This window comes from Theobroma cacao, chromosome 10 (genome assembly GCF_000208745.1).
Source record: "Theobroma cacao cultivar B97-61/B2 chromosome 10, Criollo_cocoa_genome_V2, whole genome shotgun sequence".
Taxonomy (NCBI): domain Eukaryota; kingdom Viridiplantae; phylum Streptophyta; class Magnoliopsida; order Malvales; family Malvaceae; genus Theobroma; species Theobroma cacao.
Window position 1 is genome coordinate 1,540,846 of NC_030859.1, and position 60,678 is coordinate 1,601,523.

The window sequence follows — 60,678 nt, forward strand, 5'->3', positions numbered from 1 at the left end:
GTCTGTTTCTTGCTCTCTTAGAATTGATAGATGGCAAAAGTTTTTTGCTTTGTTTACCAAGCTTACAAACACCAGACACTGAAGTTGATTGACTGAATTTAGGCAACTTCTCTACCAGCTTCTGAGATTGCAGCAAGTTCATATAGTTATAACTACAATGACTTAGTCTTCTATGTCAAAGTGATAATGTATCTACATTGCTGTTACTGGCTTGCATACACATTTCAGTCATATTGACATGAAAACATATATTTTTCATTTGAACATTCATCAATAATTCACCAAAGGGATCATATATGGTACATATATCATTCTTAAATACAAGCACATAATTATTTTCCACCATCTGACCTAAACTCAGCAGATTTTGAGCTATATTAAGTATTAACAATACACCATGAACATACCTTAGGCTTGAAGATGTGTTGATCCCTACTGTGCCTTCCCCCACAGCATCAAGATAAACACCATTCCCTATTTTTACTTTTGACCTGTAATGAGTATCCAGATCAGTAAATAAAGAGGGGTTTGGTGTGACATGATTAAAACTACCACTGTCGAGAAGCCACTGCACACTATCTGAAGAACTGCTTCTTGCAGCCATAAACAGTTGTTCCTCTGAAACCTCAACATTTTCAATAGCATGAGAGACTTATTCTTTTACTTCAGGTTTGTTCTTACAAACCTTTTCCACATAGCCTAACTACTTGCATGCATTGCACCTTACACTAGGCTTGTACTAGCAATATGACTCAAGATGACTCCTTTTCTTGCAATGGGGACAAACTAAAAATCTGGTTCTCCTATTTTATGCTTTCTTTTCTTGTGAGTTTCCTTTTTGCTTATCCTTTGCATCACTCACATTCTTCTTTGCTGAAGTGTCAACATGAGCCTTTCCTTTCATTCGAACAGAAAAGGCTAAATCAACTTTCTCAATTCTTCTAGCAGCTTTCCTATGTTCATCAGCCTTAAGAGCACTCACTAAATCAGTGATAGACAACTCTAAAATATCTTTCACTTATTTCAGAAAAGAAACTACAACATCAAATCTCTCTGGTAAGCTAATGAGTACGTTATCCACAACCTTTGCATCTATCAAAGACTCTCCCATCAGTCGAATTTGATTCACCAGCTTCATCACCATTGAATAAATTCTTGTATTGACTGACTTTTCTTCATTTGCAACATTTCATACTGTCTCTTAAGGTTTTGCAAACGCATTTGCCTGCTTCTTGTAGATTCCATAAACTCTTCTTCAAATTTACTCCAAGCCTGCTTAGCTGTTTCACACCTCATAATCTTGTTGAAAATTGACTCTGTAACAACTGATTGTATGAAGGAGAGAGTTCTATATTTCTTAGCTACCTCCTCTTCATATTGCTTCACTTGTGCCAGTGTAGCATTTTCTCTCAAATGTGGTATTTCAGGATCATTTCCAACAGCATTCCAGAAGTTAACACCTTTAAGGAATGATTTCATTTTGACAGCCCAAATAAGGTAGTTAGAACCATAAAAAATAGGTGCATTTTGCTTAGTAATAGTTGAAGTTGACATCTTGATGAAGAGTAGACTATAAATAAGAGAGAAGGAAGGTTATAAATGGCTCAAGGATCGATTATATTGCTCTGATACCATGTAATGAAACTGAGAAAAAGATGAAACTATGACAAAGCAGAGGACTTCTCTGTTATAGAAAAGGAAATAAAAGCAAAATGAGAAAGAGAGAGATTTTCTGGTAAAAACTATATTTCATTCAACATGGATCAAAATAGTTATATAAGATATATGTGGTTAACACCTGTTAACATAAAGAGATAAGTGTTATTAACCAGCCATACACTAAGACACCTCATAACACTGGTATAGATCACCTAATAACCAGTACAATGAAGCAAAATACATAGTAAAACAAATGAGAAAGTCATTGCATGATGCATGATGAGTCAATGCATGCTTTAACTCTAACAAATACATAGTAAAGTTATTTATAAGATATTATGATATTCAAATAAATACAATGATGGGACTCCTTACTTTGTGTACACCATCATCCCATTCCAAAGAAGCAGAAACTATAGCTTTGTCTGTTGTTCCTTCAATTGTTAGTACAAATGATAGCTTTTGCCCGAGAGATGTGAATGACAGAACATTAGGATTAACTTGTATCTTAAGTGCTCCTGCTGGAGCACTCACTGTTGCTGTATATGTAGACATTGGTGATCCCACATTTGTGACAGTCCTGTTGAAGGTGCGGCTAACTGGTTTCAAGAGTGAGGTAAAAAGTGAAAACGAAGGATAGTTTAGATCCCAAACAGTTGGGAAATTGCAGAATTATCTCTAAAGAATTGCCCAAGATCTAACCCAATCAATAGAATAAAAAAAGAAAGAAATCAAGCACACCCACAAGAACACAAGAATTTACGTGGTTCAGTCTTTTGATGACCTACGTCCATGGGCACAACAACAGAGAAAAATCCATTAAGAGAAAAATCAGGAGATTACAAAAAACAGTCTCAAACTCATAACCCTTATCCCACGTACACCTAAATCACTCTCTCTAAATCTAGGTGATTATTATTCTTTAACCCATAGGGTCCTTTTATAGTATCAAATACAATAACCTTATCCTAATTTAATTAGGAATCTTATCCTAATAGAATTAGGAATTGTTATTCTAATCTTAACTAGATTTAAAGACTATTTAATAAGGTATACTAATTTAATTAGAATTAAACAATCCTAATTAAATCACAATTCAAGACTATCCTAACAAATCTCCACCTTGGGCTTGAATTCACCAAGCTCCACCTTACGAACCAATCTCTGTCGACACCGCCACTGCCCCAATGGGCCTCAAGCACTACGAACACCGATCAAGTCCAAGCAATGCTTGAACTTTATCCCAGAAACTGACTTAGTTAGCATATCTGCCGGATTTTCATCTGTAGCTATTTTCTTTACTACAATCTCACCTTTAGAAATAATCTCTCGAACGAAGTTACACTTGACTTGGATGTGTTTGGTTCTCTCATGAAACATCTGATTTTTAGTCAAATGTATAGCACTTTGACTATCACAAAACACAACTGTTTGTGTTTGTTCAAAACCAAGATCACTAACCAAGCCTTTAAGCCACAAAGCCTCCTTCACTGCCTCGGTCACAGCCATATATTCAGCTTCAGTTGTAGACAAAGCAAAGGTTGATTGAAGAACTGCTTTCCAACTGATTGCAGATCCTGAGAGAGTGAACACATACCCCGTTTGAGATCTTCTACTATCTAGATCACCAGCAAAATCTGATTTGGAGAAGCCAACCACATTACGACTAATGTTTGCACCTCCTTCACACACTAAGCCAACTTCAATAGTAACTTTAGGTGTTTTCACAAGCTCCCATGTTTGATCCCAGTGTAGAGACTCAATCTTCTTAGAAGACTCGACATATATAATTTTCTCATGATAAAAGTAAGGCTCTTCAATCTCTACTTCCACAAATAAAACATAAGAATCAAAATCACCATCAATACAAGTAATGCTTCGTTGAGATACCAATTCTTGTACCTCTTGCAATTCTTTCTGGATTTCACTATCATCTCGCACTGTCACAAGAGCATTGATTTCAAGCTCCACCTGCTTGCCAACTTCTTGGTTTGATGTGTTTGCAATTCTAGACTTTATCCCACAAAGTAATGCAGACTTGTCAAAGGTAACATCCCGACTCACCATAAACTTGGGGAACTTACAATCAGTACACCACAACCAATAACCCTTCACCCCATATGCATAGCCTAGGAATATGCACTCTGTCGCCCTCAACTCAAGTTTACCATCACTCACATGAACATGAACAGGACAACCAAATACTCTCAATATAAAATAATCAGCAGGCTTACCAGACCAAACTTCCTTGGGAGTCTTAAATTCAATTGCAGTTGATGGAGACCGATTTACCAAGTAACAAGCCTTGTTGATAGCTTCTGTCCAAAATACTTTGGTTAGGCCAACATTTGAGAACACGTATTTTGCTCTCTCCAAAAGTGTTTTCTTCATCAATTCTACAATATCGTTTTGATATGGTGTTTTGTCGACAGTGCGATGTCTAACGATTTTCTCATTCTTGTAGAATAGACCAAACTCACCTTTGCAAAATTTCAAACCTTTGTTTGTTCGAAAGCTCTCGATCCTTTTCTTAGTCTGCTTCTCGATCAATACCTTCCAATGCAAAAAGGTGGTTAACACTTCACTCATAGCCTTTAGAAGATACGTCCACACCTTTCTTGAAAAATCATCAATAAAGATCCACATGTATAATGATCCACCTTTTGATACCACCGGAGAAGGATCCCACAAATCTAAATAGATGTAGTTTACTGTACCCCTGGTTTGATGAGTTTTAGTGCTAAATTTCACTCTACGTTGCTCACAGAAATCTAGCTTTCCACTCTTTTGACCACACAGCAAACTATGCTTACTTAGTTTTCTAATCCCTCTCTCGCTCATATGACCAAATCTCATATTCCATAAACGTGTTACATCATCTTCAGGATCATTAGATGAGACCACAGAAACAGTTTCAATGACCGTGTTTCCCACTAGACAATAAAGGTCACCGGATAACTTGCCCTTCATGATAGTTAAGGCTCCTTTAGATACATTCAAGACACCATCTTGGCCACTATATTTGTAGCCCTTCTTATCTAACAAACTCAAGGATATTAAATTCTTTTTCATGTCAGGGACATGTTTTACCTCAAGTGTTCTTACCATACCATCAAACATCTTGATTCTAATTGTGCCAATTCCAACAACTGAGAGAGAGAAATCATCTCCTAATTGTACAGTGCCCATATTAACAGATTGATAAGTTGTAAACCAATCACGCCTAGGACATATATGAAAGCAACAAGCCGAATCCAAGATCCATGTATCCATCAGGTTACAATTAGTAATTGCAAGAACATTATCAGTTTCCTCAAAAGTATCAAAGTCATCTCCAACCACGTTTGCAGTATTCTCAGACTTATTAAACTTTTCATCATCCTTGAATTTGATACAGTCTTGACGAAAATGCCCTTTCTGACCACAATTCCAGCAAGTTTTCCCTTTTGCTCTAGATTTACCTTTTCTGTCTAAGCCTTTCTCTTTACCTCTACCTCTATTTACAACCAAACCTTCTGCTTGATTTTCATTCCGAATACCACCAACTTTCTTCTTTAATTCCTTGGAATTTAAAGATGCCCTTACATCCTCGAAAGTGAGAGTGTCTCGGCCGTAAAGCATAGTATCCACGAAATTTTCATACGATGGAGGCAAAGAACATAAAAGAATTAGGGCTAGGTCCTCATCCTCAATTTTAACATCGATATTCTTTAAATCAAGAATAACTCTATTAAATTCATCAATGTGGGTATTAACGGACGTACCTTCACTCATCTTGAGAGTATACAATCGTTGCTTCATATAAAGCCGATTCGTCAGGGACTTGGTCATATAAATACTTTCGAGTTTAAACCACACTGCAGCAGCAGATTCTTCATCCGTGACTTCTCTTAGCACCTCATCAGACAAAGCAAGGAGAATAGCACTATGTGCTTTTTCCATAAGGTCATCTTTCTCACCATCAGATAAATTCGAGGGAAGATGTTCTTTTCCCTTCAGTGCCTTCAACAGTCCTTGTTGCACTAGCAATGCGCGCATCTTAACACGCCACAGGCTAAAATCGTTTCTTCCATAAAACTTTTCAATCTCATACTTGGTCGACGAAATTGCCATAGTGAGATTCAGATTGACCCAAGACCTTGAAGCTCTGATACCAGTTTGTTGGGAAATTGCGGAATTATCTCTAAAGAATTGCCCAAGATCTAACCCAATCAATAGAATAAAGAAATAAAGAAATCAAGCACACCCACAAGAACACAAGAATTTACGTGGTTCAGTCTTTTGATGACCTACGTCCACGGGCACAACAACAGAGAAAAATCCACTAAGAGAAAAATCAGGAGATTACAAGAAACAGTCTCAAACTCATAACCCTTATCCCACGTACACCTAAATCACTCTCTCTAAATCTAGGTGATTATTATTCTTTAACCCATATGATCCTTTTATAGTGCCAAATACAATAACCTTATCCTAATATAATTAGGAATCTTATCCTAATAGAATTAGGAATTGTTATTCTAATCTAACTAGATTTAAAGACTATTTTGTAAGGTATACTAATTTAATTAGAATTAAACAATCCTAATTAAATCACAATTCAAGACTATCCTAACACAAACTGTTCCATTTGTAGCTTTAGAACAAGCAGCATTATCCCTAGTGACTAGTTGTAGAAACCGAGTGCTATATCCTTGTCCGCATAAAAATTTTATGTAGTCAACTTCCTCAGAATCATATACTAGACCAGGATTGACAGCCTTGATAGGATTCAGATGGCCTGAGCCGTATGCAAATTCAGCATCCAAGTTAATACCGGAAATCATAAGGAAGGCTGCAAGGAAACATTCCAATCGGGAAAATTAACTGCAGTCAATGAGATTTTGTAGTTTAGGGAGACAGTAGTGTAGTAGTCATAGCTATTACCGTGGTCATAAGGGCAGATTTGAGAGCAGCAGGAGACCATGTGGGATGAAATGATTTAACGTAGGCAGCTGCTGCAGAAACATGGGGGCAAGCCATTGATGTTCCTGAGATTATGTTGAATGGCTCCAATCTGTTATCGCCTTTAGTTTCAGAAACAGGGGAAATTAAGGACCATGCAGCTAGAATGTGGACTCCTGGTGCAGATAAATCTGGCTGTGATTGTTAACAACAATTTAATGTAATAATCAGTCATATAGAAGGGTATATGTACATAAAGATTAATTTTTCATCAACTTGCCTTGAGTATGTCAGGTGTAATTGGATTCGGACCCCTTGATGAAAAAGAGACTACATAAGGAGCCAGTGAGTCATTAGCCTCATTACTCTTAAATATAGTTGCAGTTGGGGTACTGTAATTTGTTTCAAGATGATATATGTAAGTGTTAGAAAATCCTTTGTTACCTTTACAATAGAAAGTTGTGTAAAAATTATACTTGATTAATTATATAAAAAAGGAACAGAAAATTTCTTCTTGTGTTGCTACCTTATCGAGTTTATATATGCAAAAATCTTGCTGCCATCAGCTAGATCAAGGTAAGATGCAGGTAAAGGAAACGAGTGAGTATAGTCATTCGGAAGCTGGTCTCACATCACTGTACCAACTGCACCAGCTGAAAAAGGTCCTCTCCCACGGCTTAGCTTATCACAAGGAACAATCTTACCCTTTACCAAATTTTGATCCAGTGAATTCTGATTACAATACCTGTGCTTCAAGAATCAATTCCATAATCAGATATTATGAGTATGATCTTTCTCATACTTGTATTTCCATTTTATGGTCACCCTTATATTAGTTTCAAGCTTCTTATCACTAGATTTTTAAGAAAAAATGGCTAGGTTTCTGATATTACCTGGCTGAAGACCTTGACGCATTAGGACTGGCTGCATCTCCACCATAAATCATAGGGTACATTTTATTCTGGAGATCAAAGGTATTTATCGATACCCCCTGGATACAAGCCAGATAAGCAAACATATATTCAAACGAAAAGGCATTATAGTTGCAATAATGGATCTAAATGCATTTTATTAACAAGGAAATCCAATTGTGATTGCCCATAGCTTAACTGGTTACTTGACAGTCATATTTCTTTAAAGAGGATCTCTCTGGTTTCACTTCCTCATCTCCAAATTAAACTTAATTAGCAATATTTATTTTTACCTAAGAGGATTGGATTAATATCAATGATATTACCTCATAAATCTTACTGTTGCCAAGCTGCACCTTGGTGAAAAACTTGCGGTCTATCGTGCTAGCAGCCACAGCAAGGGACCATGGTGAAAAATTTGAGATGGTAGAACGTTCGGGGCCATCATTACCTGCAGAAATTACTGTCAATACACCATTTTTCATGGCATGAAAGGCTCCGATTGCAATAGGATCTCTGAAGTAGTCTTCAGGACTATGTCGTCCAACTGAAAGAGAAATTATGTCAACCCCATCTGCAATTGCATCGTCAAATGCTGCAAGAATATCAGCATCATCGCAACCATCTGACCAACAAATTTTGTAAGCAGCTATACGTGCTGATGGGACCCCTCCTCGAGCTGTTCCTGAGCCAAAACCAAACAGGCTTGCCCTGTCAACTAACTTCCCTGCTGCTGTTGATGCCGTATGAGTCCCATGGCCATCAGAGTCTCTCGGAGAATTGATGTCATTTGGGCCAAAGAATCCAACACTGCGGTAATGTTGTCCACCTATGATCTTACTGCATTTGGATAGCAATATTTGTCAGACAAGTCAAGCACTAATCAGACTGATGACTCTCCAAGACCATATACAAATTTATATTCATGTTTTTGAGATGCATACTTGTTGCAAGTGAAATTGCCACCTGCAGTTTGGCAACTGCCTTTCCATTTCTTGGGAGGTGGACCAAGTCCTTGGTCATTAAAGCTTTCAGATTCAGGCCAAATCCCGGTGTCTAAAACCCCAATGATAACATCACTTTCCAGATCTGCTCTTTCGACTTGTTGGGAGAAGCCCATAAAGTCCCATGATCTTGTTGTATGGAGGTTTTTCTTTTCATTCGGAAACACAGATACTACACCATTCATTCCTAAAACGTCCAAAGATGGATTAAACAGTTTCAAGAAACAAATATCATGGTGAAATTATATTCACTTACCAGCCATTTTCCCTGCCTCTTCCTCCGTTAGCTCCACCACAAACCCATTAAAACTCCTTTTGTAGCTGTAGAGCACTGACTTCTTAATAACATCAGTGCATTCATTCCATTTGAATAGTCAAGTCAATGCCTCGTCAATGTAAATGTGACAGCGATGAGTATTTCCTTATACCTGCCATAGACATCTTGTAGCATGCTGCTATGAAGCAAGGAAGTGGAAGTTCCATCACTAGGCTGGTCTCCCATGTACACAATATAGCTCTACAAGTTCAAAGGTACAAAAACAAAGTTCATCAAAAAAAGAGAAATAAGTTAAAGCCATGATTGTTTTAGGCATGATCGGATATGATGAAGCAGATGACTGAAAAAATATGCAAATGGAAAACCCAATTAATCAATATACATAAATATTGCCTTTCTATTAGTATTGGATTGAGAATGAGATGTTGCCCTGTTAGTAAGCAGAGCCAAGAGAACGCCATGGAGTAGAAGGCGGGGAAGAAGATATTTTCTGCCTTTCATTATTGGAAGAATGGTTTCATACAGACTTTTCCAAGTACCAGGCTGGAAAATGTGTTTTGTCCAAGTGTTTGCTATGCATATTTATAGATTCAATAACTGAGAATTTTCTTCTGTCAAGATTTTTTTTTCTTATGGATATGAATATCCCAAGTTTAACAACCATTTATATGGATTTTTATAGACATGCAATTGTTAAATTGGAACCACCAAAATGATGTAAGCACTTGACCTTGACCTCGACTTTTGACAGTCTTGCCCAGAAGAAGGGTAATGCTTGAAGTGAGGACCTAGGAACCTTCCTCACTGGCTAATGAAGAAAAAAGTTTAACACGCCACTTTAATATAATATACCCATTTCCTAAAACTAAAGTCTCTATTTAAATTGTCCCAAAATTAAAGTTACATGTTTATTTGCAGTGTCATAGGCTCACAGCCACTTTTCCACATTTGTTCTTCTTCTATCACAACAAGACCAGGGAATTTGCAATGTGAAAAGAAAAGAGTACTACTTATGAAAGACTAGCTTTGAATTCAACGTGTTTTAGTAGAAGAGAAATAGGATAAATTATTAAAAATTTTTGATAATTCATAACTATGATATTGAAACAAATACAGTGATGGGACTCCTGACTTTATGTACTCCATCATCTGTTGCGATTTTAAGAGTATTAGCAATGAACAAGCAGAAGTAGGAAGAACAGAGAATGAAGAATCTGGAAAAACAAATTGGGGAGCACAAAACAGAGGCTCTCACACACATTTCATCTATTCATATTCCTTTATATACTGAGTGCTTAACAAGAAATAACCAAGAGATTAGCAACCGCAGAGAATCTCGAAGAAAGAGAATGAAAACGGTAGGCTGTGCACTGAAATCCATGTATTGGTTTCAGTGCCGGGCAACGGCTACAAACAGGAAAGAAAAACACCTGGCTTAACAGCCAACGACATCAAAAACGACACACACAAGCTGTGTTTAACAAAGTGAAACAAGAAACGACATAGGCTAAAGTCGTATCACTTAAAACAGTAAAATGAATTAAATGAAACGACACTCAAACTTGGCGTTTTAGCTGCTGAAGTGAAGAAACGGCATCGTACTGTACATCCTTCTTCTTCTTCTCCCTTATTCAGCCTCTGACTCTTCCCGCCAAGTCTGCTCCTTAAATCTCCAGAATTGTGATCATCTTCCAACATCATCCCATACCAAGGAAGCAGAAACTATAGATTTATCTATTGTTCCTTCAATGGTTAGTGAAAATGGTAGCTTCTGCCCGAGAGATTTGAATGACAGAACATTAGGATTAGCTTGGATTTTAAGTGCTCCTGCTAGGGAAGTCACTTTTGCTCTGTATATAGACCATGTGGGATGAAATGATTTAACGTAGGCAGCTGCTGCAGAAACATGGGGGCAAGCCATTGATGTTCCTGAGATTATGTTGAATGGCTCAAATCTGTTATCGCCTTTAGTTTCAGAAACAGGGGAAATTAAGGACCACGCAGCTAGAATGTGGACCCCTGGTGCAGATAAATCTGGCTGTAATTGTTAACAACAATTTAATGTAATAATCAGTCATATAGAAGGGTATATGTACATAAAGATTAATTTTCCATCAACTTACCTTGAGTATGTCAGGTGTAATTGGATTCGGACCGCTTGATGAGCAAGAGACTACATAAGGAGCCAGTGAGTCATTAGCCTCCTTACTCTTAAATATAGTTGCAGTTAGGGTACCGCAACTTATGTTGAAAGTGTATAACTATCTGTTAGATGATCTTCATTTATGATAGAAAGGGGTATAAATTTATACTCAATGAAATTGACAAAATGAAAATCTTGTGTTCCTACCTTGTCGAGTTTACATATACAAAAATCTTGCTGCCATCAACCAGATCAAGGTAAGACGCAGGCAAAGGAAACAAGCTAGCATCATCATTTGGAGCATTGTCTCGCAGCAATGTACCAACTGCACCAGCACGGAGTGGTTCTCTCCCGGAGACAAACCTATCACAAAGAACAATTTTACCCTTCACCAAATTGCGGTCCAACGAGTTCTGAAGGCAATTCCTGTGATTTAAGAATCAATCCGATAATCAGATGTCATGTTTTATGTTTCTCATACTTATATTTGGCATTTAAACAAGAAATAATGTCTACCCAAATCTTTTTGTTTTTTGCCGTTTGTGTGAGTATGGATATCAGTAGCATTTCTGTTGACTGATGACTCTCATTTTTGTCCACATACACACCATGAAAGAATGGAAGATGTTTCTGATATTACCTGGATGAAGCCCATGTAAAGTTTCCAGTCGTGTTGGGTGCACTTCTACCATGAATTATAGGGTACATTTCATTCTTGAGATCAAATGTATTTATTGATACACCCTGGACAAATGCCAGATAAACAGATATTCAGAATCTAGCTTAACTGGTTACTTCGGTGGTCAACTAGTCATACTTCTTTTTAAAAGGATCTATCTGGTTTTAATTCCTTGTTTCCAAACCCTCTAAAAGTTTTGCTTTTACTTGATAGGATAGGGACAATTAATGGCATTACCTCATAAATCATATTGTTCCCAAGCTGGACCTTGGTGAGAAACTTTCGGTCTATGGTGCTAGCAGAGAGGGTGTAATACTCTTCACAAAAAAATAATAATAATAATAAATAAATAAATAATAAAATAAAAAAGATTTTTTAAAATAAAGTAGATATATTTTAGTTAATGTCAGACTATATTATTATATTTAAAAGAAAATCAATCAATCTTACCTCATCTTATAAAAAAAATCAATTAATCTTATCATATTTTAAAATAAAAGTAATAAGTTTTATCTCAACAGTTTAAAAGAAAAGGTAAAAAGCTCACGTCAGTTTATTTCATCAGACTCAAACGATAAGTAATCAGAAGAGTTTAACATCAGAGAAGAAGAAAGACAGAGGAAAAGGAAAAGTATTCAAGGGATTGCTGATTAAGGTATATTTATGGTTGTATTTTCATAGTTTAGATAAAAAATCCCTAAATTAATTATATTTTCTTACCTTTTATTCAAATTTGGCACTTTTTCGATGACTTTCCGATGGTATGATGGGTACCAATGGAAAGGTCTTGAAAAGATCTTTCCAATGATTTTCGTAGCATCTTGTTTGGTTTTGCGGTTAAGAAGATATGAATTTTTGAAATTAATTAGAAACTTAGTTTTCAACAGTTTGACAACCCAACTTTGGGTCACTGGACTCTATATTCCGGTAACATTTTTGGTTGTTTCTTTGAGGGTTTTTGTAGTATGAAATGAAATGTTTAATTTGGCGTCAATAGCTCGGTTAGGGGCTTCTTATGTTAAGAGAATTAAAGCCTCAAAGTACACTCAATGATACTGAAAACCCAAAAATTTGGGTTTTTTTTATGATTTTGATATTTTTGGCTTTCAAAACTTGGGAATTTTGTGTTCTTTTTAATCTAAACAAATTTTGGTGTTGTAGTATGTTATGAATACTTCATATTGGTGTTGATTTTATCACTGAAAATAGTTCAGGTTAAAAGTTATGAGAGCTTATGACCATCCAGATTCTGAAAATTTCAGAAAATAAAAATTTTTTTAAATTTTTTTAAAATTTGATTTTAATTAATATGTGATAAATTCTATTGTAAACTTCATGAATATTGGATATGTGATTTCTATTGCATTTTTATATCAAAAAGTGTGTATCTTTATATTTTATAAATTTATTTCTTAAATTATAGATTTTATTAAAATATCAAAAATTTATGAAAAATTATAAATATGATTTTTATGAATGAAATTAGTGTTATCTTTCTATCTGAAATTAGAATCCTTATTGATTTTATGATTTAAGTTTAATTCTCAACTTTATTGAAAATTTTATTAATTCAAAAATATATATAATAATAAAATATTACCTTATTAATCGAAATGTTTTTAAATTGTAATAGAGGTCGCTACACACCCTAATTACTTAGGATGGCCAATGGAAGTCACCTTTAAGGATTTATTTGCAAATTCAGTTCTGATTTTGTATGTATTTTCTTTTTTTATTAAGCTACTAAGAGGATTTTTTGATTTGCTACTTGAAAGTGAAATTGAAAAAATCAAGTAAGTGACTTATATCCCTTCGATGTTCTCACACCTTAAAAATTAGCCTCAATGTGAATTTGAATTTCATATATTATGTACAATATGTTTTATCCTATGGTTTGTAAAAGTCGGATTTAGTATGCAAAATATATATACATGATTTTCGTATGTTGGATCTTGGAATGTAAAATTTTTGTGAAATATGATTTCAGATTTTAAAATATGAATATGATTTTTGTCTAGCATATGCATATATGATTATCTTAGTGATTACATATGTAACTACTTAATTTGAATTAAATATATTTTTTATGTGCACGATATGTGTTTTGTGAAACTGAATATTACCATTGTGTGAATTTGGGTAATCTAAAAATATACATTTCTGTTTTGTGTCCTAGTATGGCTATTCTCTGACCCTGTCAATGGGGGTTAAATGTTGACCATGTCGACATATATTCTGTGATTATAGATCGACCTCCCAACCGCACCACTTGTTACAAAATAGTAGTATTTGTGATATCTGTTCAGTGCAGCCAATGGTTGCTTTTGATATAATTCTGACTTGTGCCACCGGGGTTAATTGTGGATTTATTTCTGACCTATGTCACGGGGGTTAAGTGTGGTCGTAGAATGTTGCAGGAGACAACTAAAATTTCAAATATTTGTGAAATATGTTTGTTATGTTATCTGAAATTAGAAATTTTAAAGCATATGATTATAAATAAGATTATATGATATTTTTGTTTTGATATTTATATTAATGACATTTTGGCCTAAATATTTTAAGCATGCTTAATCCGGGTAAAAGGATGTTAGTTACTTGCTGAGTAGTTGGACTCACTCCTTTTTTAAAATTTTTTTTAGGTTGTGATTTGGTCAACCACACGAGAATTTCGAGGGTGATGTTTAATCTAGTAGCATTTAAATTATCTAGGATTTATTTAAATATTATGAACATCGAGCCATCTTAATTAGTATTCAGACTTTTATCTTGACATAGTAGCTTTACGATTTTGAAGGCTTAATTCTGAATATTGTCGAATTATAATCTTTTGAATTTCTACCGACAGATTTAGTTTTATAAATCACTAAATTCTTCAAGTATTTTAGTCTCTTTTAAATAGTGTTATAAGGTATATGTATTAAAGCTTTGCATGTATGTAAGATTACATCTTACAGGTATGTGACGTCAATCGTGCGTGTTAGAAAATTAGTAAAAGAAAAGAGAAGAAAGTAAGGCTTAAGGCGTGCTGTAACGCACTTTTTTTAAAGAGTTGTTGCCTACTATGGGGATTCGCAGACAAGGACTCTCTAGGATACAACAAGACTTTTTGCAAAATGCTTTTTAATGAATTCTGATTTGGAAGTATGTTCTTTTATAGACAATGACAGGTTGTGTTTGTTGTCTTTCAACAGATGCGTTCTTTTTATTTTCAATAGATGTGTCTGTACTATTTTAACAGATGTGTCTGTTGTATTTCAACAGACGTATCTATAACTTTCAATAGTTGTGTTTATTGTAAATACTTATTATTTATTTATTTTTATTTTATTATTTTTTAAGAGTTATATTTATTCTTAAATAGTCACACCTGAATACTTATCTTCCAACAAATATTACAAACTATTCAACAATCCTCTGCTAGTTTGTAATATTAATAATACTATGTATAATAGAAAGTATCTTAAAGATTTGAACTTTCTATTAGTGTAGAAATTTTAAAGTTAAGATGAAGTTATTGGTATCACAAGGATTGAACCTCAACTCCTTATGTCATAATCGAAAATATCGCACGCATAGTTTTTTTTTTTTTTAAGATTCTGCCAACTGCTTTAGCACTTATATGGCCTTGTGGTAATCCTGGTTTCATGAATATTTACAAGAATAAACCCTCTTAATTCTTGGTTGGAGTGCGCCACTCCAATATTCATATAGGTGAAATTTGTATGTATGTCCCTATTACTACAGGCATTTGATGTTTCCATTAAGAGCCTTTTGCTCATCCTTTTCTCATAACAGTCGCACTAAATGTTCTAGAATGAGGCTATTTGAATATTCTAGAATGAGGCTATTTAATATAAAATTCAGTGCATAATGATAGCATATAGTAACTTGTTATTACCCATTAAACTTTTATTGTTAATTTTGCTAACTCAAAGTTGGGTTTCCATTATTAATGCTTTTAATTCAAGGGTTTTAGCCCCATTTCAGTAAAAGTTGACTTTATAGCCTCTCTTGGAAAAGTTTTGGTAAGTGGATCAGCCAAATTCTTGCAAGATTTAACATAAACTATTGTTATAATGTCATTTGAAATTAATTCTCTTATATAGGCATGTCGCAGACTCATGTGTCTAGACTTTCCATTATAGATCTTATTATGGGCTACACACATTGTAGCCTCACTGTCACAATATATAGAAATGGCTGGCATTGGTTGTGGCCACAACTTTATATCTAATAACAAATTTCTCAGCCATTTTGTTTCTTTTCCAATAGCTGCTAACGCTAAAAATTTCGATTCCATTGTGGAATACGTAATACAAGTCTGCTTCTTAGATGCTCAACTAATGTCACCACCTCCTAAAGTAAAAATCCATCATTATGTGGATTTATTGTGATCAATACTAGTTATCCAACTAGCATAAAAAAATCCTTCTAATGCACTAGGAAAACCATTGTAACAAATTTCCAAATTTTTTGTTTTCTTTAAATATCCAAGTACTCTAGTAATAGCCTTCCAATGATCCTTGCTAGGTTTACTTGTAAACCTTGAAAGTTTACAAATAGCAAAGGCTATATCAGGTCTGGTACAATGCGTAACATACATAATGCTGCCTATGACACTAGCATATTCTAATTGTGCCATAACTCTTTCACAATTCTTAGTCAATTTTATACTCGAATCATAAGGACTATTAAACTCTTTGATTTTCAAATGACTATATTTGTGAAGAATTTTCTCTATGTAATGTGATTGATTTAATGAAATCACATTTTGATCTCTTTTGACCTTAATTCCCAAAATTGTGTCAACTTCATTAAGATCTTTCATTTTGAAAAATGAAGTCAAATATTTCTTGGTTTCAACAACTCCAAGCATATTTGTACTAAAGATCAACAAATCATCTACATAAAGACATATGATTACGCCATAGCCTTTTGTAAATTTAGAGTAAATGCATTTATCTGCATTATTATGTACAAATCTATTTGAAAGTATAGTACTATTAAACTTTTCATGCCATTGCTTTGGAGCTTGTTTTAATCCATAAAGAGATTTGATTAGTTTACAAACCTTCATTTCATTTTCAGGAAGTATAAAACCTTCAGGTTGCTCCATATATATTTCTTCATTAAGATCTCCATTTAAGAAGGCAGTTTTAACATTCATTTGATTTACATGTAATTTATGAATGGAAGCCAAAGCCAAAAGTGTTCTTATGGATGTTATTCTTGCTACCAAGGCGTAAGTATCAAAATAATCTATGCCTTTTTTTTGCGTAAAACCTTTGGCAACTAGTCTAGCTTTAAAGGTTTGCACTGAACCATTTGTGTTATATTTTCTTCTAAATACCCATTTACAACCTATGGGTTTTGATCCAGGAGGAAGATCAATCAAAACCCATGTTTTGTTTGATAAGATTGAATTCATTTCATCATTTATTGCTTCTTTCCAAAAAGCTACATCCCTTGAAGATATAGCTTTTTTAAATGTTTTTGGATCATCTTCAACGTTTAACAAAATAGGTATCTTTTTACACACTTTGGTTTTACTTCCTTCCATAAGGAATGCTAATGCTTGTGAGTCAACAAAATCTAGATCTAAGTGCTTTCTTTTTATAGCTCTTTGACTTCTTCTCAGCTCAATTTGAGTATCATCCCTTTTTTTTTTACTGAATGTATTATGAGAAGTCATATCACTTTGGTCACAACTTGGAATTAAGACATTTTGTTCATAATCTTTATTATTATAGTTATACATAAATTTATTTTCAATAAATTCAACATGTATAAACTCTACAATAATATTTGATTGTAAATCTAAAATTTTATATGCTTTAGAATGTTGGGCATAGCTAACAAAAATGCCTTTTATTGCTCTGGGTTCAAGCTTTGTTCTTTGTTATTCAGAAACTTTATAAAAAGCCAAGCACCCCCACAATTTAAGATATTCCAAGTTTAGTTTTCTTCCATTCCAAAGTTCATAAAGTGAGACCTTAATATTTTTGGAAGGAACTTTATTCAGTATATGACATGCTGTTAATAAGACTTCTCCCCATAAATCGTGTGATAGATGTGCATTTAATAACATAGCATTTGTCATATCAACCAAAGTTCTATTTTTCCTTTCAGCTAATCCATTTTGTTGTGCTGAATAAGGAGCACTTTTTTTATGTATCAAACCATTTTCTTCACAAAAATTATCAAATTTTGTAGGAAAATATTCTCCTCTTCTATCACTTCTTAGAATTTTGATTTTTCTACCTTTTTGGTTTTCCACAACACATTTATATTCTTTAAATTTCTGAAAAGCTTCATGTTTTGTTTTAATTAAATAGACATAAGTGAACCTAGAATAATCATCTATGAAAGTTATAAAATATCTTTTTCCTCCTCTAGTTAACTTTCCATTTAATTCACATATATTAGAATGCACAATATCTAATAATTATGAGTTTCTTTTTACACTACGAAAAGGTTTCTTTGTCATTTTTGCTTGTATACATATTTCATATTTTTCCTAGTGCTCATGTTTGCATGCAATATAACCATATTTAGACATAAATTTCATGGAACCAAAATTTAAGTATTCTAATCTAGCATGCCATAATAAAGAATTAGACTTAATAGTATAAGCAGAAATTATATTTATTTCATCAATACTGAACTTGTACATGCTATTACAAAAGTATCTTTTTCCTACAAATAGGCCACCCTTGGATATTATTACATTATCAGATTCGATTACAATTTTAAAACCTTTATTTGCAAGCAAAGAAGCAAAAACTAAATTCTTTCGAATTTTAGGAACATGGAATACATTAAGTAATGTCAACTTTTGTCCAGAAGTGAAGTTCAACTCAACAGTCCCTTTTCCTTCAACTTTGGTTGTAACATGATTTCCCATCAAAATATTTTCTGATTTATTAATTTTCATGTATGTCTTGAACAAGTTTTTGTCATTGCATACATGAATTGTAGCACCAGAATCTAGCGACCAATCTTTACTTTTATTGGAATCAACAGCCATGTTCAATTCTATTACCATTCCAATATTCATTGTCGAAACCATAGCAACCAATTCATTGACAGCCTCTTCTATTATGTTTGCTTTTTCAGGATTTATAGAACCAAAATTCTTTCCTGCCTTCCTTGATCTGCATTCACTAATCATATGGCCTTTCTTTCCACAATGGAAACATTTTATATTTTTCTTATCTTTTTTCTTAAAGGCCTATCTTGAAACTTTCTATGCAAATGACTTGAATTTCATAGAATTCTTTCCAAAATTTTTAGAATTCTGACTCACAAGATTCACCTTCGAATCAGAGGGCTGAAATAGCGTATCATGAGCACGTGTTTCACATTCTATTTGCATCTGAGTCATGAATTGCTCTATTGATAGAGACTCCATAGAATGCAGAACCTTTTTTTTATAGTTATTCAAAGATTGAGGCAATTTAGAAAGAATTGCACCTATTTATAGCGCATCAGGAACCTTAACCTCAAGGTCTTTTAGTTTTGAACTAAAATTTGTAAATCATGTACTTGATCCATGATAGGCAGATTGTTACTTATCTTAAACTCAAAATACTTTAAAGATAAAAATTTGTTAGTACCTATTTTTTCGTTTTTATAGGTAGTTTCCAAGGTTTCTCAAATTTCTTTTGGAGTTTTCAGATTGGAGTAGAGATCATATAGATGATCTGTCAAAGTGTTTGAAATGTGTCCACGACATATCAATTCATCTTCTTCACATTTTTTTCTCTCTGCCTTTTGTGCATCAAAGTCTTCAACAGTCGGTTCTGGAAGTACAGTAAGAGTTAGATCTAGAACATAATAAACCTTCAAGGCTGTGAGCAAAAACACCATCTTATCTCTCCAGCGGGTGAAATTGGTTCCATCAAACCGATCAAGTTTGATGAATTCTTGATTCATAAGTTGAAATCTTGAATTTGAATTAGACTTCATTGAACACAACTCTTTAAAATTGTTAGAAAATTAGTAGAAGAAGAAAAGAGAAGAAAGTAAGGCTTGAGGCGTGCTGTAACATACTTTCTTTAAAGAGTTGTTGCCTACTATGGGGATTCGTACTATGGGGATTCGTAGACAATGACTCTCCAGGATACAACAAGCCTTTTTGCAGAATGTTTTTTAATGAATTCTGATTTGGAAGTATGTTCTTTTATAAACAGTAACAGGTTGTGTTTGTTGTCTTTCAACATATGCGTTTTTTTTATTTTCAACAGATGTGTCTGTACTGTTTTAACAGATGTATCTGTTGTATTTCAACAGATGTATCTGTTGTATTTCAACAGATGTATCTGTTGTATTTCAACAGATGTATCTATAACTTTCAATAATTGTGTTTATTGTAAATACTTATTATTTATTTATTTTTATTTTATTATTTTTTAAGAGTTATATTTATTCTTAAATAGTCACACCTGAATACTTATCTTCCAACAAATATTACAAACTATTCGACAGTGCGTTGGGGTTTGGGGCGTGACAGAGGGGCCATGACGAAAAATTGGTGATGGTTGCACGGTCAGGACCCTGATTACCTGCAGAGTTTACTGTCAACACGCCGTTTCTCATGGCATGAAACGCTCCAATTGCAATAGAATCGTTGAAATAGTCTTTAGGAGTTGCTGCTCCTATTGAAAGAGATATAATGTCAACCCCATCTGCAATTGCTTCATCAAAAGCTGCCAGAATGTCAGCATCATAACAACCATCAGACCAGCAAATCTTGTACAAGGCAATACGTGCCGATGGAACCCCTCCAAGAGCTGTTCCCAAGGCAAAACCAAACAGGCTTGCCCTGTTAACCAACCCTCCGGCTGCTGTTGATGCAGTATGAGTCCCATGGCCACTAGTATCTCGAGGAGAAACAATGTCATCTGGGCCAAATAACCCATCGCTCCGGTAATGCTGTGCTCCAATGATCTTACTGCATTTGGATTCCGGACAGCAATATTTGTCAAACTTCAGACAGTACTTTGACTGACTCTCCAAAGACTATAATAACAAATATTTATGTAAGATGCATACTTGTTGCAAGTGAAATTGCCACCTGCTGTTTGACAATTGCCTTTCCATTTGCTGGGAGGTGGACCAAATCCTTTGTCATTAAAACTTTCAGATTCCGGCCAGATTCCAGTGTCTAAAACTCCAATGATTACATCACTTTCCGAAGCTGATCTTTCCACTTATTGGGAGAACCCCTTGACGTCCCATGACCTTGTTGTATGGAGGTCTCTCTTTTCATTCGGAAACACAGATACCACACCATTCATTCCTGAACGTCGAAAGATGGTGTTAACTGATTTCAAGAAAACTATTAGAAAAGTGATCTTCATTTGGATGATGAAAAGCTGAGTTGGTTGTTGAAGAGGAGAAAACCAGATAGCGGGCTGCAACGGTAACTTGAAGTTCTGAAGTAGCGATTGGTGTCAAAACGCAGCAAGCAGGAGTCGTTTTTACTTTACTGAATTTTTTGTTAATGAAACGTTGCAGGAGTCTGTCGTTTTACTGAGTCTTCTTTTATGTTGTTACTCATACGATGTCGTTTACTATTTCTTGTAAGGCTTTAAGCCAAGTTTGGTTCAGTTTCTTATGTGCTCAGACTTATTAGGACTTCAGGTTTAGAGCTGGGCTTCAGCTGCCTGATGTTCATGTAATCTTTTTCTTCATCATTTCTTCTGTAAAGCTGCAATTTCACTTTCCCAAAAACGAAATGGTGAAAGATTCATATGAGTTTATTGCATTGATGAGGGTAAATACATAGTAAAGTTATTTATAAGATACTATGATATTTCAAATAAATACAATGATGGGACTCCTCACTTTGTGTACACCATCATCCCATTCCAAAGAAGCAGAAACTATAGCTTTATCTGTTGTTCCTTCAATTGCTAGCTCAAATGATAGCTTTTGCCCGAGAGATGTGAATGACAGAACATTAGGATTAACTTGTATCTTAAGTGCTCCTGCTGGAGCAGTAACTGTTGCTGTATATGTAGACATTGGTGATCCCACATTTGTGACAGTCCTGTTGAAGGTGCGGCTAACTGGTTTCAAGGGTGAGGTAAAAAGAGCAAACGAAGGATAGTTTAGATCCCAAACTGTTCCATTCGTAGCTTCAGAACAAGTAGCATTATCCCTAGTGACTAGTTGTAGAAACCGAGTGCTATATCCTTGTCCGCATAAAAATTTTATGTAGTCAACTTCCTCAGAATCATATACCAGACCAGGATTGACAGCCTTGATAGGATTCAGATTGCCTGAGCCGTATGCAAATTCAGCATCCAAGTTAATACCGGAACTCATAGGGAAGGCTGAAAGGAAACATTCCAATCGGGAAAATTAACTGCAGTCAGTGAGATTCTGTAGTTTAGGGAGACAGTAGTAGAGTAGTACTCATAGCTATTACCGGTGGTCATAAGGGCAGATTTGATAGCAGCAGGAGACCATGTGGGATGAAATGATTTAACGTAGGCAGCTGCTGCAGAAACATGGGGGCAAGCCATTGATGTTCCTGAGATAATGTTGAATGGCTCGAATCTGTTATCGCCTTTAATTTCAGAAACAGGGGAAATTAAGGACCATGCGGCTAGAATGTGGACTCCTGGTGCAGATAAATCTGGCTGTAATTGTTAACAACAATTTAATGTAATAATCAGTCATATAGAAGGGTATATGTACATAAAGATTAATTTTTCATCAACTTACCTTGAGTATGTCAGGTGTAATTGGATTTGGACCCCTTGATGAGAAAGAGACTACATAAGGAGCCAGTGAGTCATTAGCCTCATTACTCTTAAATATAGTTGCAGTTGGGGTACTGTAATTTGTTTCAAGAAGATATAGATAAGTGTTAGAAAATTTTTTGTTACCTTTACAATAGAAAGTTGTGTAAAAACTATACTTGATTAATTATATAAAAAAGGAACAGAAAATTTCTTCTTGTGTTGCTACCTTGTCGAGTTTATATATGCAAAAATCTTGCTGCCATCAACCAGATCAAGGTAAGATGCAGGTAAAGGAAACGAGCGAGCATTGTCATTCGGAAGCTGGTCTCGCATCACTGTACCAACTGCACCAGCAGAAAAAGGTCCTCTCCCCCGGCTTAGCGTATCACAAAGAACAATCTTACCCTTTACCAAATTTTGATCCAGTGAATTCTGAAAGCAAAACCTGTGCTTCAAGAATCAATTCCATAATCAGATATTATGAGTATGATCTTTCTCATACTTGTATTTCCATTTAATGGTAAGTCTTATATTAGTTTCAAGCTTCTTATCACTAGATTTTTAAGAAAAAATGGCTTGGTTTCTGATATTACCTGGCAAAAGACCTTGTTGCATTAGGACTGGCTGCATCTCCACCATAAATCATAGGGTACATTTTATTCTGGAGATCAAAGGTGTTTATCGATACCCCCTGGATACAAGCCAGATAAGCAAACATATATTCAAACGAAAAGGCATTATAGTTGCAATAATGGATCTAAATGCATTTTATTAACAAGGAAATCCAATTGTGATTACACATAGCTTAACTGGTTACTTGACAGTCATACTTCTTTAAAGAGGATCTCTCTGGTTTCACTTCCTCATCTCCAAATTAAACTTAGTTAGCAATATTTATTTTTACCTAGGAGGATTGCATCAATATCAATGATATTACCTCATAAATCTTACTGTTGCCAAGCTGCACCTTGGTGAAAAACTTGCGGTCTATCGTGCTAGCAGCCACAGCAAGGGACCATGGTGAAAAATTTGAGATGGTAGAACGTTCGGGGCCATCATTTCCTGCAGAAATTACTGTCAATACACCATTTTTCATGGCATGAAAGGCTCCGATTGCAATAGGATCTCTGAAGTAGTCTTCAGGACTATGTCCTCCAACTGAAAGAGAAATTATGTCAACCCCATCTGCAATTGCATCGTCAAATGCTGCAAGAATATCAGCGTAATCGCAACCATCTGACCAACAAATTTTGTAAGCAGCTATACGTGCTGATGGGACCCCTCCTCGAGCTGTTCCTGAGCCAAAACCAAACAGGCTTGCCCTGTCAACTAACTTCCCTGCTGCTGTTGATGCCGTATGAGTCCCATGGCCATCAGAGTCTCTCGGAGAATTGATGTCATTTGGGCCAAAGAATCCAACACTGCGGTAATATTGTCCACCTATGATCTTACTGCATTTGGATAGCAATATTTGTCAGACAATTCAAGCACTAATCAGATTGATGACTCTCCAAGACCATATACAAATTTATATTCATGTTTTTAAGATGCATACTTGTTGCAAGTGAAATTGCCACCTGCAGTTTGGCAACTGCCTTTCCATTTCTTGGGAGGTGGACCAAGTCCTTGGTCATTAAAGCTTTCAGATTCAGGCCAAATCCCGGTGTCTAAAACCCCAATGATAACATCACTTTCCAGAGCTGCTCTTTCAACTTGTTGGGAGAAGCCCATAAAGTCCCATGATCTTGTTGTATGGAGGTTTTTCTTTTCATTCGGAAACACAGATACTACACCATTCATTCCTAAAACGTCCAAAGATGGGTTAAACTGTTTCAAGAAACAAAGATCATGGTGAAATCATGCTCACTTACCAGCCATTTTTCGTGCCTCTTCCTCCGTTAGCTCCACCACAAACCCATTAAAACTCCTTTTGTAGCTGTATAGCACTGACTTCTTAATAACATTACTGCATTCATTCCGTTTGAATAGTCAAGTCAATGTTTCGGCAATGCAAATGTGACAGCAATGAGTATTTCCTTATACCTGCCATAGACATCTTGTAGCATGCTGCTATGAAGCACGGAAGTGGAAGTTCCATCACTAGGCCGGTCTCCCATGTACACAATATAGCTCTACAAGTTCAAAGGTACAAAAACAAAGTTCATCAAAAAAGGAGAAATAAGTTAAAGCCATGATTGTTTTAGGCATTATCGGATATGATGAAACAGATGACTGAAAAAATATGCAAATGGAAAACCCAATTAATCAATATACATAAATATTACCTTTCTATTAGTATTGGATTGAGAATGAGATGCTGCCCTGCTAGTAAGCAGAGCCAAGAGAACGCCATGGAGTAGAAGGCGGGGAAGAAGGTATTTTCTGCCTTTCATTATTGGAAATATGGTCTCATACAGACTTTTCCAAGTACCAGGCTGGAAAATGTGTTTTGTCCAAGTGTTAGCTATGCATATTTATAGATTCAATAAATGAGAATTTTCTTCTGTCTAGATTTTTTTTCTTATGGATATGGATATCCCAAGTTCAACAACCATGCATATGGATTTTAATAGACATGCAATTATTAAATTGGAACCACCAAGATGATGTAAGCACTTGACCTCGACCTCGACCTTGACCTCGACCTCGACTTTTGACAGTCTTGCCCAGAAGAAGGGTAATGCTTGAAGTGAGGACCTAAGAACTTTCCTGACTAGCTACTGAAGAAAAAAGTTAAACAAGCCACTTTAATATAATATACCCATATCCTAAACGACAAAGAGGGAGAAAAAGTTTTTATTTAAATTGTCCCAAAATTAAAGTTACATGTTTATTTGCGGTGTCATAGGCTCACAGCCCTTTTTCCACATTTGTTTTTCTTCTATCACAACAAGACCAGGGAATTTGCAGTGTGAAAAGAAAAGAGTAAAAGTTATCAAAGACTAGCTTTGAATTCAATCTGTTTTAGTAGAAGAGAAATAGGATAAATTATCAAAAATTTTTGATAATTCATAACTAGGATATTGAAACAAATGCAGTGATGGGACTCCTGACTTTATGTACGCCATCATCCCATTCCAAGGAAGCAGAAACTATAGATTTATCTATTGTTCCTTCAATGGTTAGTGAAAACGATAGCTTCTGCCCGAGAGATTTGAATGACAGAACATTAGGATTAACTTGGATTTTAAGTGCTCCTGCTGGGGCAGTCACATTTGCTCTATATATAGACATTGGTGATCCCACATTTGTGACTGTCCTGTTGAAGACACGGCTAACAGTTGTTGAGGCTGAGGTAAAAAGAGCAAAGGAAGGATAGTTTAGACCCCAAACTGTTCCATTGGTAGCTTCAGAACAAGTAGTATTATCCCTAGTGACTAGCTGTAGAAACTGAGTCCCATAGCCTTGTCCGCATAAAAATTTTATGTAGTCAAGTTCCTCAGAATCATATACTAGACCAGGATCGACAGCCTTGATAGGATTCAGATGGCCTGATCCGTATGCGAATTCAGCATCCAAGTTAATGCCAGAACTCATAGGGAAAGCTGCAAGGAACATTCCAACCGGGAAAATTAATTACAGTCAGCGAGATTTAGTAGTTCAGGGAGACAGTAGTAGACTGGTAGTCATAGCCATTACCAGTGGTCATAAGGGCAGATTTGATAGCAGCAGGAGACCATGTGGGATGAAATGATTTAACGTAGGCAGCTGCTGCAGAAACATGGGGGCAAGCCATTGATGTTCCTGAGATTATGTTGAATGGCACAAATCTGTTATCGCCTTTAGTTTGAGAAACAGGGGAAATTAAGGACCACGCAGCTAGAATGTGGACCCCTGGTGCAGATATATCTGGCTGTAATCATTAACAACAATTTAATGTAATAATCAGTCATATAGAAGGGTATATGTACATAAATATTAATTTTTTATCAACTTACCTTGAGTATGTCAGGTGTAATTGGATTCGGACCCCTTGATGAGAAAGAGACTACATAAGGAGCCAGTGAGTCATTAGCCTCCTTACTCTTAAATATAGTTGCAGTTGGGGTACTGCAATTTATGTTGAAAGTGTATAACTATCTGTTAGATGATCTTCATTTATGATAGAAAGGGGTATAAATTTATACTCAATGAAATTGACAAAATGAAAAATCTTGTGTTCCTACCTTGTCGAGTTTACATATACAAAAATCTTGCTGCCATCAACCAGGTCAAGGTAAGATGCAGGCAAAGGAAACAACCTAGCATCATCATTCGGAGCATTGTCCCGCAGCACTGTACCAACTGCACCAGCACGGAGTGGTTCTCTCCCGGAGACTAGCCTATCACAAAGAACAATTTTGCCCTTCACCAAATTGCGGTCCAACGAGTTCTGAAAGCAATTCCTGTGATTTAAGAATCAATCCGATAATCAGATGTCATGCTTTATGTTTCTCATACTTAGATTTGGCATTTAAACAAGAAATAATGTCTACTCAAATCTTTTTGTTTTTTGCTGTTTGTGTGAGTATGGATACCAGTAATATTTCTGTTTACTGATGACTCTCATTTTTGTCCACATGCACACCATGAAAGAATGGAAGATGTTTCTGATATTACCTGGATGAAGCCCATGTAAAGTTTCCAGTAGTGTTGGGTGCACTTCCACCATGAATTATAGGGTACATTTCATTCTTGAGATCAAATGTATTTATTGATACACCCTGGACAAATGCCAGATAAACAAACATTCAGAATCTAGCTTAACTGGTTACTTCGGTGGTCAACTTGTCATACTTCTTTTTAAAAGGATCTATCTGGTTTTAATTCCTTGTTTCCAAACCCTCTAAAAGTTTTGCTTTTACTTAATAGGATAGGGACAATTAATGGCATTACCTCATAAATCATATTGTTTCCAAGCTGGACCTTGGTGAAAAACTTTCGGTCTATGGTGCTAGCAGCCACAGAGAGGGCCCATGGCGAAAAATTGGTGATGGTTGCACGGTCAGGGCCCTGATTACCTGCAGAGTTTACTGTCAACACGCCGTTTCTCATGGCATGAAAAGCTCCAATTGCAATAGAATCGTTGAAATAGTCTTTAGGAGTTGCTGCTCCTACTGAAAGAGATATAATGTCAACCCCATCTGCAATTGCATCATCAAAAGCTGCCAGAATGTCAGCATCATAACAACCATCAAACCAGCAAATCTTGTACACGGCAATACGTGCCGATGGAACCCCTCCACGAGCTGTTCCCGAGGCAAAACCAAACAGGCTTGCCCTGTTAACCAACCCTCCGGCTGCTGTTGATGCAGTATGAGTCCCATGGCCACTAGCATCTCGAGGAGAAACAATGTCATCTGGGCCAAATAACCCATCGCTCCGGTAATACTGTGCTCCTATGATCTTACTGCATTTGGATTCCGGACAGCAGTATATTTGTCAAACTTCAGACACTAGCTTGACTGACTCTCCAAAGACTATAAAAACAAATATTTATGTGTGTAAGATGCATACTTGTTGCAAGTGAAATTGCCACCTGCTGTTTGACAATTGCCTTTCCATTTCCTGGGAGGTGGACCGAATCCTTTGTCATTAAAGCTTTCAGATTCAGGCCAGATTCCAGTGTCTAAAACTCCAATGATTACATCACTTTCCGAAGCTGATCTTTCCACTTGTTGGGAGAACCCCATGAAGTCCCATGACCTTGTTGTATGGAGGTCTCTCTTTTCGTTCGGAAACACAGATACCACACCATTCATTCCTGAACGTCAAAAGATGGTGTTAACTGATTTCAAGAAAGCAAGATCATGGGTGAAACCATGCTCACTTACCAGCCATTTTACTTGCTTCTTCCTCCGTTAGCTGGACCACAAATCCATCAAAACTCCTCTTGTAGGTACAGAGCACTGACTTCATGTCAAACTCGCTGAATCCATTCAAATTTTTTGCACAGTCAAGGCCTTGGTTCACAGTTCACCTCAACATATATATTTTAACAATTTTTAGTCATATGCTTTCTATTCTTCTCTGTGCCCCCTCCGTCTCCCACTTCTTCTTCAACTTTACATTGACAGAAAGTTATAGTAATAGAACTTTATAGTATGATCTGATAATTCATATGAACTAAAGTTTCATATTTTCTCTGCTGTATTTTGCATATCTATTTCATTTTTAGTCCCACAGAGTGAAAAAAATCTGTTTTCACTGAAAATGTATCAGCAATTACTTAAATCACCATTGATTCATTACCTGCCGAAGGCATCTTGGAGCATGCTATTGTGAAGTGAGGATGTGGAACTCCCACCGCTAGGTTTTTTTCCCATGTACACAATATAACTCTGCAAGTTCACAAAAGGTACAAGAGATTGAAGTTTATCAGCAATGAATCAATTTGTTCTGGAAAATGAGATATAAGTTAAAGAAATCCCATTCTTGCTTTGTGCCAATGATCATCAAAACCATGAAAGGATGATTAAAAATGAACGTAAAACATTGCCTTTCTATCGGGTTGAGATGCTGCCCTGATAGTAATCAGAGCCAAGATAAGGCCATGGAGGAGAAGGCAGGGAAGAAGAGATCTTTTGCCTCCCATTGGAAGAATGATCAACCGAAAACTTTTCTAAGTATGCTGGACACTGTTTTTTCAAGTACTAGTTATGGATTTTTATAGTCAATGAGCATAAGGCTTTTAGACTAATTCCCACAAGCTATTTGTATTAATTAATATTTTGTTAATGATTTCTTCACGAAATCCATTTCCGGCTGATTATTTTATGGTTCAATTAAATCTAATACATTTTGTATCTTTAATGACTACTTAAAAATGATTCAAGTGAGGTGCAACAATCCATAGAGGCATCAAGATAATAAAATAATATGAATAAATAAAACCAAGTAAACTACAAAAAACAATTTTATATTTATGGATAACTTTTGCCTAATTGCAATGTCACGCCAAGCATTACAAGATAAGAGATTTTGGACAGTTTTTAATGGCGAACGTTGCATATATGATCAAATTAGTCTTTTGGAGAGAGGTAATGCCGTAACAGTAACACTGTGCTACATCCTTCTCTACAATTGAAAATTAAAATTGGGAATACAATAAAGTTTCATGCAATAATCACCTGATGATAAGTAAAAGTCAATTGAAGAATTGCTCAAATGTCAGGTTTTCTAGAGTGAGGGAATTGTATAAGCATTTACCTAACCTAATCTGCCAATTGGCTTTGAACGAATAAAACTTGGACATAATCATCAGTCTTCTTCCAAACGTGTATATTCTAGAAAAAATAATCATCAGTCTTCTTCCAAATTTATATATTCTAGAAGTGGAAAGTGAGGTTTTTCCCATTGATTACATATGTTTTTGCGATATAAAACGACTTGGACAAGTAATCAGTCAATTCTCTAGATCAATTAGGCAATGAAAGTCCGAAACAGGAAGAAGAACAATGGCATCCCAACTGTCAAAAATTAATAGTCAATTCCATTAAAAAGGCATGCTGCTGGACGTCATAGTTTTGGCAGGCCTTATCGCAAGCTTATTCATGAATGTTGTCTGAGTATTTTTGTCTGGTTTTAGCCTGAAATAAACAAAGCAAAAGACATGACCCAATCATAATTCTATGCTTCCACTCTATCCTTGGTCATCCTCCACCCTGTTATGACAACACAATCCTCCTTGTCTGTAAGTTTCTGCATCAGGTGCACCGGTTGACCAAAAGGATATGATCCTTAGCTCCATTGGCAAATGAATGAGAACCCGAACAAATAATCTTGCATAGACCACAGTCCAGAATACGTAACTACCCTTGCTAGCTCCCCTGTTTGTTCTTCAGCACAACCAACTTGATCAACATGGTCCAACCTGATCTGTCAGAAGTGATCCTGTCTACGATAACTGTCAAGAATCTTTGTTGGATCTTTTCTTATTTTTTGTCTGTATTAAATTGTGGGTTAATGCTTACACCAAACCTGTTTGATATATATCTATATATAGACTCAGCATTAAAAAAAATATCTTGAAAAACTAAAAAATTTGATAAAAGAAAAAATTGATAAACCCGTAATGACAAATCAAGAAACTACGTACAACATTAAAAATCTCATTTTCGATAAATATGAAACCTTATGCCAAAACAAAAAACAAAAGAAGAACTACATATAGAAATAAAAAATGTAAGACAAGAAATCTCTGAACTTAAAAAAAAACAACTAAAAATAAAATACCAGGTTGAAAGCTTAATAAATTCAGAAAACCAGATAGAACGGTCCTCCTCATATACAGAATCAGAGCAACAAAAATCACAAGAATACATGATGATTCTTACATAAGTATCAATACAAAGATATCTAATCAAAACACATCTTTTAATCAATGATGAATTTCAAACAGAAATGATAGCACTTTTTGACACGGTGCAGATCAAAACTGAACTGTATCAAAGAAGGAATAGTTCCAACAAAATATTATGATAAAATATCAGAATGACTAAAAACTGCCAACGGTGGTAAACTCAAATTTACATACAAAATTCCTAATGCAGAAGTATGCAATCAGGGAATCAAATTTAAAACTCTTTTTTTAATGGTTAAAAACATAACCCAAGATGTCATTTTAGGTACTCCATTCATATCATTACTAAAACTATAAAAGGTTACAAATCAGGGAATTCTACCAAAATACTAAAAACTAAGATAATTTTTCCTTTCATAGAAAAACCAACAATAAAAAATATTAACTTACTAAAATATTTGTTAGTACACACAAACCAACTCAATTTCTTAATCAATCATAAACAAAGACAAATTGCTTATTTAAAAGAAGAAGTTTCTTTTAAAAGGATAAATGAACAATTAACTAATAAAGAAATCCAACAACAAATTGGATAAATTAAGAATGAAATAGAAAAAATAATTTGTTCTGATATCCCCAGTGCTTTTTGGGATAGGAAAAGACATGAGGTAGAAACTGATTTTGGATCTAGAGACTACTAGTCCATTCCTTTTGATAATATTAATAAAGATTTTGAGATGTTTGAAGTGTTTCTCTAGATCTTCATAGAATACTAAAACATCATCAATGTAAACAATAGTAAATTGGAAATATAGGTTGAATATTTCATTCATTATCTTTTGGAATTCTTATAGTGCATTTTTCAAGCCAAAAGCATAACATTCCATTCATACTATCCAAATGAAACAACAAGTATTATTTTATATCTCTTACTTTCTTTGATTTGGATTTGCCAAGATCCAGATTTCATGTCAAATTTTGAAAAAATATTTGCATTACATAGTTTTTGCTAAAGATCTTTTTCATTTGGGATCAAAGATCTAATCTATTGTAATGCTTTATTTAATGGTTTATAATTAATTACTAATCTTGATATCTCTCTTTTTAATTTTACATTCTTTAAAATGCAAAACAGCTCCAAGGTGAATTACTTTTTCCTATAAGGCTTTTCTTTAATAAATATTGAATTTTTTTTTTTACAAAATTCTTCCATTTCTTTATTCATTTGGATTGGTCGTGCTTTTATAGGTATTTGCTTTTCATTAAAATCTTTTTGACGAGGTAATTCTACCTCATGTCCCTCACTGTCTTTTGTAATGGCTTTTAATGTTTTTTGTTGTTGATTTGTAGTGAGATAATTATCCCACCAGCCTTTCAGTTGTCCAGTAAATCTAACAATTAAAAGATTTGCTATCGAATGATCTATAATTTGACCTGTTTGGTCTTGAGTTTTTTATACATTAGAGACCATTTTCATTTGTTGTAGTGTGCTAAGGATGTTGTATTCAAACATTCTATCAATGTTTTATTCATAAATTGTATTAGTATTATATTTATTCTGAAACATTGATTTTTCTTCTATATTTAATTCAGGTGTTGTGATTCTTTGACTTAGCCAACAATGTCCAGACCCCATTAATCATGAAATTTTTAACCGTCCAATGGGCGAAGAAAATGTAATTCAATCTTTCCCTATAAATAAATTTAATAAAAGAAAACAAAAATTATTTAAAAGTGGCTGAGTTTAGCTGGTTAGGTCCCACTGAAAGACCGTTTTAAGCGCCTTTTCATCCGTTATTCTGTTTTTTCTCTTTGGCTATGGAAAGCATGCTTCCTTTCTCTTCTCTTCTCTTCTCTGCTTTCCCTTCTCCTTCTCCTTCTCCCGAGCCTTTCTCTCTCGCCATGCAAGAACTTTCAGCATAGACAACACCAGGTTTCTGAATTTCACTGATCACCCCTTTCTGTCAATAATCAATTTTAATCAATCCTCATTTTATGGTTAGTCTATTGTTTTCAAACCTTGTTTTTTTCTCAAGAAAAGGTCTTGACAGAAACGGGGAAGAAGAAGAAGAGGAAAAAGAAAAGAAAAGAAACTGATGCATTGCTTTTTCTCTTCTTTTTCATTGGAAATATATAACAATGTTAAGCTTAAGCCTAGCTTGGATTGTTTGATATAATGAAATTTAATTCATTGTTTTTCCTTTTTGTTTTTTTTGGGATTGAGCAGGTTTTTGGATACCATAAGAGATTGTGTAAATGGCATATAAAGTGGATCATGAATATGACTATTTATTCAAGGTTGTATTGATTGGAGATTCGGGTGTGGGAAAATCTAACATTCTTTCGAGATTTACGAGAAACGAGTTTTGCTTGGAATCCAAGTCAACTATTGGTGTCGAATTTGCAACAAGGACTCTTCAGGTTGGCTTTTATTTATACATATATGTTTTGTTGACAATTTTTCTACTGGTCATTGCTGCATCATTCTCACTGTATGATTCTGATATTTTCCATTAATTTAGACACTAAATTTGTGAATCAAACGGCCGAACAATGTTGATGAAATCTGAATTCCAAAGGAAAAAAAATTCTTTGTACTTTTCCTTGAAGTAAGTCTTAATTTCTTCTCAGGCAAGCAAGACTATATGCATTAGGGCAACTAGCCATTGATGAAAATAGCCAGACATACTTCTTACTGCACCTTAAGTAAGTACAATTAATGAGATATGTTGTCATTTGAGTATGGAAGAGTGGAATTACTACCAGCATCTGATGTCATTTTAAGACTTTGAGTCCTGTTCTTCTTTTCTATTTTCTTTTATCAGTATGCTAAGACACATTTCTTAAATTTTGCACATTGTTTTGGGAAGTTGAGATATAGCAGTCTTTTTTCCATTCAAGTTCATTTGGAATTATCCCAAAAATAATGAGACATGGGGAAGAACAAATTTGGTCAAGGGAAGAGAAGTCAGGGATTGAGAAGATATTCTATGCTAGACTTTCATCTAGTATTTTGATTAGCGTATTTCTGCCTGAGCTTAGGAGTTGTTTCTTGCATTTCAGGTAGAAGGGAAGACAGTTAAGGCACAGATATGGGATACAGCCGGTCAAGAGAGGTACCGTGCCATCACCAGTGCTTACTATAGAGGCGCAGTCGGGGCGCTTTTGGTTTATGACATAACTAAGAGGCAAACCTTTGACAATGTCCAGAGGTGGCTGCGTGAACTGAGAGACCATGCAGATTCAAACATTGTCATTATGATGGCTGGAAACAAGTCTGATCTGAATCATCTTAGAGCAGTCTCATCAGAAGATGCAGAAAGCTTGGCTGAGAAGGAAAGTCTCTCGTTCCTCGAGACTTCAGCACTGGAATCTTTCAATATTGAGAAAGCATTCCAGACAGTTTTATTGGATATTTACCAGATAATCAGCAAAAAGGCATTGGCAGCACAGGAAGCAGCTTCCACCACTGGCCTTCCTCAAGGCACTACCATTAATGTGTCCAATCTGTCAGGAAATGAAAATAAGAGATCAGCTTGCTGTTCTACCTAGAAGGTAAAATTTTTTCTGTACAAGAGGCAACAGAAATGTTGCATTGCCAGCCAAATTTTGTGCCCCCTTGGGACAGACGTGAAAACCACTTTGTTTTTAAGATATATTCATCTCAGGGCAATGTAGCAACAGGTTTTTGCTTCATAAGTACAATATTAAGATGAAAATATGAGGATTTTGGCAGTCTCATGTTCTGATTTGGAATCCGCAGAGGGTTTCACGGGAAATTACCTAGTATATTTCTTAAGTATAGGCAAGGGAGAGGCAGAAGAAGTGTTGTAAGGCGTAGTACTTGATTCTGTTTTCATTTTTTCCTTTTTCCCTTTCCTGGCCTTGCTTTTGTTGATTCTTTGAACTTGCAATAAATCTTGTTGTTAATTATTCATGTTGTAAACTCCTTTCCTTTGGTTAAGTACATGAGCATGTGGTATGGATGAATTGTTGTTTGCAAATAGCAGACTTTAAACAAATCCCAATTCTTGCCTAATTAGTCATTAGACAGTTCAAACATTTATATTACTTGAATAACAACTAAGGGCTTCTTTTCGATATAAGAAGTACATTTTCTTTTATGATTCCTAGCAAGAGCAACTAATTTTCAGGGCCATAAAGAGAGGGAACCATTTTAAAGATGATGATGGGATGTCAGATGGAAGTTCCTGATGTCTGGGGATATCTTGGCCTGCTGCCATGGATTGAACATGGGATGGTCTCTGAAGAGTGTTTAACTTGCTTATCAGCTACTGTAGTTGTAATAAGGTTTCACTTCTCAAGATATTTAATATACATTCAATTCCTCAGTTAAGGGTTTCTTTAACTGAGACATAACCCAATCTGTAGTCACAATATCAGATCCTTTTCTTCAAGCTACAAAAGTAAAAGAAAATGAGATGTGGAGTCTTCTTCACAACTTTAATCTCTGCTTTTCCTTTTGTTTTGTTTATCCTTTCTGCATCCAACAAATTTCATAGTACTAGATTTTAGCTGAGATTAGTTTCAGGTACTTAGCACCGAAAAAAAGTTGAAAATACCTGGTTCATGGAGTTATTTCTAAGTTGAAGATTCTTTATTCAAAGCAAGGGCATATTACATGACTGTCTGCTCAAGAGAGCCTCACATTTTGATGTCAAAAAAGGGAAAGGCTGTAGAAATTTGGAGTCAAAGAGGGTGAACACTGAACACAACAACTCACAACCAAACTTTACCATCTCTAGAGAATTTATTCCACTGTCACCAGCTATTCGTTTTTGGTCCTTTATTATTATCTTAGGCATCCACAAGAAAAAAGATTTTCTAATGTTTTCTTTTTTTACTAATGTCAATCTGCAGAACCTGACAGAATCCAGGGAAAATAGAAAGGGCAATCCCCCAACTTATGTTCTTGCAACTTCTGATTTTGCAGATCACTTTGAATATATGCCAATGACAAAGGATGAAAGTTTTTTAATCAAAGAGAATGGCATATGAATTTCTTTAGTTGAATATTATAAAGAGATTTGTCAAGGATCCCCACTTCCAACATTTAATCACGCAGCCATGGCTTGGGGACAGATTTTGCTCTTCCATCGCTTTGTTTTTTTTTGTTATCTTCTTCATGCATTCCATGAGGAATCCAATTAACAAAAGTTGAATTCTCCAAAGGTATGCTCTTAGGGGGGTAAAAGGAAGCTTCACATGAAACCTGGCTACTAAGACAGACTTGCATTTGCTCTATGGGGTAGGGCAACCAGGTTTCATTAAACATTAGTTCGAAGAGATAGGCTGAGAATCTAAGGAAATTATTGAGACGACTAGGAGAATCTGATTGTTCTGGCCTACATAATCTAGCATTAGAGATTTGATTAACTCTTTGGTTTAGAGCATTCTTCGAGATTAAAGTTGAACAAGATTATCATAAATCTGGCCCTTGAGCACTAAGAGTGGATGAAACCAACCTGTATTAAAGAATAAATTTTCAAAGAATCAGTTTGGAGACAGATCATTTGGCCAAGCTTTTTAGATAAACCAGCAAACAGTCTTGAGTTTTATAATCTTAAAGAATGGTGGAATCTTTCTGCATTTCACTGTCAAAAGAAATACACGGCTAGAGGAAAAAAGCAGTCAAAAGTTTTAACTAGCTTAAATAAGTATATATTTTTAAACTCTTCAGTAAGATAAAGGCCTTGAAGAATTTTTCCTAGGAAAAGCACTTGAGACCTATAGGCTAGTAAAGCATATAAAACCATACATGTACTCAATTACATACTGATACCATACCCTTTTTTCTTTGACCAGAAATTGCAAATCACTATCATACAATATCAAATTGGGTGCTCTGTTGTTTTAACAGATTTGTCCAGAAAGAGGATCAATCTAAGAATCTTATTTCCTATTTGAATGCTATCATCTCTCCATAGCATATAGACAAAAAGCCAGCTATCTGCCTTGGACAGGAAAACGATTGAGTGCCGAACTAGAAAACCTGTTACCATCCTCAAAATTTTCAGGCTTTCATCCTCCTCGTACATGATAAATCTAACATGGGTAAATCCCAAATGCTTGATTTGCCACTAATTCAAGAATACATGTTGACACATACTAGCCATATCTGCACATTGTGAAGCTTTATTTGTAACTGATATGGACAAGTATTCTTTGAATATTTGGGGTTTAATTAATGAAAAAGGGGAAAGAATATGGAACTAAATAAGCACACGGATACCTGTTCCATATGCATGTAACAGCGACATGTGAGTTTAATATCTAAAAAAAGTTAAGGAATAAGCCAGATAAGCCAAATAATAATTTTTGGTCTAAAATCTAACATGATGGAAAACCCATTACTTTTTAGTATAAAAGGCAGTACCAAGCATACCCTCAACTTACCATCAAAACTCTTTCTTTTTTAATTAGTAAACTTAAAATGGAGCAAGAAGCAAAGAGACAGGATGCTAAAGATGAAGGAAGAGATGAAGAGAAATGGGTTCATGATTCATCTGTTAATCATAAGGGAAAAGTTCCTCTAAGAGCTTCCACTGGTGTATGGAAAGCCTCTCTCTTTATCATTAGTAAGTATATCTATATTAAGCTTGCAATAGTTTCTACCAGCACAATATACCAAAACCTTGCTCTTTGACATATTCTTCACTGTTTTCTTACAATTATTTGGTGATTGTCAATCACCAACATGCTGTATTTCTAGTTCAGAAAAAGATTTCAGAGTCATATATAAAATGGAGACCATAGTAGGTTTCATGTCACAGTAATAATGTATAGTAACATAATGTCTAGGGACATAAATGTGCATGGATGAGGTCAGGGAAGCCTAATGTCTGCCTTTATCTTGACCAGCACTGTTTAATTATCGTTATCAACAGTCAGCTCACATGTGACATTAACTTCATTGAAGAAAAAAAAGGGCCAAATAACCAGTTGGCTCAAACATTTTTGTGAATTTTTCTTCTTTGCAAGGGTATGTTTGTGTGTTAGTGTCTGTCGCCAGGGGTAAGCATTTTGCCTCCATCAAGGTTGCCAAACCTTGTTGATATTTGACAGCTCTTTGCTTGAAATGAAATAAAGGAAGCTAAAAGACATTGGACTTACTATTTCAGGGTTGCTTCTCTCATAAATCTAGTAAACAAACTTGATCAAAAGAAGGAAATGATAACAAATAGAACGTTGAATTTTGGCCTCCAGGGTGCCTCCATGATTATGTGCAGACTGTAGATCAATCAGTCCTAACAACTGAGCTTATATCAGATATTTTCCAAGTAATAGTCTTCCGCACACCTATGCATTGATGAGAACAATTAAGTTTATTATAAGTTATTGATTGATAATAGGAAAAGTATTTAAGGGGAGCTAGTACATTAGTCCTAATAATCTCCTGCTTTCATCTTTGGCTAATTCTAATCCAATGGGTAAGAGTAATCGAAAGGGGTAGTCCTCCCCTTCATTGGACACTGCCTTACCCATAATGGTGATCCAAGTCCTTAGTTTCTAGTAAGTTAGAACCTTTATTTTCTTGCCTTAATTTTCAAAGCAAGGATTATCCTAATGTAGTGGACAGATCAGAATCCGTTTAGACATGAATCATCGATCTTGACTGTGCTTTGTAACTAATTACTAGAGGCTACTATTATGTGCAATGAGATCTGTAAACTTTTGGCAATCAAGGAAGGAAATTCAGAAAACTTTATTAACTCCCTGCCAACTTTTGGCCAGCAATTGAGTTTAGTGAAAGGCTAAGCTACTTTGGAATAGCAACAAATCTCATTTCATACCTAACCAATGTGCTTCATCAAGACCTGGAAACAGCTGCAAAGAATGTTAACTACTGGGCAGGAGTCACAACAATAATGCCTCTAGCTGGAGGGTTCTTAGCAGATGCTTACTTTGGCCGGTTCACAATGGTTCTGCTTTCATCCCTCATTTATCTCTTGGTAATTGCATAAAATCAGAATAAACACTGCCTTGATTTTAAAATTGAAATGGCTTTTATGACTAATGAGATAAATCCCATGCTAATTAAACTAATGTACGCAGCCTTACATATGTTCTTTTTTAATGTGGAAACCAGGGTCTGAGCCTCTTGACGATGTCTGAGTTTATCCCAGTTATAAAGCCATGCAATGCAGGAGCGTGTCATAAACCAAGGAAAATTCATGAAGTGCTTTTCTTTCTTGCACTGTACTTTATCTCCCTTGGGACTGGAGGACACAAGCCTTGCCTTGAGAGCTTTGGAGCAGATCAGTTTGATGATGATCACTTGGAAGAAAGGAAGCAGAAGATGTCTTACTTCAACTGGTGGAACTTTGCACTTTGTTGTGGACTTCTGCTTGGTGTGATAGTCATAGTTTATGTTCAAGACAAAGTCAGCTGGGGGGTTGCAGATCTTATCCTCACTATAGTTATGGCTGTCACAATCTTAACCTTTTACATGGGGAAGATTTATTATCGATACCGCTTACCAGAAGGGAGTCCTTTAACTCCTTTACTGCAAGTTTTGGTTGCAGCCATAAGGAAGAGAAAATTACCTTATCCTTCCAATCCTTCTTTACTATATGAAGTACCAAGATTGAAATTGTCCCAAGGAAGGCTTCTATGTCATACAAGTAGGCTTAGGTAATTTAAGGAAGTTCAAAACAATTAAGTTTCATTAGATTGCCCAATCTGGCTTAGGTAAAAGAGATTCTAATCAATTTAATCTGATCAGCAGGTTTCTGGACAAAGCTGCAATTGTTGAAGACAGGGAAAACACTTCAACTGAGAAGACTCACAATCCTTGGAGACTAGCAACAGTGACAAAAGTTGAGGAAATGAAGCTTGTTTTAAGCATGATTCCCATTTGGCTTACTTCTTTAATATTTGGAGTAGGTGTGGCACAAGCTTCAACTTTCTTTGTCAAACAAGCTGCAACCATGGACAGAAGGATCACCCATAATTTCGATATTCCACCAGCATCTATTTATTCTCTCACTGCTGTTGGAATGATGGTTTCAGTCACCATCTATGAGAAGATTCTTGTTCCATTTCTAAGGAAGGTTACCAGCAATGAAAGAGGCATAAATATCCTTCAAAGGATAGGCATCGGCATGATATTTTCCACACTGTCCATGGTTGCTGCAGCATGTGTTGAAATGAAAAGGCTGAAAGCTGTGGAGAAAGAGATTATGCAAGGTGGGAAGCAAGTGGCACTGTCTATGAGTGTGTTTTGGCTTGCTCCTCAATACTTAATCAATGGCCTGGGAGATGGTTTTGCTTTGGTTGGCCTGCAAGAGTACTTCTATGATCAAGCTCCTGATTCAATGAGAAGCTTAGGAATAGCCTTTTATCTCAGCGTGATTGGAGTTGGCAGCTTCCTAAGCAGCTTCCTAATCATAATTGTAGATCATATCACAAGGAAAGGAGGCAAAAGTTGGATTGGCAAGGATCTGAATATAAGTCGTTTGGATAATTTCTATTGGATGCTAGCAGCCATAAATTTACTGAACTTCTGTGCTTATATATTCTTGGCAAGGAGTTATACTTACAAAAATGTACATAGAGGGATTCTTGTGCCTGACTGCCCTAAAAGTGATGAGGCAGAGCTAATTGTGTAAATCTTTTCTGATTTAAATAACATAAAACTGAATCTTAAATTAAGTGACAATATTTAAGTGATCGTTATTATATTTTTTATATATAAAAAATAACGTGACATATTAATTAAGTATGATAAGAGTTATTAACATAACACACCATTTCCTCTAACTCTTATTATGACCACTAACATGGCATGCCACATTACAAAAAATCTCACACTATTACCTATTGTTGTGTCAATAGGTCACGTGAAATTTCATGTATATAGTATGTACAATTCTCGTCAATAATAATATCTGTATAAGATACAGACTCATTGGTCTAATATGCCAAATACCAAAATAATAACAAAAATTATAGAATCCTAAGGAATCCTGATCAATATATTATTTAGTGTATATATATACTATTTATTTATTCTACTATTACCATGGTCAAAAGTACAATAGCTGTTAGATGACGTAGTAGGAAAGTCTTTCTATACTCAATGCCATAACAGAAGAGTCCACATATTTGAGATTGAGAGCGTGACCTACCTCTGTCTTTCAGACTTCACGTCCAGTGCCTGATCATCTCTGTCTCTCTCTGCTTTAACTGCACAAGACTGTCTGCAAGGCACAGAAGATTGTTAATTCATAACCCCTTTCATTTCCTCCATCAACCATCATCACCCAGCACCATTCTCTCACTCTTCATTCCATGGAAGGAAGTTATAATCAACCCCTCCATATACCACAACAAAACAGAAGGAACAGGCTTAGAGTCACCATTGGAACCAACCAAGAAGAAGAGCAAGCCTCACAAGCTCCACTTCTCCAACTGAACCAACCGGCATTGCTTTGTCCTTCTTCTTCTCAACCAACTTTCATGCACACTTTCCCACAATCTTTGTGCTCAAGCACAATGCAAAACCCGAGAGATGTTAACTACCAGTTCTTTGACGACCAGGGTTTATCTTTGTCTCTATCTTTTCAACACCAGGATAACATGAATCTCCCTTTGAACTTGGATGCACAAAAGAGCAATGAGAATTCAATCTTGGGAGGTTTCCTGAAGCAGAATTGTCAAATGAGAAGTTCTGTTCCACTTGGTCCATTCACTGGCTATGCATATGTGTTGAAGAGTTCAAGGTTTTTGACGCCTGCACAGCAGATTTTAGATGATTTTTGTGGAGTTGATTATAGAGTTTTAGACTTTCCATTGGAGAGCTTAGGTGATGGTGACGTTGGTAAGGATCCAATTACGTGCAGTGATAAAATTCAGCATCGTTGGAAGAACTCAAGGCTCGTTCTGATGCTGGATGAGGTATGCATGTTTCTTCCTATATCTGTCAATACAATACAAATATTTAACTTGATTAAGTTGATTTTTTCTCAAGTTAATGCAAAAACTGTTGCTGTTTACATTTCTCTTCCATGCAAAAGGTAACTTTCAATTCCAGTTTTATGACTAAAACTAAAAGTGTGATATGGTCAACATGTTTAAACTATTGCCAGGAAACCAATAAATGGAGCTTTAGCTTACTAAATTACTGATGCAAGTACAGAGCTTTAGCTTAAGAGAAGAAGTATGACAAGGATGCAATGTATGAACGCTATACGTTCAAATGGTGAAAAACTGCATCAGTGCAAATGATAATGGAAAACTGTGTTTTGATCTTCAGTGAATATACTATAGATGAGAAGATACGGTGTGATCATTTATGAGGAAGAAAAAGGAGAAAAAGATGATGATTGTGATATTCAATTCCTTTCAATTGAATTGAGTGTAACTGATGATTTAATTGTTGCTGTCAAAGAATCAGTATCCTCGGGGAAAGATATCTGATTTATTTTAGTAGAGATGGCAAAAAGATGTCTTGTCTTGTCATAATAAATCATGTTACTGTTCCTTTTTTGTTTTGTTTTGTTTTTGCATTTTCTCTTTGTATTGTTCTCTTTTCATCTCTTCTTTTTTTCTCTCTGTACAATCTTCTTCCTCGCTTGCCTGGGGTATTTTGAATATTTTTTTTAAAAAATTACTATAGCCATCATCTCTGCTGTGTCCTTGGTAGCATCTCTGTGAGTGTGGGTTCTGTGCACTGCACTGACAGTGGGGAAAAAGCCCTCTAGGCTGCATCTGAACCTGAAGCTTTCTCTGTTAGAGAGTCTTGTTGAGTTTGTAAGGGTTACATTGGGAGACACAAAAAAGGAGAACTACTGCTTCTTATTTGGGATCTGATCATTTAGAGTATAATTCTTTTAAAGAAAAATAGGATAGGAGCTTTAGTAGGGTTATACGCATAGAGAAGAAATAAGGAGCCCTGGAAAGTACTTAATCTATTTTCCATTAACTGCATGCTTAAAATTTTAAATTGCTTGGCAGCTAGGTGTTTTACATGTTTAGATAGCTAGAAAGCTAATGCAGGCACCAAATCGTGGTAATTCAGGAAACATATTTGATATTCCAATCTTAATCAGTGAACCAAGGGAGGAGTAATTAGGGAGGAATTAACAGAAACCTAGGTTAACTGTAGCATCACGTCATCTGTACTCAGTTAAATACACAGAAGATGGTGGTCACCAGAGCAACTACATGTTCAGAAGAATTAGATTTTAGGATAATCTTCCCCATGATAATGGTGGGAAGAAAACAAATTCTTCTGATGGATTATACGGTTCTCTGGATTCTGGAGGCCGGGGGGATGTGCAAGTTTAGTCTGAAATGATCAGACATCAAATTGAAGGCAGCATGCTGCCTAAGATACATGTTCCCTGCTATCTATAGATAGAAGCTGTAGTTGATGCTTAACAACTGTTACAGGTTCCAAGATAATTGTTAGGTAATATTGTTTAATATGGTTTAAAAAATCATTGCTACTTGAGGAGATTAACATGTTCCAATTTGTTCTCCCTTCGTCTCCATCAGGTATACAGGAAATACAAGCTGTACTGCCAGCAAATGCAATCAGTTGTTGCATCATTCAAATGTGTTTCCGGCCTTGGGAATGCAGCTCCATATGTATGTTTTGCTTTCAAAGCCATTGCAAAGCATTTTAGTTGCTTGAAGAGTGCCATCCTGAACCAAATTCGGTTCACAGACAAAACTGCTGATAATGCTGTTGTGGGTAAAGATAATAATGTTCCAAGCCTTTGGACATCTGATCAAGGGATTAGTAACCAAAATCCTGTTCAGAACGTGACCTTTCTTCAGCATCCTCTTTGGCGATCTCAAAGAGGACTTCCGGATCAAGCAGTTGCTGTGCTCAAGACATGGCTATTTGAACACTTCCTGCACCCGTGAGTGACTGTCCTAGTTTTACTCTCCATGAATACTTTCTTTAAATTCTGCCTGGTTAATGGTGGTGAATCAAATTGTTATACTCTTGGCAGTTATCCTACGGATTCAGAAAAGCTAATGTTAGCTCGACAAACAGGTCTATCCAGGACTCAGGTGAACTTTGTGCTTTCTTAAATCTTTTACCAGCATCCTTTTCAACGAGAACCATAATTATTGTGCTCTTCCGGGTTGGCTAATGGAGCAATGAAATGAGATTTTGTATAGGTTTCCAATTGGTTTATCAATGCAAGAGTAAGACTCTGGAAGCCAATGGTGGAAGAGATACACATGCTTGAATTAAGGCAATCTCAGAAACCATCATCGGAAGCTACAAACCAAGATGCTAAACTGCCATCTGAGCTCCTCGTAGACAAATTGCCACATTTCATTGCAAGCCAAGAAGTTGAGAATATCCAAAATAAACGCCCAAGAAACAACATCTTCTACCCAGATGAGCAAAGCAAGCTGCAGAAGAGTGCATTAGCTTACACCAGTCTGCCAAGCAATCACCATCTCGGAGTTGGCACCAGCAATTTCTGTCTAGCATTGAGTCTCAATCAGGACAACAATGGGATTGACTTTTCAACACCGCCAATGCCGATGAACTTATGTCACAATTTCAACTTCAAAACTGATGGTGAGCTGAGCTTGAAAGCTGGTTTTGATGTTGAAAGACAGCACCATGGGAAGAATTTTTGATAGGCAAAACACAGAGTTTTGTTCATATGTTGTTTATTTCTTGTATCTTGCTTAGAAAGTTTGGTACTTTACAATATAATTGGAACTTCGAAGTCTTTCTTGTTCTATTTTCTTTGCTTGTTCATAAGAATGTGTGCAAGGGGACAAAGATAGTCACTTCCGTAGCTGATTTCTCTTCTAGATGAAGAAAGGTATAGGCTGCCGCCGGCAACATCTCGCGAGAAACAAAAAACAACGTTGTTTGTCCACGTGGAACTCTCTGAATGGAGGATTTAACTAACCGACCGTAAACTCCAAACTTATCTTTAACAGCTGTCACTCAACACGCCACTCCAAAGAATCTCACTTGAAAGAATATCCTCTCCACATATTCGACAGCTGTAAAAATCACCTACCACAGTTCCCATCATAACTTTAAAGAAAGAGAAAGTTTGACTTGGATAATAAGTCAAACAGATCAACGGCTGCAGACAACCATGGAAGTCGGTTTGGTGGAGTTAGATTGATATCTAAATGGAAACGACATCGTCCCAAAAGATTGAAACTTTGAGTGGAAGCATAGGAAAAGCAAATTAACCAAAGAAAATTCTTGAGCTTCATATTCACAAGCTTGGTTTTTTTTTTTAACTTATTTTGTTCTATAAAACCAAAGCCTCGTATTTTCCTAGTAAAGTTCCAATCTTTGGGCAAAGTTTGTACTTTTTTTTTTGCTACAGTTTGCTATGCAAACAGAAGCGAGAGTTGGGGTCGTAAATCCAGGCCATGGGGGAGGAGGCGGAAAAAGTGGGGTGGACACGACAGCCTTGAAATTTAAACAGCAGCAGCAAGAGTTATTGCAAGCACAAAAAACCCAGATCGGGACTGTCTCACAGTTGCTTGCTGGTGGGGTTGCTGGTGCTTTAAGCAAGACTTGCACTGCACCTCTTGCTCGTCTCACCATTCTCTTTCAGGTTTTGTTTTGTCTTTTCAATATCTTTTTTCACCCTTTTTAAGATATTTTTGGGTTATTTTTGTTTGAGATGGTTTTTGGGAAAAGTAGGTGGCTTTTTAAGTGGATTTTGCAGTAAAGATGATAATTATCTGGCTTAGAGAAATTAACATATGAGGTGTGAATTGATGAATGTGTACAAGGTTTTTTCTTTGTGATGTGTTGGTTATGTATTTATAAGTCATTGGCACTGATTTTTTTTTCTTTTTCAATTTGTCAATTAGAAAACTTGAAATGATTTGATTCTGTTATTAGCTATTGCTATTAGTTTTTTAATCTATGAAGTTCAAATATCTTGAAATTTGGTATGAATATCTATTTATGGTGGAAATGAAGCTATTATGGATTGAGAACATTGTTTTCACCCCTTGTGATATTGTTCATGTCAAATTAGTCAAGGAAAACTAAGTGATGTGATATGGTAACATCTTTGCAGTGAGCCCTTATCCATGGATTCCAGTACAATGTTGCTATTGTCCATCCTTTATCTGTTGAATTCTTGTTTTTGTTACAGAAAGTAACAGAACTAATCTTTGTGGCATATGCTTGAAATTATGATCAGCTTCTCATCTGCTGTAGTTTACATTATTAATTATGGTTCCAGTTGTTTGTTTGATTTTTTATTTTCTATCTCTCTCTTGAAATATTATTTCTTCATGGAGTTGGCAACCACTGGATTTGCTTGATATTTTACCTTGTTTTCGTCATCATACTTTGTAGGTGCAAGGCATGCACTCTGATGCTGCAACATTAAGAAAAGCTAGTATATGGCGAGAAGCATCACGTATTGTTGGCGAAGAAGGTTTCAGAGCCTTCTGGAAGGGGAATCTGGTTACAATTGCACATCGTCTACCATATTCTTCTTTGAACTTTTATGCCTATGAGCGCTATAAAAAGGTTGGTACTTAAATTCTTGAGATGAATACCTTCTAGTACAATAAAATACCATCTGTATTTCGGTGAATTTTTCTTTTTTCTGGTTAGGATTTGATCCTCTGTGACCTTCTCATGGGCATTCTTATTCTTAAATTTTGATCTTTATTCTTTGTTTCAGTTACTATATATGCTCCCAGGACTGGAAAGTCATAGTGAACATATGAGCACCGACCTTTGCATACATTTTTTAGGTGGTGGCTTGGCAGGAATTACTGCTGCATCTGCTACGTATCCACTGGATCTTGTAAGAACACGTCTTGCAGCCCAGGTTAGATCCATATGCCTTTCACAAAATGTTTGCAGGCAAATTATTTGCTTTCTTGTTATCAGTATTTATATTATTGTTCAAAAGGTTGCAAAAAGCACTCATTGGCAAGGTTTTGCTGCTTTCTGCACTTTTATTGGGTTTTTTCTGCGCATTAGAATATTTTTCCCTTGCTTGGCCACTACTCTGAGCTGGCTTCCTTGCTTAAAGTAGGTTAATAATGTTTATCTTTTTCTCTTTGTTTATGTTTTCTGATATCAACCAAACTTTTGTCATTAAGTGCTAGTTTACATGAACAGAGATGCATGCATGTGCCCCCATTTGGGTTAGGACTGGTCTTAGTTATGAAATTGAGTAATTGCAATTAATTTAACCTCTCTGCTTTGTTTCTTATACAGACAAATGTTTTATACTACAGAGGCATTGGGCATGCTTTACAAACTATATGCAAAGAGGAGGGTGTTTTGGGCCTATACAAGGGACTTGGAGCGACACTTTTAGGTGTTGGACCTAGCATAGCAATTAGCTTTTCGGTATATGAGAGCTTGAGATCTTTCTGGCAGTCACAGAGGTGATTACTCTTGATCAATAAACTGTGCCTTCTTGTGATCATTATTTAATACATCATGCTTTTCTAAGCCACTTCTTTCTCTTTTTTATAATTAACTTTCTATCAGGCCCCATGATTCTACTGTTCTGGTCAGTCTATCTTGTGGCAGTCTTTCAGGGATTGCGTCGTCAACAGGTGAGTGATCTTTAGACGAGCTGTGTTGGTAACTTAATTGCAGTTTCCCAAAATCTGATTGTGTTTTGTCTTCTTTTTTGTCTTTATTTTTCTTTTGGTTATTTATCATGTAAAGGAGAACTATATTCAATCTTGCAATTGAAATGGAGTATAACTGTGAGTGTCCACTTTACTGCATTGTTATGTTTTTCATGAATAGCTGTCTTTTAGGTAAATGTTCTGTCTATTTTCAGCTGTAGAAAACAGAGATATGGCTGATATCATTTTGTATAAATTGTTGCTTTAATACTTCTGTAAAGCATGGATTAAATGATTGCTGTAACTGTACCAAAGCTTTAGCGACTCTATCAATTCTAAATTAACAGTGCTCTTTTGGCAGATGTTTTTGGTTGAAATACTTACATTTACTTGATCTAACAATGCCATTATCCAAGTGTAGAGGTTAATCCATTTAGCTGTTTATTATGCTTTTGATGCAGAGAAGCAGGCTGTGGTGCAGGCTCTGCATTAAGTATCTAAACCGATTGAACCCTAGAACCAGAGACCCAAACCGGAGTTGTTTTTTGTCTGGCATTTGAGAACTTTAGTAAGGAAGTCAACAAGAAATTTACCATTTTCTCTGTCATTTGTCTACCTTTATTTATTCTTATGTAAAAATCATTCTTGGATTAACTTCACTCTACAACATTTCTTTCAACAACTTTTCTCCCAAAGGATTGCAGTTTGTTCCATAATAGGTTGGCTCTACTCTCAGGTGAACTAATACTGCTTCCTCAAGATATCAGTGTGAGAGGTATCCTCCTTGAGGTATGCTTCTCATTTAGGCTTCCTTGCCATTTCCTAATGGATCGGAGTCTTTCAGGCTTGGCTGGTGCAATTTTCCTGGAATTCTCCATCAATTTGTATCAGATGTGGAGTAAATTCAGCAATTATTTGCCTTCCACTCACTGAAGATAACTTAAGCCAGATGTTTTTACTAAAAAAATATTGATTCAAATGTGCGGACAAGGTCCAGCTAATAATTTCTTATTTTTTATTAATGGAAGCTAATTGGTGCTCCTCGCTGAAGTTAAGTCACATAAGTCCTACACCTTGCAATTGTGGATGAGATTATGCACCTTTACTTGGTTTCTGCCACATTTGTGCTGTAGAGTTTATCTTTCATTCACTTAGGGTTCCTTGGGTAATAACCAGGCTTCTAGCTTTATAGCAAAGGTGATCTTGTTGGTCCTGTTTCAACTCTTGGGCCTTTCATTTGCTATAAAAGGTCTGTAAGGGGTGATTGCACCACTCAAAACATGCATTATTACCTAGATAGATTGCCAACAATTGTTCTTGTCGGCTCACCTAGTAAGACATGTTCAGCACATCACAATTTCATCTCTTTCTCTTTTTTCTGATTGGATGTGATATTATGGTTTCTTAATCATCCCAATTTCTTTTCTCTTGAACTAAAAATATTTATTAAATCAATGAATTATTGAGCTGCAAAGTTCAATCTGAAAAAGTGATGTAGCAGTTCAATCATCAATTGCTTTCTCCTGGACTTGACCCACCATTGAATTTTCACACCATACAAACTTTTCTCCAAGAGTGCAGTATAGTTTCATAAACACATTTACTGGGATTTTATGGATTTGATGTTATAGATTCAACATCATTACTTACCGAGTCTTGGTGATGACCCTTGAGTTCATATTTTCTTGGTTGGCATGAAAGTATTTGTTGAAGGATTCTTTCAAATTTGTAGTTAAATCATAGTTTGTGGTAGCATGCTGTTTATTGATAGCTTGGATTGTTTACTTTAGCAGTTGAAACTAGTTTTCTAAGCATTAGTCATGAAAATTTTGTTTCATCATGACCTTGAATATTTCTGTACAATTAGGTTTATTTGGTTTGTGTTTCTTAGTAGAGACTAATCTCTGGTTTGTGTTTCTTAGTAGAGACTAATTTCTTTCTTTTTGTGCCTGGCGATATCTTCTTCCATGAATTAATGTGTTGGATAAAGCAATGGATGACTCTTTTCATCTGTGTTCTGTATAAATGCAGCAATATTTCCTTTGGACCTCATTAGACGGCGCAAACAGTTGGAGGGGGCTGGTGGACGAGCCCAAGTTTACACAACAGGGCTTTTTGGTACATTTAAGCACATATTCCGGACTGAAGGCTTCCGTGGTTTGTATAGAGGGATAGTGCCTGAATATTACAAAGTGGTGCCAGGTGTCGGTATATGTTTCATGACCTATGAAACATTGAAGATGCTTTTAGCAGATGTTACTGCAAAATTATAGTTCGTGATGGTATCTCGCTGGATGTTTGATCTGCAACTGAAATAATGGGTTGGTTAAAATTGGTTATGTGATAGCACACCACATTTAACTTTCATAGCTCTTCTTGCAGTGGCAAAATTTTGTGATGCTGCTGTGAGAGATATTTTTCCATGTAAATAGATGGATGGTGACTTACATTTCATGTGTACTCGATGGCTTTGTCCGCATCCTCAAGGATGCAATACCGATGGTGATCATTTTAAATTTCCTGTTCCAAGTACAAGTTTTGATCATATTGTGTAGATCACTGGCATATGTACCATACATTTATAACTTCAAATTTGAGTAATATTGTACCTTCTCTAACAAAAGTTAGGGGATTGTCTTTACTTGTTTCATAAGCCTTTTGGAATTTTTGGTTTTCTGTAATCTTATAATCAGTGATCTTTGCAATTGCAGTTGCTGCCTTGATCTCTGTACTTGGATATGGTTTGCAAAGCTGGCTTCCTGATGTCAAAGACTGTTCATGAAGACGTCAGGACCTGCTTTTCTTTCTACCTGTCTGCTAATTATTTGTTGATATTTCCTAAATTTCTAAGTTTAGAAGCTTACCATTGCTGTGTACTTGGATGCATGTTGAATATCGTTTGTTTCCAAGGACATCTTGAGTTACTTTTTTTGGGGGGAATTAGGAGTGAGAACAGAACTCCCCACAAATTCTTCGGACAGCCCCCATTCCTCCATTAGTTTGGTTGAAGAATTATCAACAAAACAAGGATGCAGTTTCTCAACAATTGTGCCGGGAGTATTTGGGTAACCGTGCTGCCTTGTGTCAGCTCACTTGCTGGTTTACAAAGAGTTATTGTTCTATTCCAGGAAGTGCAGAAGCATTTCTGCTATTGATCTTTTTGTGTTATCAGTGAAGGTTACAGTAAGGGACCAAAAGAAGAACTTCTCTTATTAAACAAACAATAAAACTAGTTATTATGAACTTGACACATCATCTTAACCGCGTGTTTGTCATGGTGACCCCATGAAAATTTTGGGGAGAAGAAGCTGTTTCAATCTTCTGTCATGACCTGAATACTTGTAACATACGCACTGATCTTTTTCTTTCTTTTTCTTTTTCTTGATCAAGGGACAATTATGGGGGAAGGAGGGTAACAGAATCAGAGTTTTACAATGGGAAATTCCCTGTCAGGCGTATGTGGTCTAAGGTACGACGTAAACCATATTTATTGACAGCTGCATTGGCGGCTCTAAACCCTCCCCCATAGGCAGGCGAAGAATCATTGGCAATTTGGTGCATGAAAAACTCACCAAGCTTGTTTTCTACATTAGACTTTCCTCCTTTCTTTGAGGATGAAGAGGACGAAGAAGCTGCTGCTGATGAGGATGCCCTGTTGCTACTTGATCCTGGCAATACTTCAGATTCAAGCCACATGTATGATAGAACCTGGCAGATACCTTCCTCTACCTCGGGATTTAAATTTCGATAACCTGCATTATTCATGGAGAAAATGAACAAAGAAAAAAATTATAGAAGCATTGAGAAAATTTATCCAAGACTGAGGATTGATACACTTCTCTACCTTTGAGGCGTAACCAGCCATGCATTAATTCATGGGCGAGAATTGCCCCAGTTAGTAGTCTGCATTCCAGCAAAGATATCAAGTAAGAACTACTGTTTGAACTTTTGGAAGAAATAAATAAGCCTTAAAAAGTTCAGTTCAGCATGCAGTAGATTAACTGAAAACTATAGATCAGCTACAAATTAACTTGCTCTATCAAAATTCAGAGTTTGGAATAAGATTGAATCCATTTAACTAGAAATTGATCGTGAATACTCAAGAACATTTCAGACCAGAAAGTATTGAACTGAGTATTTCTTTTTCTTCTAGAACTCGGAGTGGTTTCAGATGTATCTGTTCAACAAGCTGGAAACATTAACTAGATACAAAACCAACTTGGGTAATTGTCATTTTCGTGCCTCTTGTTCACATGTCTCTTAAGACATGTTGCCTAGACATATGTATGCATTCCAATATTTATCATAGTCACTCCCTCATGTCTCAAACCATATTCTGATCAGGAAGCCAGATACTAGCAAAACAGTGCAGGAGTAATATTAACATGGGGAGCCCCTGTCATTTCGAATTATAATGCACTTGATTGCTTATTTGAAGTTCTAATGCAGGAAGTGTGATAATCACAGAATGCAAGATAATTTTAGTAAACAAGAAGCAATGCCGGGATTTAAACTTGACCCACAAAACAAAGTGCAAGGGGAATAGAAGAAATGCCATCAGAAATATCATGTCAGAGTTTACCTTGGAAGACCATAAAGAACAAGAATGGCAGTAACTTCACATTTCCTTGTCAGCTTTTGAGGTTGAGTTCTCAGTCCAATAAGTTGGCGGCCTCCGATTCGCGGTCTCTTTAGTATCTGAAATGAACAAAGTGAAGACAATGTTTAGTGAATTATTGTACTACAGTCAGACTTATCTCGATAAACAAAGCAAAACCATACAATTAGTGCAGTTGACATACACTGGTGACAGTCTGCTCTTCAGAGAGACACAAACCCCTTGTCTCAGGCATGTGATGATATCCCTGGAAAGAACCAAACTGAATCAAGGCCGATCCATGAAACAAAAGTGTACAACAAAGAGCAAGAGTCCATATTTTACATTTTTCTCTCCAACAATCGCTTCATTAAGTGTTTGTCTTTCAACAAGAAGCATGGGAATTTGTTGATCTAATCTCATGTTCAATCCTTCGTAATAGTCTCTGATGGCATGGTAAAGAGGCTGGCAATCACCAGTGTCCATGATTGCAGATTCCATGCACTCTAAGCATAAACTCCGTCCATCTTCCAGGGAATAGTATCTTACGTTCCAAGACTTCCGGAGGAAAATTTGAAGAAGAATGGGGCAAAGAAAGAAAACAGCAATAACCAACAGCAACGGTTGTTGTTAGAAGAAAATGGAAGTTCTAACACACATTTTGTTTCAATAGTATCAAACAATTCCTAGCAATGGCTTAGGTTCATACCTCCAAACGTTCACAGCTACAGCAGCGAGCTGTGTGATCATGCTCATGCGATGGACAATACTTTTGGGACCAAAAAGGGTGGCACCTATACTCTATTAAATTATTTTCATTTGTGGGAATCTGAAATTCAGTGTGACAGAAAATAAGAATGTATTCATAGTACTAATAATTCAAATGATATCATCAAGAAAGAAACAAACACAAGTCATCTTTACTATTTTTAAATTGAAGAAGCTAGAGTTATCTTACGAATTCGAGACAAACTTCGCATTTGGGATGTGTCAACTCTTTGAAGCAAGTTTTGTGATATGGATCCCTCCCTGACAAAGAAAACTTGGATAGCAAGGAAAACCAAGTTTAGAGCATTATGCTTAATTTCTCTGGTAACTTTGACAAGTTAAAGCTCAACTTGATACAGTGAGAATACGAAAGCAGAAGGAAATTGGACTCTTGGGACCAAAGATGAATAAGACTACCTCATGCTCGGTGATTGGATTACCACAAGAATGGCAACGGAAGCAATTAGGATGAAAGTATACTCCCATGCATCCCAAATAATTGCCATAGCCGATGTCATAATGGCAGCCCGAACATACTCTGCAAGTCATAAGCATAAACATATATTACAAATAAAGATTAATTTTTTTTAGCCCTCAAATATGAGGTATTTTTTGAAATAACTCTCTTCATAATTTTAATTGTTTTTAATTAAATTGGATAAAATTACCCTTAATGATGTTACAAGCCATTACACGATGTTACACGCCATGTTAAAAAAAATATTATTGTTACACGTTATATGCAAAAATATGTTACACGTTATAGTTAAAAAAAGTTGTTACATGTTATGTTGAAAAAAAAAATATTATTGTTACACGTCATGTATAAAAACATGTTATACATCATAATTAAAAAATGTTGTTACATGTCATATTAAAAAAAAAATTGTTGTTACACGTCATGTACAAAAATATATTACATGGTATAATTAAAAAAGGTTGTTACACGTCATTCTAAAAAAAAATATTGTTGTTACACACTATATACAAAAGTATATTACACGTCATGTTGAAAAAAATGTTATTATTACACGCCATATTAGAAAAACATTGTTGTTATACATCATGTTTAAAAAAATTTGATTACACTTTTATGATTAAAATGTTATTATTACTTACAAACCAAAACTTCAAATCCCCTCAATTCTCTTCATTTCTTTCTGTTTTTTTTTTTTGAACAATTTGACATCAATTAAATAACATATTTTCATAAACTAAAACATAAATTTTTTTTATCTAAAACACCTATATTGATTAAAAATTGAAAAAAAATTCCTTTAAAATTCTCAGGTTATAAACTTCAAATTCTTGAATTTATTGACATCTAGGTTCCGAATTAATCTAATTAAAAGTAATTTCAAACATCTGTAACCATTTATACTGCTTTAGTTTCATCCAAAATATTTAAAAATAAAATACTCCAAATAGCCACCCACCCTAAGTACATCAAAATCATCATTTGCCATCTTAAAAGCGCGGGAGAGAGAGATCGATAGCATTAGAGAGAGCTAAGTGGTGAGAGAGAAATCGGAAGCACCAATGGAGTGAAACTGTGATAAATGGTTTAATTTATATAAAACAGTTTCAAGAGTATTTTTGTCAAATCTTAACTAAATATGACTAAAAATAGTTAAATTTATTTTGATAATTATTTTTAAAATATTCTTATTGAGAAGGGTTATTCTTCATAATTTTTTCATAAATAAATAAGATATGATTGTTTTTACTTTTCTCTTCTTTCTTTAAGATGGTATTAGCAAAGCCCTCCAACAACTACAAGATGAAGAGCATGGGAGGAACTTGACTATGACCATTCCATGTACAACCCGACAATGGTGTTGATCAAAACTGACTCTTACCTATTCCCAGAAGGATGAAACTGCATAGTGCCATAACGAGGATATGTTGATGAATTCATCCTACCACCATCGGCTGCCCTTGGTAAAGCTCCACCATAATTATCATCCATCCACCATTCATTGTAACCTGCAAACATCAAGACCGGAATCAGTAAGCATAGAGCAAGAGATAAAAAGAGAGTAAAGGCTGATGAGGGTCATGGAGGATCAACCTTTGTGAAGATGTTTGGACAATGTAAAAACTTACCACTTGGTTTTCCCAAACCTTCAGACAAAGAAAGTGCCATTGCATGATCTAATTCCTCTTGCTCCTTTCTTACTCTAGGGCAACCATCCTAATGACATAAACCAAACGAGCTATCAAAAAAAGTTTCCCAACCTTGTAAGCAACACAGAAGCACAATGTTCTATCAGACAAGTTTACAAATTCAAATGGCTCAGCCAACTTTTTTTTCATGGAAACTAGCTCAGGAAAAGAAATACATGATGGGATTTCTTCTTAAGCTGTTTACTGTGGTAAAAATAACAATCCTGATTCTGCTATTCAACCAAAGGAAACAGTGGCAATCCATGGAGAAAGATAGTGGCACAAAGAGAAACCATCATATTATTTGAAGACTAAGTTTTCTCTCTTTTCATGGAAAAGTTAATCCAATCTTTTCTTCGTATACTTAGAAAACTAACATTTCTGTTAAAAAAATAAAACAAAGTTTTAAAGTTACCGGCATTCTAGCTGGAGCACGAACAACCATGTTTTCTTCCCCTAGATAATGTGGGTTATAGCCACCAGTTCCGCTTCCGCCGCCACTGCCTCCTCCTCGGCGACTACTTGAACTGGTCTTGAAAAGCTTTCCCAGCCATTTCATAAGCCTTGATTTTCTCTCTGTGTATGAAGAAGCAAAGTCCCCTGCTTTCCATAAAAACTTCAATACATACAAACAAGGTATACTGAAAAAAATGAACTAAACCTGCACTGGATTACTGTAACAAAACATTTTAAACAGAAGGAAAATAAATTCAAAAATAATACTTGAAAGGAGTGTTTATAGAAAAAAAAAAGGCCATCGTAATATTAAAAGAAAGAATTTTATCGTACACTGTTGGAAGTAAAACAGAGGAAAACAGAACAACCAAAAAAAACTCGACGAAATTGTTGAGAGGAGCCTACTGATCATTGCCATACTATAACAAAGAACTTTATCAAACAAATTTGGTTCAAAACAGAGGAAAACAGCTTGAAAGAAACATGAAAAAATGGTTAAAAGGACAATTTTTATTGAAACAGAGGAAAACAGAATGAAAAGAAACTCGATAAAAGGTGATTGGATTACTCTAACAAACAGTTTTAGGACACGAAACGGAAAAAAAACTTAGAAACAAAAAAGGGTAATTGGAATTATAAGAAAAATTGTAGTCTACAACACATTTGAACTGGAACAGAGGGAAACAGAGAAGAAGAAAAAGACTATGAACGTACCGTAGATGCAAGGGTGAGAAAGATGGTTGACATTTGAGGGAGGAGGAGGAGGAGGAGGAGCCATGGTGGTGGAAGTGAAGGAATATATTTATCAACAATCGCCGGAATATATGGATGAAAACGACACCAAGAGGAGAAAGAATTGGAGGGGGAGAGAAAGCAAAGAGAGAGACAGAAAGAAGCATTGTTAAAAGAGGGGAGACAGATATAGAGGGAAAGATAAAAAGAAGGAAGAAGAATCGGAAGGAGGGAATGTAAGCAAAGAGAAGAAGAGATTCTTGGCTTGAGAAAGTGGAAGGAATATTTGAGTAAAGGAAAGAAAAACCCAAAGCTTAAAAAATTAAAATTTAATAAAAAATTAAAACTTTGTGGACGGTTTAGAATTTGCTCTGCCATGAAAGCAAAAGGCTTTTTATGTATCTGAGCTGGAGAAGGGAATTTATATAGCTTTCTAGATCGGGTGCTTTCAGCAGTTGTTCTTTCTTTTCCCAAGGTGGGGAAATTATTTGAAGGAATTTTTGCTGAGAAAAAAAAAAAGTTGATGTTGGTTGAAAATGACCATGAAATTCTCTTCATTTACTTGTTTGCCATTGTTGCTCGAGGGGGATTGCTGTTTGGGAGGGTTCTGTTTTGATTCCTGCAAAGTCAGATACGGGGGCTTTGCTCTTTTGGATACTTTCTTTGAGTTGTTGGAGAATGGTAGGAACAAGGACAGCTACATCAAAACATTCACATTGCTTTTCTCTTCTTTTATCTTTAGTGGGCAACCAAGATTAATTAACAATAAAACATGAAAAATCTTAATCATAAGAGCTTTTGGTAGCCATGAAAATGGTGGGGGTAAAGATGACAAACTAGAAGTTGGTACCAGCTTGGTTGCTTTCCAGGTTCCCTACTTCGCATTGGTCCTTACAATCACCTTGTGAAAAAAAAAAAAAAACCAGAACAATCATTCACTTGAAGAAACTCAGCATCAATTTTTTGCTTTGTTTACTTACCATTACTACCTGGTACTTCATTGATTCAGATTCTACTTCCACTTGTTGCATGGTGCCACAGGTCCAGCAGCAGGACCAAAGCGAACGATAGGTTGCAGGTTGCTGCTATGTGCCACTCAAGACTTTGGATGCAGAGGGGAGCCATGAATTCAAATCGAGGGTCAAAGCAGACAATACTTTACAGAGTGTATAAGTTTTCACACCATTTTCAACATGTGCCCATCGGGATCAAAACGCACAATAAGTCGCAAGTTTGTATGATGTGTCACGGACAATATGTTGCAAATTGGTGCAATGTGTCACAATACGTTGCAGGTTGATGTGTACATTGTTGGTAAGATGCGACTCTAAGGAGATCCAAAAAAGAGTCATGAATCCACATCGAGGGTCAAAGCGGACAATGCACATGACATCAGAGTTTGTTTGACAATCTAGCAAAAGATCATGATCAATTTTTCACCTTTTAACAGAATGCTGATTCTTAAACTGGATGAGTAATGACATGATTCTGTAATTTGCTTAATCAGGCCATATGATGAAAGTACAACAGCATCAAAGATATTTTTTTAACTTCATTTGGATTATGGTGGCCTGCATATGATGAAGACATCAGCCTGAATATATTCTTTTGCTTGTTCCATAATTTTATCAGCCGTTGCTTTTGGAGGAAAGGGAAGATTTATTGTCTTAAACAAAGATTGTTGCTTTAATATTCTGGGAAATGGAAGTCAGTTCCTTTCTTTCAATCTAAATAAACTTTTTTTGGGGATCATTTTAAATAAGCCATTGCTGTGTTACTCTGCAGGAAGTACTTTAGATTTCTGCTACAGAATCATATTCCCTTGACAGAGTTTGCCATGTGGTTGTCTGGAAAATACAAATGAGTATTTTTTTTTTTAAAACAGGGAGATCTTCTTTTCTTAATTTATCTTTGGAAAGGCTAATGATGTCGCCATTTGTGGATATGAATACACTTCAAAAAAGATTCGTTTTCTGTTAAATTTATCTTAGGAAAGATGGCCAAAATCAGGGAACAGCCTTTGTAAGCATGTTTGCATCAGCAATTCAGCATGAACACGAACAGGATGTTTAACAAGGAAGCATGTGTTTTTCCAGGGGAAAGTAACTGCAGAAAAGGGAAAAAATGGTTACTGTCAAAAGGGTATATTTCTTCAATACTTGAACGAGTTCATCATTTTTGAGTTACAGGAAGTTCAAGTACCATGAATTTACCCACAAACTATACTGCTTCAACTCTTCTTTTTCACCTGTAATATCACTGTTTGATACTTGAAAATGGGGTGTGGCCAAAAGGGTTTGGCCGTGTAACCTTTCAAAATTGAAGAGAGAACTTAGAAAAGTTTGAGCCAACGGTGTGGAACATCCACAGATAGAATTAAGGAAAACAAAAGAAAGGAATATGGAAAGGTTCCCTCAGAAATAACCTGCTATTGGGATACCGAATTGACCTTTTGGCCACTACTTTTACTGTTTAACAGATGACTAATTAAGGGTATATTTTTCCATTTTGGAAGTGGAACATCCATGTTGTTTTGTTGCAAGTTGCAATTCTTGAATCTCAAAGGACATTAATCCCACTACCAAAGTTCTTTCATGGTATTGAGGAGATCAGAGAAATGAAAATGCCATTGGAGAGGTGGACTAACTACATAATTCAATATTGGTCTGAATTTGCCTTTGCGGTTCAAGATTCTGTTCTTCTTATTGTTAAGCGTCTGGATAATTGCTGTCTTAATTCTGTTGTTCTTGGCCCAATTTGTTCAAAAGGATTCATTCCTCTGGGGTTCACATGTTTTAATTCATAGCCTTACTGCTACAGTCTTTCCTCCATGTTCCATACCATATATTCTAATCAGAAAAACTTCCTCACTGGTGAGAATCTGCTCTTCAGAAAAACAAACCCTTTGTCCCAGGCAAGATACTATATACCTGAAATGAACCCCCAACTCAATCAGAGCCATTTCACAAACCAAATTTCAAGAACTAGAGCAAAAAAAAATTCTGTTACATTCTTCTCCCCAAGAGTGGCTTTGTTACAAGTGTGTCATCTTTCAACAAGAAGCATGGGAATTTGCTAATTTACCTTGATGACCAGTCCTTCATAATAGTCTGTGATGGTATGGTAAAGAGGTTGGCAATCACCAGCATCCATGACAGCAGATTCCATGCACTCTTCCAGTGTGAACAGTGTCTCTAATTGCGAGTCTTGAGGAGGGAAGTTTATACCAAAAATGAGCAGAAAAATAACAGTAAACTTTAGAAACCATTCTCATAGCAGAAATTGAACTTCCAAACTCATCATTGTAGTTTTATATAATACCAAGAAGATGAGAAATTAGACAGTTTATTGCCAGGGATTAAGGTCCATACCTCCAACTGCTCACAGCTACAGTACCAAGCTGTGTTATCAATACTACTCGATCTTGATAAAACATAGAGCATGCTGATTGACTATTCAATTTGCCTTATTATCATACTCGACAGTGTTTCTGTTTGATTGAATGGTCATCATAATTGAACCCACATCTTGTCTCAAAAGACTTCTGTCCTCTACACACACATGGGGAAGATGTCTCAGAGGAGACAGACAATCCAACCCAAACACCTTTTCCAACCAACATGACTCTCCAAGACTACCTTTTGACTGTTCATAAAAATCATGAACTTTTGCACAATTCAGTGCATTTTTTAGCCTACCCAAAAGTACAGATTACCAGACCTCTAGATCCAATGGGTTGTGTGAGTAAGATAATTTTACTGTATTTCAAAAGCATACAAATTATGCCTATTCATTTTTGGACTTCCACTTATTTAACATATTATTCCCAAAATTTGTCATTGATCATTGAATAATCATTATTAGACAAACTTTTAATTTTAAGTGGCTTTTAATTACTTGTAGAATCATATTCCTTTGACAGAGTTTTTCATGTTTTGCCACTAGAAAAAACAAATGGAATTCTTTAACAGAGATTTCTTTTGTTAATTTACATTAAACTTTGTTCTTGTAGACAGCAATGTCACAGGCTTGCATGTACCAGCCTGGACAGGACATTTCTAGCATGCATACAAGGGAAAAAGAACATGATTTTCCAGGAAAAAAAAAGAAGAAGAATGAATTCTCATCAGCTTTAGTCAGTAGTCTGCTCCCCAATCCTCACATTGCTGATACAATTTCGAATCCCCTGAACTCACCCAGATTAAGGACAAATCAAGCCTTCAAGATTCCATTAGGCAAGAACATTTTCCTTGCATATTAAAAAAAAAAAAAAGAAAAAAAAAAAGAAAAGGAATGGGAAAGTATAATCTTATCTGTTATATTGTCTCCCAACAGATGATGAATACATCTTTCCTTCCTGTTAGTGGAACAACCACATCATTCTGTTGCAGGTTTGCAGAATTTCTTGAATCTCAAAGAACAAATTGCCACTATGGGAATTCTTTGCACTGAATTGCAGAGATATGCCTTAGCAAGCCAAAAAAAGGGTGCATGATATTTCAATTGGTTGATTGTCAAGCCTCAGACATTTGTTTATCCATTTTAAGTACCAAGAAATGCAAAGAAAATAACCCAGAAACTGAATTTGCATTATTGTCTTTGACAGCAATGTGACACTTTGACATTACTTATTAGTGCTAACATTGAAAGTAGCGGCCAGCTTTCATTGCTCGACAAGGAAAACAACAAAACAAAGTAAAGGAAAGAAAATTCTACCCAC

The 60,678-nt window shown here is 35.7% G+C and overlaps 7 protein-coding genes and 2 pseudogenes across 12 annotated transcripts; 4 read left to right on the top strand and 5 right to left on the bottom strand.

The window, feature by feature from the left end:
* On the bottom strand, positions 1,947-9,348 carry LOC18585996 (annotated as a pseudogene).
* On the bottom strand, positions 10,361-20,919 carry LOC18585995 (annotated as a pseudogene).
* On the bottom strand, positions 21,361-24,831 carry LOC18585997 (cucumisin). Its single transcript, XM_007009106.2, has 10 exons — positions 24,660-24,831; positions 24,418-24,506; positions 24,246-24,340; positions 23,930-24,176; positions 23,312-23,825; positions 22,968-23,065; positions 22,601-22,819; positions 22,355-22,466; positions 22,056-22,269; positions 21,361-21,960 (listed from the first exon to the last, which is right to left on the bottom strand). Exons 1-10 carry the CDS (start codon positions 24,765-24,767, stop codon positions 21,440-21,442), a joined length of 2,217 nt encoding a protein of 738 aa, XP_007009168.2. The 5' UTR covers positions 24,768-24,831; the 3' UTR covers positions 21,361-21,439.
* On the bottom strand, positions 25,144-28,974 carry LOC18585998 (cucumisin). Its single transcript, XM_007009108.2, has 10 exons — positions 28,853-28,974; positions 28,606-28,694; positions 28,188-28,282; positions 27,871-28,117; positions 27,250-27,763; positions 26,974-27,077; positions 26,541-26,759; positions 26,313-26,424; positions 26,014-26,227; positions 25,144-25,919 (listed from the first exon to the last, which is right to left on the bottom strand). Exons 1-10 carry the CDS (start codon positions 28,946-28,948, stop codon positions 25,390-25,392), a joined length of 2,220 nt encoding a protein of 739 aa, XP_007009170.1. The 5' UTR covers positions 28,949-28,974; the 3' UTR covers positions 25,144-25,389.
* On the top strand, positions 32,520-35,123 carry LOC18585999 (ras-related protein Rab2BV). 2 transcript variants are annotated; one of them, XM_018128653.1, is made up of 4 exons: positions 32,520-32,588; positions 32,883-33,076; positions 33,719-34,210; positions 34,810-35,123. In XM_018128653.1, the coding sequence occupies exons 2-3, from the start codon at positions 32,912-32,914 to the stop codon at positions 34,205-34,207; spliced, it is 654 nt and encodes a 217-aa protein (XP_017984142.1). In that variant the 5' UTR covers positions 32,520-32,588; positions 32,883-32,911; the 3' UTR covers positions 34,208-34,210; positions 34,810-35,123. The 2 variants fall into 2 exon arrangements, with proteins under 2 accessions (XP_017984142.1, XP_007009171.1); XM_007009109.2 differs by lacking the exon at positions 34,810-35,123 and having other exon boundaries at positions 33,719-34,588.
* LOC18586000 (protein NRT1/ PTR FAMILY 5.6) lies at positions 37,110-40,330 on the top strand. The gene is made up of 4 exons (XM_007009110.2): positions 37,110-37,254; positions 38,411-38,628; positions 38,766-39,310; positions 39,405-40,330. The coding sequence occupies exons 1-4, from the start codon at positions 37,110-37,112 to the stop codon at positions 40,285-40,287; spliced, it is 1,791 nt and encodes a 596-aa protein (XP_007009172.2). The 3' UTR covers positions 40,288-40,330.
* LOC18586001 (BEL1-like homeodomain protein 9) lies at positions 40,897-44,382 on the top strand. Its single transcript, XM_007009111.2, has 4 exons — positions 40,897-41,575; positions 43,178-43,548; positions 43,642-43,702; positions 43,814-44,382. Exons 1-4 carry the CDS (start codon positions 40,970-40,972, stop codon positions 44,285-44,287), a joined length of 1,512 nt encoding a protein of 503 aa, XP_007009173.2. The 5' UTR covers positions 40,897-40,969; the 3' UTR covers positions 44,288-44,382.
* LOC18586002 (mitochondrial substrate carrier family protein B) lies at positions 44,837-49,886 on the top strand. Of its 4 annotated transcripts, none has more exons than XR_001929880.1 (8): positions 44,837-45,237; positions 45,996-46,172; positions 46,330-46,479; positions 46,875-47,047; positions 47,154-47,221; positions 47,706-47,807; positions 47,936-48,028; positions 49,271-49,363. XR_001929880.1 is itself a non-coding variant. In XM_018129321.1 (6 exons), the coding sequence occupies exons 1-6, from the start codon at positions 45,010-45,012 to the stop codon at positions 49,510-49,512; spliced, it is 1,038 nt and encodes a 345-aa protein (XP_017984810.1). In that variant the 5' UTR covers positions 44,837-45,009; the 3' UTR covers positions 49,513-49,886. The 4 variants fall into 4 exon arrangements, 1 of the variants encoding a protein (XP_017984810.1); XR_001929881.1 differs by having other exon boundaries at positions 47,976-48,028; XR_001929879.1 differs by having other exon boundaries at positions 47,706-48,028; positions 49,271-49,535.
* LOC18586003 (protein DA1-related 2) lies at positions 50,424-56,256 on the bottom strand. 2 transcript variants are annotated; one of them, XM_007009117.2, is made up of 12 exons: positions 55,941-56,256; positions 55,186-55,346; positions 54,711-54,798; positions 54,464-54,590; positions 53,022-53,142; positions 52,795-52,878; positions 52,546-52,665; positions 52,182-52,394; positions 52,042-52,104; positions 51,822-51,937; positions 51,084-51,142; positions 50,424-50,991 (listed from the first exon to the last, which is right to left on the bottom strand). In XM_007009117.2, the coding sequence occupies exons 1-12, from the start codon at positions 56,002-56,004 to the stop codon at positions 50,669-50,671; spliced, it is 1,539 nt and encodes a 512-aa protein (XP_007009179.2). In that variant the 5' UTR covers positions 56,005-56,256; the 3' UTR covers positions 50,424-50,668. The 2 variants fall into 2 exon arrangements, with proteins under 2 accessions (XP_007009179.2, XP_007009178.2); XM_007009116.2 differs by having other exon boundaries at positions 55,186-55,370.

What these genes read in the sequence shown, in the direction of transcription:
- LOC18585997 (XM_007009106.2), bottom strand. Translation starts at nt 24,767, where the DNA reads ATGAAAGGCAGAAAATACCTTCTTCCCCGCCTTCTACTCCATGGCGTT. An exon ending in AATCCAATACTAATAGAAAG is followed by an intron (nt 24,507 to 24,659) that starts GTAATATTTATG and finishes TTGAACTTGTAG; the next exon opens with AGCTATATTGTGTACATGGG. An exon ending in GCAACAAGGTCTTTTGCCAG is followed by an intron (nt 22,820 to 22,967) that starts GTAATATCAGAA and finishes CTTGAAGCACAG; the next exon opens with GTTTTGCTTTCAGAATTCAC.
- LOC18585998 (XM_007009108.2), bottom strand. Translation starts at nt 28,948, where the DNA reads ATGGGAGGCAAAAGATCTCTTCTTCCCTGCCTTCTCCTCCATGGCCTT. An exon ending in GTATATGTAAACTCGACAAG is followed by an intron (nt 26,425 to 26,540) that starts GTAGGAACACAA and finishes CATAAATTGCAG; the next exon opens with TACCCCAACTGCAACTATAT. An exon ending in ATCTGCCCTTATGACCACTG is followed by an intron (nt 25,920 to 26,013) that starts GTAATGGCTATG and finishes TGTTCCTTGCAG; the next exon opens with CTTTCCCTATGAGTTCTGGC.
- LOC18585999 (XM_018128653.1), top strand. Translation starts at nt 32,912, where the DNA reads ATGGCATATAAAGTGGATCATGAATATGACTATTTATTCAAGGTTGTA. An exon ending in TTGCAACAAGGACTCTTCAG is followed by an intron (nt 33,077 to 33,718) that starts GTTGGCTTTTAT and finishes CTTGCATTTCAG; the next exon opens with GTAGAAGGGAAGACAGTTAA.
- LOC18586000 (XM_007009110.2), top strand. Translation starts at nt 37,110, where the DNA reads ATGGAGCAAGAAGCAAAGAGACAGGATGCTAAAGATGAAGGAAGAGAT. An exon ending in CATCCCTCATTTATCTCTTG is followed by an intron (nt 38,629 to 38,765) that starts GTAATTGCATAA and finishes TGTGGAAACCAG; the next exon opens with GGTCTGAGCCTCTTGACGAT. An exon ending in TGTCATACAAGTAGGCTTAG is followed by an intron (nt 39,311 to 39,404) that starts GTAATTTAAGGA and finishes TCTGATCAGCAG; the next exon opens with GTTTCTGGACAAAGCTGCAA.
- LOC18586001 (XM_007009111.2), top strand. Translation starts at nt 40,970, where the DNA reads ATGGAAGGAAGTTATAATCAACCCCTCCATATACCACAACAAAACAGA. An exon ending in TTTGAACACTTCCTGCACCC is followed by an intron (nt 43,549 to 43,641) that starts GTGAGTGACTGT and finishes TACTCTTGGCAG; the next exon opens with TTATCCTACGGATTCAGAAA. An exon ending in CAGGTCTATCCAGGACTCAG is followed by an intron (nt 43,703 to 43,813) that starts GTGAACTTTGTG and finishes GATTTTGTATAG; the next exon opens with GTTTCCAATTGGTTTATCAA.
- LOC18586002 (XM_018129321.1), top strand. Translation starts at nt 45,010, where the DNA reads ATGCAAACAGAAGCGAGAGTTGGGGTCGTAAATCCAGGCCATGGGGGA. An exon ending in CCTATGAGCGCTATAAAAAG is followed by an intron (nt 46,173 to 46,329) that starts GTTGGTACTTAA and finishes TCTTTGTTTCAG; the next exon opens with TTACTATATATGCTCCCAGG. An exon ending in GAACACGTCTTGCAGCCCAG is followed by an intron (nt 46,480 to 46,874) that starts GTTAGATCCATA and finishes TTTCTTATACAG; the next exon opens with ACAAATGTTTTATACTACAG.
- LOC18586003 (XM_007009116.2), bottom strand. Translation starts at nt 56,004, where the DNA reads ATGGCTCCTCCTCCTCCTCCTCCTCCCTCAAATGTCAACCATCTTTCT. An exon ending in TTCTCACCCTTGCATCTACG is followed by an intron (nt 55,371 to 55,940) that starts GTACGTTCATAG and finishes TATGGAAAGCAG; the next exon opens with GGGACTTTGCTTCTTCATAC. An exon ending in AAGAGCAGACTGTCACCAGT is followed by an intron (nt 51,938 to 52,041) that starts GTATGTCAACTG and finishes TGTTCATTTCAG; the next exon opens with ATACTAAAGAGACCGCGAAT.